Source organism: Sinohyriopsis cumingii, chromosome 5, assembly GCF_028554795.1.
Source record: "Sinohyriopsis cumingii isolate HCF-2022 chromosome 5, ASM2855479v2, whole genome shotgun sequence".
NCBI lineage: Eukaryota > Metazoa > Mollusca > Bivalvia > Unionida > Unionidae > Sinohyriopsis > Sinohyriopsis cumingii.
In genome coordinates, this window is record NC_142965.1 from 22095219 (window position 1) to 22156166 (window position 60948).

The following is a 60948-nucleotide window of genomic DNA, read 5'->3' on the forward strand; positions in this document are numbered from 1 at the left end:
GCAAGGACAAGGCAGAAGACACCCTCCAGAGGACTTCATACTCATAAAGCTAACAAGACTAGGAAAAGAAGAACTACCCGAGACTTGGACGTTTTTGATTATTAACAAAATCAAAGAGAGTAAGAAAGAAAGAAGGAAAGATATGACGCACTGAGATTCCTGCGCTTGTTCCAAGTCAAAACTGGATCTGTTTGCTATGGCGCCCAACATGATGACAATACAAGAATCCCAATGGGTCGAATTTCATCCCATCACCTCTTAGAAGGCCTCAGATCCTATCGTGTTTGAAATCAAAGGACAGCCCGAAGATTATACTTATCTGAACAGTAGTTACTTGTATTTGAAAATCAAAGTGAACGAAACGGATGGTAGCGATCTGGAGGCCACTGAGGCAGTAACTACCGTCAACAATTTCATTAATTCCTTGTTCAGCGAGGTAGATTTGTACTTGAATAGCAAACGGGTCAGCATCAGCATGGATACTGACCCTTATTGAGCATACCTAGAAAATATCTTACGTACGGAAAAGAAGCCACAAACTCCCATCTGGATGCTTGCGTTGTATGGAAACCTGACACAGCGGGCAAGTTCGATAAGGTGGCAGATAAAGATTGCACCAATAAGGGATTCAGCGCACGTCAAAAGAAAATTGCCGGAAGCTGAAGATTAGAACTGACGGACCGCTTGCTTTTGGACATGTGGTTACAAGAGTAGAATTTGCTGACCGGCGTGGAAGTTCGCCTAAGACTGAACCGCGACAGTACCGCTTTCCATTTGATGGCTGGTGATACCAGTTACAAAATCTATATTGAGGAAGCCAGACTCTACGTGCGACGCGTGGAACTGTTATCTAAAATGGGAAACGACATCAGTCACACTTTGAGCAGAACGACCACCAATTATCCGATACTACGAGTGAAAATGAACACATTCACCATTGCCTCTGAACTCCGAACCAAAATCAAAGATCATCTGTTCCAAGGACAGTTACCCAAGCGATTAATCGTTGGTATCGTGAGCAGTGCAGCCGTCAACAAAGCACACAATCAAAATCCTTTCGAGTTTCAGCACTACGACGTGTCCAAGATCAAAGTCAGTCGTAATAGCATGACCTTGTGTACCAGACCCTTCGAGCTGACTTTAGCGCAAAGATGAATTACTTGAGGTCGTACTTATCCCTGTACGAAGCCACCGGACAGTTGGGGACCAACGCCAGCCATGGCATTACGTAAGAAGATTATGCAGAAGGCTATGTGTGTGTGTGTGTGTGTGTGTGTGAGTGCGTTAGCGTACGTTTGCGTGGAAGTTAGATATTGTGTTTGTATGTGTTCGCGTACATTTTTCGGATAGTAGATATTGTGTTTGTTTTTTCTCCTTCCCGTATGTGGATAGTATGTCTGGAGTTTGTATGCGTTCGCGTACGTTGTGTGGATAGTATAGTTTAGTTTTTGTTCCTCTTCCCGTGTGTGGATAGTATATTTGGGGTTTGTAGATGGTATATAATAGTTTTTCTTATCTTCTGCTTGGATAGAAGATAATATGTGTAGTGAGTGTAAGGAATGTCTTCCTTCACGTCCGTGCTTGACAAATATAAAGTCGAGCGTTTGTCATTCGCGCCATTCAATATTGAATAAACCAAGATGGCAAGTAACCACCTTGGTAAAATGAAGAAGCTGCAAAACGTTCTGGATAATTTGGCAATGATTGAAGAAATGTTAGTCAAACTGGATGACGACTTTTATTTTTACAGTCCCCATCGGGTCAAGACGGAAATCAATAATCTAAGAAAATGAAGGATATCTTAAAGGAAATAATTAAAGAAGAAAAAGAGAAGAAGGAGGATGAAGACGATAGAATGAGAATGAGGGGATGGAATGAAATGATAGAAAAGGAAGAGAAGAATGAGAAGAGGAAGAAAGAGGAAGAGGAGAAGGAAAAACAGGAGGAGGGACAAATGAAAAAGAAGAAGACAACATCAATAACAAAACTAAGAAGATGGTGGAGGAAAAGGAGAAATTAGAAGAACAAGACGTGTGTGTTTATGTGTGTGTATCTTTCTTTGTCTATGTCTATGTCTATCCAGTTCTAGCATTTTTTACTACCAGTGTTTGATCCAGTGGAAGCCAGCCCTTTGTCAAAATGTTAGCAATGTCCAGTACCGTGACGTCACCTCACCTGTTCCATTCCTATTTTCTCACTGATGCGACAGAGAAATCTAGCTGTTTTGCTGACCTTACTTTTCTTATCTCAGTCTAGTCATCTCAGACCAGTCGTCTCAGTCAAGGTGTCCATGCGCTCAGAACTACTTTTAAAAAAAGAAACGCTTGTTGTCTTCTGCTCTGCCTGACGTAGTTGTACTAAAATCAAACAACAACAACAACAGTAACAAATCTATAGCAAAAACACAATAACTTAAGGCAAATCTATCTTTGAGAACACACCATGAAAACATTTCGAGAGAGACAAAGACACAAACGCATACGATGTCGAACTTTTTGGTATTATGCTATTTCGTTCCACACAGCATGGTCAATTTTATCTATATGCAGGCCTAGCTCAGTACATTTTTCAGGTCAGCGTCATTAAATTTAGCTAAAGCTACCTGACTAGTTTTAAATACTTTGTGTGAAACAAATTCTATACTGTTAGCTACATTTAATGACGCTGACTTGAAAAATGATAGTGCTACAGAAAGGATAAAATTCTCATTGCTGTGTGGAATGAACTATAACAGAAAATACTGAACCATGCACATAGACTATAGACATATGCACTTCATAGCCTCCCAACTCTCTTAACAACTACGGAAAACGTAGTAACAGCCATAAAAGTGTTATATAAAACATGTTTTATTCTAATTTTGTTAAGCATCACCATTGTGCCCCGGTTGAATCAAAACTATACCTACACTATTTAATGACAAATAATGCACTTACCAGCCAGAAGGAATTATTTATCTGTCAATACATTACTCCATAAGCAAATTTCACTGTAGCACTTTCCATATTTCCAGGAGAGAAAATAAATGTTCAAAGAATCCGTGAACTTGAAAGTTTAGCACATGGTTATCCGCTAGAGTCCGTTTTTGTGGGGTCTATTATACACAGGGGTAAGTTTACAATCAATATTAAGGACAATACAAGTATGTCACACACATTTTCACCTCCTCCAAAGAAAAGAATAGTTATATACGATAGTGACACATATCTCTAACTACCCATGAATAATCTAAAGAAAGATGTTACTCCTCGTTACAGCTTGTACTAAGTATAACTACAGTAGAGCTGAGTAGCCGATATCGTATTATATAACTTTTCAAAATCGTAACTGATGAAAATAAAACAGTTGCTTGTAATAAATATTAATTATTCATTGTCAATTTTATATAACATCCATATATTAAATGTGATAATACCTCATTATTATGCTAGGTTTTATGTTGTTTTTTTTCTTTGCTCAGGCGTATAAACTGTGTACTTCGGACGCAACGGTCACACCACAGCCATCATGAACATATTTATGTTCATGCGCTGCATGTAAACATTGTACGTGATCACTAGTGAAGAATTCTTTTTACTTTAAAGGAAAGTATTGGGTGAGAAAAACATCTACGTTGGGGTTTGGACAGAGACAAGGAAATCCCAGTCGCGGGTTTATATTATATGTCTCCCCACTCGGGCAAGCCTCGTAGAGAGACAAATAATATAAACCCTTGACTGGGATTGTCTTGTCTCGGTCCAAACCCCAACATTGATTCTATATATCCCTATACAACACCCCAAACTCCCCTTGACGCTATACAGACCCAATATTCCCCATGTTCGATTTCCCTTGACCCTAAATGTGCCCAGGGGGTCAGTAAAAGTCTTGACGCTAATCGTGCCCACGATCTATCTGACTGAGATTTCCATTGATGCTAATGTGCCCCACTATAATACTGCCATAGACACCATGATATTAATACAATATAAAACTAGATTCTCACATGAATGCTTGCAAAACATCAACAAATGATATAATATTGACGCTGTCATATGCAAATATAAAATAATGAGTTACGTACTCGAAATACTAGAAACATGGTATTAATTAAAACAAATGCGTGTGGTTCATGCAAATATATGCAATGACAACATTCAGATTTACAGTTCAATATTCTAAATGCAAAGTTCAAAATGGAAATCCTTATACGGAACTTTTAGGCATCTCGGTCCCCTTTCCGGTCAGGCCAATGTGTTGCTCCGTTGCCAAATACTGTGTTTTGCAGCGAACAATGTTGCCCTATTATCAACCATGTTGCCCTATTTTCAGCTATGTTGCTCTGTTGTCAACAATGTTGCCCCGTTGAGCAATTGCCAACTAAATTTCTTTCTTTCCAAGAATGATCTCTTGTTGCCAACTATGGTTGCTTCTTTTCCTACGAAGTCGCCCTATGTGGTTATGTTGTCTATTTGCTAGCTACGATGCAATTCCGCCAGCTACAAATAAACCAATATGGCATGTATAAAACGTCAATAACCAAATATATACATCCAATTAATGACACCCATCATATTATAGAAATAGTCACTTATAGTTATTGAAAAAGCCTTTTAAATAGACACTATTTGTAACTTTCTACGTCAAAATACATATCTCAAACAGTAAAATCAGTGCCTTGCATGTGATGAGGCATAAAACATTTTTCGTGGTCCATGTGATGAGGTGGAACACATTTTCTGTATTGCCCGTGATGAGACAGAACACAATTTCGTTGTTGGCTGTGATGACGTGGAACGCATTTTGGGTGTTGCATGTGATGAGGTAGAACATATTTTCGGTGTTGCGTGTGTTAGTATGTTGTGAATAATACTCCTTTTACCTGTGGCTGCGCTTTGGTTGTTTGGTTCCATCATGTGTTGGCACGTCTTGCATCTTTGTTTCCAAAAAGGCTTCGATTTTCAATTTGTTTTTGATAGCAGATCTTGCAAGGTCTGAGATCCACGAAGAGCAATAAATGACATGAATAGGAAGACCAATTTAAACGGTCTACAAGAGTTCATAATTGGCCAGTGTTTGTGGGTTATCTGTGGGTAACATGAGCATGAAGGGAATTTGTCCCTTGTATTCTAGGAGGGCAACATGGATTGTGTGTGCGTATATATATATATATATATATATATATATATATATATATATATATATATATATATATATATATATATATATATATAACAAGAATGAAATGTTACTACAGTTCTATTAACTGATACAGCGATAGCTGATTGCAACAGGCTTTACATGTCTTTGATTGATTATCTGCAAAAATGGAAACACTTTCACAGCCATTTCCTTCTTTCAATGACGTTTAACTGCAAAAAAGGAAACACTTTCACAGCCATTTCCTTCTTTCAATGACGTTTAACTGCAGTTCAAACGTAAGGTTGGGAACATATAATTATAAAAAAGAAAGAACAGCAAGTGATGTTTTTGATACAGACAATGACGTAGTGTTTGGCCAGAATGGACTGAATCTGGCAGTCAGTTACTGGTGCCTGCCTATACGGTAGTCCTCTTGCCAGTCTGTACTTCTTGTGCAGTTATGAAGAAACACGCAATGTAATATTTTGCATTCACATTCATATTGGTCGAGTGGTATGCTTTCCTCCATTGGGTAATAGCAGTAGAATTTTACACCTTCAGTAAGAGGCTGTCTTAAGTACATACTTTTTATAGTTTGAATTTGCTAGCATTGCCTTTGAAATTATACCTGATAACCTTTCATTTGCAAAACAAATTGACCTACTTAGTAACAAAGCACCAAGCCTTTCGAAAGTGAATATTAAAAAGGCAGTGCTATATTTTAAGAAACAACTTTAAAAGGCAAACAAAATGTGTCGATTGCTTGCTCTACAAGATAATACACGATGCCATTAATGACACGCAAAGGCGATGAAAAGGATCTGAAGCGGAAAGACAGAAATATAAATGGAAACATGAAAAACAGGTAAATAAAAAACAACAACAAAAACCATCTTTTGTTTGCTGCAAAAGAAGTATTTCAAGACTTAATAACGTTTTCACAAAGATTACAGGAAAAAAGAGACTCAGAGAAAATGATCTTAAGTCCAAGAAAAGAAACACAGTCAGAAGAAGGAAAATTCATAGCAACAAAATGGAGACACGGTGCAAAAATTAATTTGCTCATCCTGCTTTATCACGCAGAACATTATCTAAACTATGTTAATAAAATGCACGTTTTTCAAAGCAATGTCAGCCATTACAAAACGTTGCGTATTCAATATTTTGTCTACTTATGCCTACCTATAGATACACCTACAGATATATCTATATATTTGCATAATAATAATTACCTGATCACATACATGTGTGCATACACACACATGTATATATATATATATATATATATATATATATATATATATATATATATATATATATATATATATATATATATATATATATATATATATATATATATACATATGTATGTATGTATACAAAAGATTCGGCAGATAACTCAAGGACAAATCCATTTTTTCCCACGTAATTCATGCTTTTGTCTTTCCAATCTATTTCTAATTTTGTGTCTTTGTAGAAGAATAGAAATGCACCGAATAAATCCATATACTGGCCTGAAATAACTTGATATTAGCAATGCATGTTTGTAAGAAATACATTACGTGTATGTAAAGAAAAAATGCATGCATGTAAGACATTCAATACATGTATGCAAGAAATATAATACTAGCATTTAAGGATATCAATACATATATGCAAGGAATACAATATAAGCATGTAAGGAATACAACACATGTATTCAAGGAATACAATACATGCTTGTAAGGAATATAAGACATGCATGTAAAGAATACAATAATGCAAGAAAGGAATGCATTACATCTATGAAAGGAATACAATAAGGCATGCAAGGAGTTCAACAATCGGATGCAAGGAATAAAATACACTTATGCAAGGAATATAATACATGCATCCATGGAATACAGTACATGGATGCAAGGAATACAATAAACACATGTAAGGAATACAATATATATAAGTAAGGAATACAATACATGTATCTAGGAATACAATACACGTATGCAAGGAGTACAATACACGTGTGTAGGAACTACAATACATGCAAGTAAGGAATATAAGGCTAGCATACAAGGAATACAATGTATGTATCTAGGAATACAATACACTTATGCATGGAATACAATATTCGCCTAAAAGGTATCCAATATGCGCAAGTAAGAAATACAATGAATGCGTATAAGGAATACAATACATTCACGTAAGGAATACAATATATGTATGAAAGGTATACAGTGCATGTCTGTACGGAATATAGTACAGATACGAAAGGAATACAATACAGGTATATAAAGAATACAATACATGTATGTAAGGAATACAATTCATGTATGCAAGTAATACAATACAATGTATACAAAGAATACAATAAATGAATGTAAGGAATATAGTGTTCGCAAAGAATACAATATACGTATGTTAGTAATACAACACACGCATGCATGGAATACAAGTAAGGAATACAATAATGCATGTAAGGAATGCAATACATGTATGCGAGAAATACAATACATGCATGATGGAATACAATACACGTATACAAGGAATACAGTACATGTAAGCAATGAAAACAATATATGTGTCCACGGAATACAATACACTTATGCAAGGAATACTACACAAGTATGCAAGTAATACTATACATGTATCCAAAGAATGCAATGCACGTCTGCAAGGACTATTACATATGTATGCAAGGATTACAATACATGCATCCAAGGAATACAATACACGTATTCAAGGAAAGTATGCAATACTGGTATGCAATGAATGCAATACATATACGTAAGGAATACAATACATGTATGCAAGGAATACAATACATCATGCAAGGAATACAATATACGTATGCAAGGAATACAATATACATATGTAAGGAATAATATATATATATATATATATATATATATATATATATATATATATATATGCATGTAAGGAATACAATACACTTATTCAAAGAATACAACACACCTATCAAGAAAAGCAATGCATGTATGCTAGGAATACAATATATGCAAGGAATACAATACATACATGTAAGGAATTCAATACATGTATGCTAGGAATACCATACACGCTTGTAAGGAATACAATACATGTAATACAATACATGCATGTGAGGAATACATTACATGCATGTGAGTAATACATTACATGCATGTGAGTAATACATTACATGCAAGTAAGGGGTACAATACATCTATGCAAGGATTACAGTATAGGTATGCAAGGAATACAATACACGTAAGTAAGGAATACAATACATGTAAGTAAGGAATACAAAACACGTATGCATGGGATACGATACATGTATGCAAGTAATACAATACATTCACGTAAGGAATACAATACACGCATGTAAGAAATACGATACACGCATGTATGAAATACAATTCATACAAATAAGGAATACAATATATTCACGTAAGGAATACAATATATGCCTGAAATAAATACAATACATATATATAAGGAATGCAATACATATATGCAAGGAATACAATACATGTATCTAAGGAATATAGTACAAGTACGTAAGGAACACAATACATGTATGCAAGGAATACAATACACGCATGTATGGAAAACAATATACGCATGTATGGAAAACAATATAAGTAGAGAATACAATAATACTTACAAGGAATTCAACACATGTATGCAAGGAATACATTACATGCATGTATAGAAAATAATACAAGCATGTATAGATACAATATACGTATGCAATGAATACAATACATGCTAGGAATACAATACATGTATGTAAGGGACACAATACATGCAAGTAAGGAATACAATACAGTATTCTAGGAATAAAATACATATATGCAAGGAAAACAATACACTTATGCAAGCAATACTACACATCTATGCAAGGAATACAATACACATATGCAATGAATACAATACACGTATGGAAGCAATACAATACACTCACGTATGGAATACAGTACAAGTAAAGAATACAATAATTTATGGAAGGAATTAATACATGTATGAAGGAAAACAATGCATGCATGTATGGTTGTTGTTATTGTTGTAGTAGGGTTTAACGCCATTTTTCAGCACACGATAGGCTATACATGGCGGCCAGTATTAATGGTGGAGGAAGAACCCGGGAAAACCCCGGAAAGAACCACCGACCCACGAGAAGCTACTGGCAAGCTTTCTCACATACCCACATTAGCCGAATCCTAGACTCGCATGCATGTATGGAATACAGTACATGTATGCAAGGAATGCAATATCATCACTAATAAGCATGGACATTAAATTTAAATTAAACTGAATATAAATATTCACATCTTAATAATAGCAAAATCTTACAGATTTTACGATATGACAGACCTAAAACGGTGTAGGAATTTTCCTGGAAATGTAAATAAATTTAAAGAGAGAACAGAGTCTAATTACCGGTACATACAGTCTTATTGTTGTAAATCATCTGGTGATTACTTTTGTTCTGAAATCTGATAAATCCTGCATCGTCTGCATTTTTTTAAAGTCCTGAAATCTCTTATGTCAGAAATTCACAGAATAGGGGCAACCACTCTTATGTCAGAAATTCACAGAATAAGGGCAATCACTCTTATGTCAGAAATTCACAGAATAGGGGCAACCACTCAAACCGTTTAAATATAGATTTCACCATCGAAGAATGAAAAAGGCGCCCCCCCCCCCCCCATCAGCCCACCTCACCTGGAGAGGAAGCACTATGGTATAACATTCATAAAAGATTTCTCAGAAACAACCTAACTGGTAAATTTGGATCTGCTCAATAAGATCTGGTGATATGTGGACATTTCAAATGACTGGAGACGGACTATTGTTAGACCGATCGGAAACTCAGCAGACATAAATTCGTAACCACTAACATCTGCAAAATCATAGAAACTGATCAACAACAAACTGAAGTACCACTTTTAAAGTTAAAATCTGTTATCCCAAAATCAAAGCGGATTCCACAACTGTCAATCCAGATTTAATCAACGCATCCGCTTGGAATCAAGCATCAAATGGGCCATAAATTCAAAACTATAACGAATTTTTCTATACCTTGACAAAGCTTACGATCTAATTCGGATTAAGGGATTAATTGCGAACTCAAACCACTACTATTTTACGGACTGCATCCACTAATGGATAACCAATTTATAACGGGTCAAAAAATCATAACAAAAGTGGGCGACAAATAGTCAAAGATACGTGAATTCAAAAATGGAACCCTATCAGGGCAGTGTTCTGAGCCCAATCCTATTCATTTCAATAATTAACGACTAGAAGAGTCAATTGACCGATCACGGTAAGCCAATTTCAAGTGTAAACAATATTTCTCTTGGCTATTTTAAGACTCTTAGCATTGACCATAAATTAGAATCAATTTTTGTTTATTTATAAGAATACGAAACTGCTGCCGAACTGATTTCCCCAGTGGAGCATGTTGCACGTGCCGCTGTGATATGGCCGACATAAACTGAGACAAAATCAAAGCATTGGCTTAGGCTTAGAAATCGATTGATCTTGAAGCATGAAAATGACGGAACCTTCTGATATTTGGGGGTTACCAAAGTCCATAAACGAGGACTGCTTGGATGTAGTGCATGATGTTCTCGGCGGCAAATTAGGACTTGACTCAGACGCTATATGCATCCGCAGGGCTCAACGTATTGGAAAACGGCAGAGAAAATGAACAAAGACACCGACAAAATTACCACCAGCCCTTCCGCTAGAGTGAGACACAGGCCAATGATAGCAGCCCTTCGTGACTATCAGGATACTGAATTAATATCAGCAAATGCTTTCAAACTGAAAGCCACCGAATTTGTTACATGTATGTGCTAAATGACACAGACGTCCGAATGTTTAGTTGTGCTATGATTGCAAATGTTGACCTATGATGCGATATGTATCTCTATATGTTACTATATTGTAGCATTTGCTGTCTTCTCATATGCCACATAAGTGTGGCCTGAGATTTATTTTTCATTAATAAAGGTTTTGTTCTCTTTTGTTCTGGTTACTAAATTCAAGGTGAGCGAAATAAATAAGAATATTTTTAAAAAGCAGCATTTTCCAGATATGTTTTGATTTATCAAACAAAAGGACTTTAAATATTTCAAATACACGTTCGCCTACCTTACACAAAGTGAACTTGTAGTGCACTATATTTAAACACTTTAGAAGTACTTTTCTAGCACACAATATTTAAACCCTACACAAAGTGCACTTCTAGCATATAAAATTTAAAACCAACACAAAGCGCACTTCTGGTATATAACATTCAAACCCTCGCTGTTTCGAGTATATGGTATTAAACTAAGTATCAGAAAAGAGTGAGAACAAACACGTTTTGTAACCATTCTACAAATAATTTTATTTCCTAAAATACAATGTTAAAAATTAATAATAGCATACAGTGTGATGAAACAATTCCTAACTGGTCCTAAACATTCTATCACAAGTCCAAATAAGTTCCAGTGGTGTTCCAAATTTTCAAAACTATTATACTAACGTGCCAATAGTATGGAATAATTTAGTGTGTTTAGTACCATGATGTATCATAATGATTTAATCCAAAATGTCTCTAAATAAATTTATAGTAATTCCAACACAACAACGCAATCTTGAAGGTTATGATAACCTTGCAATTCCAATGCATAATTGAAATCAATAATTCAAATCCTCTCAACCTTGCAAATCTAATGCATAATTGAAATCAATAAATCAAATCCTCTCAGCTGAACACAACTAAATGAATCCATTGATATCTAATATCGGAATAACTAATTCTTAGGTAATCGTCTATTATATGAAAAGTTAAGACTCAAATTCAGAACCAGAATGAGGGTCGAATAATCATTTCTAGAATATTCTACTTGTCTACCAGATTGCGTCGTATAACAGCTAATCAATCAGAAATCAGGTGAGCCAGACTTTTGTAGGGGGAAACCCATGCACTGAAGTCAAATAACATCAAATTCTTCAGCAAGATTACTTCTACACCTTCATGTTTATCAAAGAAAATGACCTCATCCCAAAGTGTAAACCCACAATGGACAAAATTATCTATCTAATATCTCGTTTCAAAATGACCTTTAATATATAATCATAAAAAATAACACACAATATGTTATACATAACACTTCACAAAGTGCACTTATAGTGCACTATACTAAAACTCCGTGTAAAGTGCACCTCTAGCAAACAATATTTAAACCCCACATAAAGTGCATCTCTAGTACACAATTTTTAAACCCAATATAAAGCGCATCTCTAGTTCACATTATTTAAACCCCACATAAAGTGCATCTCTCGTACACAATGTTTAAACCCCACATAAAGTGCATCTCTAGTTCACACTATTTAAACCCCACATAAAGTGCATCTCTAGTACACAATATTTAATTCTCTCACAAAGTGATTTCTAGAACACAAAATTTAAACCTTGCACAAAGTGCACTTTTAGAACACTATATTTTAACCCTACACAACATGCACTTCTAGTAGTAAACATTTAAACAAGAGGTGCAGTCACAATCACAAGCGTAGTTAACATGGCAGTGCCCTATAGAGAAAATACGGTGCATTGTTGAAAACAGGTTGTACCGTAGAAATGCCCCGAAAACATAACCTAACTATATAATATTACTTTCAAGCTTACGTTCCACAAAATAAATATTTGTTACCATGTTGTGCTCGGGAAAATTTAATGTTTGTTGTTGTTCTCGGTGTACACACAGTTGTCGTTGGCATTGACCAAAACTCCTTGAATGAATTCACAATAATCCCGAAAACTTGCTTTAGTCCAGAAACAATGAGCACTTTGAAAGTCCAATGAATAGTTCAAATGAGTTATTCCTCTCAAACTATATCAAACACGAACACATCTGCAGACAGATATTAAAACAGTAACATAGGAAAATAGGACTGAATTAATTGTCCAATTCTTCAACCTTATATACTGTTAGAGCCTTATGGTCTGATACTAAATAACAGAAAAAATAAAAATCAACAAGTTTTGTAAAATGTAAAATATAATTGATTTCCCTCAAATATAAAATTAAAAATTAAAAATAACTCACATTATGGGGAACGAAATCCTAATTAGTCCTAATGTTCTCTAATAAATCCAAAGTATCGAGTATTCCAAAATTAGTTCCGGCGGTGTTCCGAATGAAGTCCAGTCTATTTTGCTGATGTGCCAATAGTCTTGATGAGTCGCAATGATATAATCGAAACTATCTATAAATGAATTCCCTGAAATTCCAAAAGAGCTACTAAATCACAAAATCTGATAACCTTGTAATTTCGACGAATAATTAAAGTAAAGAAATTAAATCTACTCAGCTGAATTGAACACAACTCTTTGTCTCCTCTAAGAATGATGTTTATGCTAGAAATTTTCAGAAAATCATCACTTGCATAAACATATAATACGCAATTAAGAAGCAGAGGGAAAGTCGAATAATCATTTTTAAATCACTCTAACTCTGCCAACAAGGTCAAGTACTTTAACAGCATATCAAGAAATGCTTAGACACTTTCAGCCACTGAATGCATTTATTACGGGTGTTTGTGCACTATCTTGATTCTTGTAGAAACTAAGTTGCAAACAATAATGCAATACCTTGTCAACTATATTACTCTACACTGTTCATTATACTTCACTATCTCGTCCACTATATTAAATTACACTGGTCAGTATAGTGCACTATTTTGTCCCTTATTACACTACACTTGTCAGTAGTGTCCACTATTTGTCCACTATATTACATTAAACTGTTCATTGTATTACACTGCCTTGTTAAATATAGCTCATTGCATTTTTCCCTATAATGCTTAATAAGATCACTCCTAGTCCACAGAGTGCTACTTTTCGTTGAGGCGCATGGTCAGACTGACAAACGTTTGCTTATTGTTTTCTGTATCAGGTGTTTCTTGATTTGCCTTGTACATCAGCAGGAAATACAATTTTCAGGAGATTGAAACGAAAGAAGGTTAATATTCTAAGCAGCGTAAAGTCTCATCGTTAGCAAAGGTAGCGAACGCCTGTATCCTAATGCCAAATACGTTCATGACGTAACACCATATTGTTTCTGTTTTTGTAAGCATTGTTCCTTCACTAGACCTTACATCGTCTCGTTAGTACTTGCAATACGTAATTAGTAAATCTATGACCGAAGCTAAGTTCGCTTGTGTTAGGCTTTGTTCAATTCATGTTATAATATTAGTTAGCTGTTATGGTACCGACTTGTACTAGCATAGTGGGTCCGGTGGATAAAAAATGCATTTCAGAACAGTGTAATCAAAGAAGGCAAAGGAAGATAAAGTTTTGTAAAACAGCTTCACAAAATATGAAATGCATCAATCAAATTATTATTCTAAGCAAGGCAAAAGGATTCTTTTGCACAGGACAAGAAAGAATACGTGCCCTTTTAGAAAATATTTTTACGACGTCATGTGATATTGTTCTTCTATTTGTTAGTGCTTTCTCAAAGAGTATCCATGTCAGTACATGCATTGCCTCAGCTTGGGAGTCTTTCTCTCTCTCTCTCTCTCTCTCTCTCTCTCTCTCTCTCTCTCTCAGTTTTATATCTTTATAATAAACTTGTATGGGCTAATTGCCACATATATAAAACTTTAATATTTATAAAATGTGGAGATGTAATACACTTTTCTAAAGTTTCCGGAAACTAATCATAGTAAGCTATAGAAGATGCCGATATTGGAATATAGGTATTGCTCTAAGTGCCGCACACACAGCGAGACGTACATGACACACAACCAGGTTAGAACGAGAGACCTTCACCACTAGCTCTGTCGACAGACAAATATAATTAGGAGACTTTGCGCCCTTGATAAGATGCACTGAATGGTGACCTGGACAAAAGTTAAGAGCTTTTAGATATGACTCAAAGAGTTGTCTTCCTTGTTCACAGTCACAAAATTTAGTTTGCTTCACATATTTGCTGAGTGTTACACCTGTATGTATGTATGTATGTATGTATGTATGTATGTAGGTAGGTAGGTAGGTAGGAAGGTATGTATGTATGTATGTATGTATGTATGTATGTATGTATATGAACAATGAACAGACATTACACAAATAAAGAGAAAGACCGATAATACATGGGCATACAACAACATTGATAGCTCAATTTACTGGTGTGGACGCGTGCGTGGACCGACGAAGGAAAAATACGCACTTGAGACCCAAACAATTTCATAATGGTTAAACCTAAATGATGGCAACCCATCTGGAACTAGGAAATGGCATCAACGATGGCTGCTCGCACGCATGACCAACAACAACAAAAATAGCAAACAAACGAAACGAAATAATAACAGCTTGAAACAAACAAAGAAACAAAATAAAATACCACATCTTTAGCAAACAAAACTGAAGCAAGCAAACAAAGAAATAAAAACAAGGCATCGTGTTTGTGATTTCTTAAAGTAATTACTATCCCCATGCTCAGAATACAAGTCAACGTGAAACTAGTACTGATATCTAACGATTTCAGGTCACTAATCACTAAGCTGATTACTACTATGACTTCGATTAGTGAAAGAAGGAACCTTTGCACAGACATGTGTCTCAACAGTATTCACAGACACACACTTGTACGAACGCGCTCATATACACCCATGTACACAGACACTCACATACACACACATGTACGCACGCACTCACACACTCACACACACACATGTACGCACACACTCACATACACACACGTGTACACGCGCACTAACATATACACACATGTACGCACGCACTCACACACACACATGTATGCACACTCACATTCAGTCTACGCCAATTAATACGAACTCTTTATTCTGTGATAATTAGTTTATATTATCCGAGGTTAATATAAAAAGAAATTCGACTGCCTTTCATCAGTGCTAGAATCTTTTTCACTTCCTTTGATTTTTAAAACACAGAAATGGTGAATGGTAATGCACTTCACAACAAAACACGATAGTAGTTCACCAAAGGAGATGGAGATTTCTTACCTGAAAATTTAACGTGGTGTGTTTATCCTGCTTCTGTAAAAGAATTGCATGCAATTTTCATCATGTAACAAAGAGTTGTAATTGTGATCATAGTTCATATTATAGGAATATAATCTGATTACACCTGGCTTGGCACGGATAAAATATGTTTGTGTTATAGGAATATTATATAATAACAACTGGCCTGGCACGGATAAAATATGTTCGTATTATAGGAATAGTATATAATTACAACTGGCCTGGTAGGGATAAAATATGTTTGTATTCTAGGAATAGTATATTATTACAACTGGCCTGGCACGGATAAATAAAGTTCGTATTATAGGAATAGAATCTAATTAGAACTGGCCTGGTAGGGATAAAATATGTTCGTATTATAGGAATAGAACATAATTACAACTGGCCTGGAAGGGATAAAATAGGTTCGTTTTATAGGAATATAATCTAATTCAAACTGGCCTGGTAGGAACAAAATATGTTTCGTAATATAGGAATAGAATCTAGTTACAACTGGCCTGGTACGGATAAAATATGTTCGTATATTAGGAATATAATCTAATTACAACTTAGCTGGCAGGGATAAAATGTGTTCGTATTATAGGAATAGTGTCTAATTACATCTGGCCTGGTAGGTATAAAATATGTTCGCATTATAGGACAAGTATCTAATTATAACTGGTCTGGTAGGGGTAAAATATATTCGTATTATAGGGATAGAATCTAATTACAACTGGCCTGGTAGGGATGAAAAATGTTCGTAATATAGGAATATAATCTAATTACAACTGTCCTGGTAGGGATAATAAAAAATTCGTATTAAGCTAACGTTCATTAAAGCATTAATACTATCCCGACACAAAACATATTTTTTTTAATAAGATGCAAAGGAAAAGATAGTTTTAATTTGGGCTGTTTATGTTGTATTCTATGTTCGATTTTTAAAAGATATTTAAGTCCAAATGTTTGTACGATTTCTTTGTCTTAACACCTCCATACTGGCATGTTGTGACCGCAAAGGGGCTGATAACTTCAAAGTAACATCTTTATACGGAATGCAGTAAGTGTCATGAACTTTATTGCATGATATTGCATAAGACAACTAAATAGATTATATATGTGAACTACAGTCAGGAAAGAGATACGGCTTTGTTCAAGCAGAAAACGCATCGGATTCAAAGTAGGTAGTGACCATCACATCGTTGTTTCGAAGAAAAGAAATAATCATTTGAATATTTAATTTCTGTGGCCACCATTCAGTCTTTCTTTGTAGATATGTATGAGTATGATATATTGATGGGGCCGAGTGGCCGAGTGGCCAAGTTTATTCATCTCTGTCTGCGTGGGTTCTAGTCTCGGGTTCGGCCAATGTGGGTACGTGAGAAAGCTTGCCAGTAGCTTCTCTTGGGTCGGTGTTTCTTTCTGGGATTTCCTCGGCTTCTTCCTCCACCATTTAAACTGGCCGCAAGGTATAACCTATCTTGTGCAGAAACATGGCGTTAAACCCTACAGCAACAACAATGATATCTCGGTGTGACTCGCCAAGTCCCGAATTCGAACCACAATCTCCGACATCACTTATTCTTTCTGATTTTCTTCATACGGTCAGTATATGCAGCTTTGCAAGATTTAACCAATCATCAGATCGCTGTAGTGTTCTGATACGATCGGGTCCATTTATCAGATCGCTGTAGTGTTCCGATACGATCGGGTCCGTTTATTAGATCGCTGTAGTGTTCCGATACGATCGGGTTCATCTATCAGATCGATGTAGTGTTCCGATACGATCGGGTCCATTTATCAGATCGCTGTAGTGTTCCGATACGATCGGGTCCGTTTATCAGATCGCTGTAGTGTTCCGATATGATCTGGTCCATTTATCAGATCGCTGCAGTGTTCCGATACGATCGGGTTCATTTATCAGATCGATGCAGCGTTCCGATATGATCAGTTCCCATCATCAGACCGCAGCAGTGCTCCGGTCACATCAGGTGAAAAACTTCTGTATGTGTTTTACTTTTCAAAGAGTGTTTAATAATTATAAGAAGGATGAGAACACGGGACATAGCAAAGGTAGGAATAAGTGAGGAACAAATGGCAATAATTATTATCTTAAATTTCACAGGCCTTGGAAAATAATTGTAGCAGGCTGACGTTGTATCTTTGGCGTACTAGATCCATTTCCAAGTTCAGTAATTACCAAAGCAAGAAATAGGCCTTTTTTTTAATTCGTTGGCATCCTTTACACATTGCCCAACCCACACAAAGAGTGGTGGAGATAACTCAGCGTCATCAATGACAATTTATCATTATTAATGGCTAAAACTATGTAGATTTACTCGTAATGTATCTTGCAGATAGCGCCAAATTACCATAACACACAACGAATCGGATTATGGAAAGAATATAGCAATTCCTGACCGTCAACATCTATTTGATCAGCGGAAGATTCGTCGTCTCTGCATGATTGTTTCTTCCTGAAGATATGGTGTTAAATTTCTGCTTACTTAATCAACTGCTCTGATGGATGTTATCTGGGACTCATTAATATCCTTGATGGACGCTACGCCATTTATGAGATTATAGATTTTTTTTTCATACCGGATCCCCACACATTCTCACTTGTAATATTCAAATAATAAGATGCGCCACCATCTTTGTTTTCATTCCTTAGTTCTTCAGAGCTGGTGTTTTTCGTCTTGTCGATTCTGAGAATATCATCAGTCTACATGGAGGAAAAATGCTGTATCGGTTCATAATAGGAAAGAATATAACCCACAGAACAAAAGATAATTATGATTAACGGGTTGAGCCACTCGGATTTATTTTACCTAATATTCACAAGAACTCTGTAAAATGGGTCTCTTAAGATTTTCCCCATACCTTACAAATTACGAACCGTCTGTCTCCATGACCACAAACACATCAAAGCAAGTTTTGAATATATTTAAAATTTGTGTTGTATATTCTCCATGATTATATACGTTATGTATAATTGTATTAAGTATTTGACCTTGTCCAAAATCAAGTTAATTTATTTTTTTAAAGAAAATACATAGTTAATATTTATCTGCGTGTGAATTAAATATTCAGAGTATTATCGATAGAGGTAAACATGTTTGTTTGGATCTAGTTTAGGATATTGTTCTACCCCATAAAAATTTGACTACCTGATGCTTACCATATCCTTTATTATAAGTTTAGTAACCTACTTTATCTTATTGATAACTTAGAATTTTCTAGAAATAAACTTGTGACCCCCAACCTGGTTTTACTCTTGTGTCGTATTTTTTTTATAATCTTGTTGACTTCAGAAACTAATAATTCTTGCTTTATCATTTTTTGCAGAATCATTCTTATTGTTGTGTTAAGCATTGGATTTTTGTGGAATTCTTTATTCAAATTATTACTCACCTAAAATATAAAGTGCTGTTCAGTAATATTCTTGAACAAAACATTAATTTGGAATTATAGTTAATTACAAAATGGGCATCTTGGATTATATTACTGTGATTCATCAAAAGACCGTTGGCACGGCTCCACGTCACAGGACGCTACAGACACATCAAAACTTTCAAAGTTAAAGCTGTTTTTGGAACGCCACGGAATTTTAATTAGAACTGTATTCCTTGGGACTGCTGATTGAACGTTTTGGACTATTTGGGATTTAATTTACAACGCTGTTATTTGTTTTTAAATTTCACTCTGTATTCTAGAGTGTTACATCTATGTTCACCAACTTTAGCACCAGAAAAAAAGCAAAACCAGCAAGTTTTGAAAGACTCAACAATTTAATTATTAAAGTGGTAAATAAAAAAGAATGTGAGAGGAACAACCAGTACAATGAAGTGAATCAAAATTTGTCCTTATAAAAGTCTTTGAAAGTCCTAAACAAATGAAATGTCCCATAATTTCAATACCGGAAATGTACTGGTCCTCCAAGAACCGTGACCTTGTAAAGATGGCGTTGTCCAGAATTCTTTTGAATAATTTATAATAGATCCAGAACGATATTAGAGTCCAAATAATGTGCACCTTCTGTCACCACTGAACAGTAAAAATAAAAGATTTTCCTCTCGAAAAATAGCTAAGTACAACATAAAATAAATCTGCAGATATATAACAGGAACCGAAAAAGAGTGAATGACATCTGAAATCTGAATGAAACTGAATGCTTAATTTTCTCCTTATATACACTGTAAATTGCGACTGTTTTTCGAAATGGACCGCATATGACAACATAAACTTTTGATTTACGAAGTACTAAGTCACGACGTACTATATTCACATGACCTCACACAATCAATAGGGATGCCTCAGATTCTTCTCAAAACTTTCGTATCCCATCAGTCACTGAGAAACTACGCCATATGCGCCATTTAAAGTCTTATTATTACGATCATTATTGCTAAATATAAACACGTATGTAAACAACTATTTATAGTTTCAACGTGATTTGTATTTTCAACAGAGCCAAATTACATACAAGCTATAACAAAAATATTCTATACAGTTAGCGACCATGAATAAAAAAAATATGAAAAATAAATAAAATCACATGCAAGAAGTTATAGAAAACATATATATATATATATATATATATATATATATATATATATATATATATATATATATATATATATATATATATGTATATATATATACATAAGAAGGGAAATAAATAAATTATTTGTTGGAGCTTACAAAACTTGTTGGTTTTCTCTCTTTTCTATTAATTAATTTAAGAGCATAGAAGCGTAACACGAGGGACCTCTTGATGTGATGGTCGCTTTTAATGTTACTAAGCAAATTCATTTTTGGATTCATACACCGTCTTTTTCATAAGTGTCAACAACATTAATGATGACAAATGTTTTTGGCATGTTTTGCTTCTCTTTGGTATCTAGTACTTAATTATCGTACACATTCTGCGTCTGCTTGACATGTTTTATATTCTTGTCTGTATCACTAGATGTCTGCTAGACATGTGTCACATGTTTTTTGTATCACTACGGGTCTACATTACAACATGTGTTATATGTTTGTCTGTATCGCTAGGGGTCTGTGTTACAATATGTGTTATATAGTTGTCTGTATCACTAGGAGTCTACATTACAACACGTGTTATTTGCTTGCCTGTATCACTAGGGGTCTACATTGCCACATGTGTTATATGCTTGTCTGTACCGCTAGGGGTCTATGTTACAGCATGTATTATATGCTTGTCTGTATCGCTCGGGGTCTGTATTACAACATGTGTTATATGGTTTTCTGTATGACTAGGGGTCTACGTTACATGTGTTATATGGTTGTCTGTATCACTAGGAGTCTATATTACAACACGTGTTATACGCTTGCCTGTATCGCTAGGGGTCTACATTGCAACATGTGTTATATGCTTGTCTGTATCGCCTGGGGTCTACATAACAACAGGTGTTATATGGTTGTCTGTATCACCAGGGGTCTACATTACAACACGTGTTATATGCTTGTCTGTTTCGCTAAGGGTCTACATTACAAAATGTGTTATATGGTTGTCTACATCGCTTGGGGTCTACATTGCACCATGTGTTATATGCTTGTCTGTATCGCTAGGGGTCTACATTACAACATGTGTTATATGGTTATCTGTATCTCTAGGGGTCTACATTACAAAATGTGTTATATGGTTGTCTGTATCGCTTGGGGTTTACATTGCACCATGTGTTATATGCTTGTCTGTATCGCTAGGGGTCTACGTTACATGTGTTATGTGGTTTTCTGTATCGCTAGGGGTCTGCATTGCAACATGTGCTTTTTGTTTGTCTGTAGCACTAGGGGTCTACATTACATGTGTTACATGCTTGTCTCTGTCACTAGGGGTCTACGTTACATGTGTTACATGCTTGTCTATATTGCTAGGGGTCTACATTACAACATATGTTATATGTTTTTCTGTATCATTAGGGGTCTACATCACAATATATGTTATATGCTTGTCTGTATCACTAGGGGTCTGCATTACATGTGTTATATGCTTGTCTGTATCGCTAGGGGTCTACATTACATGTGTTATATACTTGTCTGTATCGCTAGGTGTCTACATTACAACATGTGTAATATGGTTGTCTGTATCGCTGGGGGTCTACATTACAACATGTGTTATATGCTTGTATGTCTCGCTAGGGGTCTACATTACAACATGTGTTATATGGTTGTCTGTATCGCTAGGGGTCTACATTACAACATGTGTTATATGTTTGTCTCACTAGGGGTCTACATTACAGCATGTGTTATATGCTTGTCTGTATCACTAGGGGTCTGCCTTACGTGTGTTGTATGCTTGTCTGTATCGCTAGGGGTCTACATTACAACATGTGTTATATGCTTGTCTGTATCACTAGAAGTCTACATTACAGCATGTGTTATATGCTTGTATCGCTAGGGGTCTACATTACAACATGTGTTATATGCTTGTCTGTATCACTAGGGGTCTACATTGCAACATGTGTTATATGTTTGTATCACTAGGGGTCTACATTACAGCATGTGTTATATGCTTGTCTGTATCACTAGGGGTCTGCCTTACGTGTGTTGTATGCTTGTCTGTATCGCTAGAGGTCTACATTACAACATGTGTTATATGCTTGTCTGTATCACTAGGGGTCTACATTACAACATGTGTTATATGGTTGTCTGTATCGCTGGGGGTCTACATTACAACATGTGTTATATGCTTGTATCGCTAGGGGTCTACATTACAACATGTGTTATATGCTTGTCTGTATCACTAGGAGTCTACATTACAGCATGTGTTATATGGTTGTCTGTATCGCTAGGGGTCTACATTACAACATGTGTTATATGTTTGTATCACTAGGGGTCTACATTACAGCATGTGTTATATGCTTGTCTGTATCACTAGGGGTCTACATTACAACATGTGTTATATGCTTGTCTGTATCACTAGAAGTCTACATTACAGCATGTGTTATATGGTTGTCTGTATCGCTAGGGGTCTACATTACAACATGTGTTATATGTTTGTATCACTAGGGGTCTACATTACAGCATGTGTTATATGCTTGTCTGTATCACTAGGGGTCTGCCTTACGTGTGTTGTATGCTTGTCTGTATCGCTAGAGGTCTACATTACAACATGTGTTATATGCTTGTCTGTATCACTAGGGGTCTACATTACAGCATGTGTTATATGCTTGTATCGCTAGGGGTCTACATTACAACATGTGTTATATGCTTGTCTGTATCACTAGGGGTCTACATTACAGCATGTGTTATATGGTTGTCTGTATCGCTAGGGGTCTACATTGCATCATGTGTTATATGTTTATCTGTATCGCTAGGGGTCTACATTACAATATGTGTTATGTGCTTGTCTTATCACTAGGGGTCTACAGCACAACATATGTTATATGTTTATCTATATCACACTTTAAAGCAAACTATTTTAACGATTGTGAATTTATTTATAAGGATGTTCGTTTATTTTTTATTTCTCCATTTAAACGTAAATTTATGTCTATTTTAAGCAAGCTTGCATTTCAGCTCGATAGCAGACGCTGTATCCAGTTTTAAATTGTCGCGTAATTTCGGTTTGTAATCGACCCCTCATTTATTCATCGTATTGAAAGACGATTGTGATGTATGTTAAAATGACTACCGGAAAAAAATACATTACTATTTCTTGTTAAACAAATATACCGTTTGTCGTAAAGTATTACCAGTATTCAATTTTGTATGGGTGACACATAAAACCAGTTCAGGTGGGCAGGTCCAAACATAAATGAAGGCCCACGAACAGTTTGTAGTGGTTATAGACACTTTCTTGAGATATAAGAAATTAAGGATGAAGTAACAGGTGGCCGGAGGGACTTTCCTTGCAGTTGCCTAAGTCTGGAGGAGGGGGGGGGGGGCGGAGTCAATAATTGTGTCGCATGGCCTTGCGCCAGTAAGACTGATCACCAATCTGTTCATGGCAGACACCACAGCGGGCATCATTTATCTCATTTCATGTTGAACACCGCATCCCACTGTTTCGTAAATTAATAGTTCCAAGCTTTACTGGGGCCGAAACAACCGTTCTTTCAGGGCTCGTTTAACCAATCTTTGTCATTGTCTATCGGGACCGGGGAGGGTGGCTACTTCCAGCCTTCTGTCACTCTTTTCAAGTAAACCCTGTTGCTGTAGTATTGCGAAAGCGGCTGAGCCGGTAACCAATAGCTGGCCCCCTGATGGCCGTTAGATGGTGGATCTGGGCTACGTCGGACTTTTGCCGGTCACGAATATCCTTACTGCACGAATACGTCAGACAGTGGCTTTGACACGTGGTTTCAACGTGCATGATGAGTGCCTCGGGATACTTAATGCAAGGCAGCCCTGGTGTATATGTCCGAGGCCAGCTGCAATGTCACTTCCGCATATTGCTACCTTGGCTACACTCATAAAGGTTATCTTTTGAAGCTGCCCACGACGCATGCGGCCAGGAGTCCGTGCTACAGGACCAACGTACGGCAAGGCGGTCTCGGATTAGTTCAGCCTTTTGGCGGAAACGTAGTTAGTATGTGTGCTTTAACAATCAAGCTTGTTTCAGTCTATGGCATATTATTCACCTAGCCGTCCGGAAGAAGATAACATTGCCGTACGCGACCAGTGACGGATATCTTGTGAAAGACATGACGTAGTCTGAGCCGTCAAAATGTTATATGTTAGTAAGTTAGGAAGGACAAAAGAATTACACCACCATTTTAAGCCGCACAAGAAATGACGACGTATTGTACATACACCAACTCTAGACTGACCAACCAGTGTGCACCTCCAGAACAAAAGAAATGTGTGGAAGAAGATTTTGAAGTTGCGGCGCTGCAAAAACGGAGTTATTTTTAAGAGCGTTGGAGGCCAGTCAGAACGTCTATGAACAAACTTGATGTACATGTATAAGAATCTGACCTCGATGGCAGTTATAACAAGCAGATCGGCTGAGATTGAGAAATCCAAGATGAAAGTGGGTAAAACACGAACTGGGGCTGCACCATGGGGTACGTCATTTAGCCTGGATAACATTGAATAACTTGATAGTCGACAAGAAACTCACACTAAGACCTACATAACGGGTAGCAACCCCATCAAATATATCAACGAAGCCAGCTTTGGATGCTGTTTTACGCCAACGATATTGATTGACGCATGTACTTGTCATTAGAGATTTGTGATTATGTCTATAAACCAGGAACAATATACACAATGACATCCTTCAGGACTTTCAGGACGTTGCCCTCAACATGGTGCGCATGCTGGGCGGCCGAATCATGTGCGGTCTGCGTATTACTCGTATGAGACCCGTGATTCAATACAAAAGGTCGGATATACCTACTGGAACAGGACACCTTTTATAACCTCCCCGCTGTTGCTTATCACGAGGTTGTTGGTCAGATTTCAAAGGCGGACGGTTCTGACTGCGCTCTGGCGAACATATTGCGGCCGTTAACAGTGGAATTATGCGTCTGTCTGATAGCCCGCTACCTACAGACAATCACCAGGTGAAGACCAGCCAAGACCACGACGGTGTCGCCCAACGACCATTTTTGGCTTGATCAGCTACTGCGACGAATCCGCTGTAGCGCAGGGCAGACATTCTCCGTAAAATACAATAGTCGTTGCAACTCCGTGTCCGGAGAAGACTCTGCCACCCTTTGAGCATTTTTGAGCATTGGTCTCTATCAACGCCAATTCAAATATGGGCTTCAAATAGCGCAAAGAGCAACTGGACATGCATCACCCCACTCAGTTACATCTTTAACTTCTGCTGGAACGTGCACAAGTTCGTCTTCGGTGCCAAGCTCACCGTGTCACTGATCAGTGGAAACACTGGAAAGCGACATGTTTAACTCCATGGGTGGAAAGCAGAGTTCCTACCCTTCCAGGACACGATCACAGATTCCCATCAAAGCGCCATCAGGGCTTCTCTGCACACCAGCATATCTTCTCAGCTGTCTAGTCTTTGAATGAACAGTATGGTGATCGACTAGCTTTCGCACCAGGACATTGTACCTGTACCTGAATTGCCACACGGTTCCAATCCTTCTGCACTTTGCAAAAAGCAATGTGGCCTACTCCTAACGCAGATCCGAACTTCATGGGCCGGGACCAGAACGTAGATACTGATCAGCAGATCAGCCAGAACGAATTCGACGGACTCAATGCCATTTGCTAATTCAATCTGGAGCACCTAGACCTTGTCAAACAGTTGGACGTAGACATGTACTTCAAAGCTTGCTGGTCCAGCATAATCGGCGACTGGCTTTTCATTAACCGTGGACTCGCACAGGACTCGTTTAATATACTTGCGAGGGAACCCCATTACGGTCCCTACATTTCCTTGAGCCATATATCGTTTTTAGGTGGCATTGTTTTCCTCAACCCGCGCATCTGTCCGTCTATCGTTATGAAATACCAGCAATAACACTTGCGACCCAAACACACCACATCTCTCCTGCCCCATCCCTTTTCCTCCAACTTTCCTATTTGGAATATAAATTCAACAAAACAGTCACTCATGTAAAATGAAATATTCTGAGTCCACAATCTTGTGAGATATTTCAAGCAAACGTTGCCGCGCAACAAACCAATATATATATTTATTCGTATGTAATCATTTGCTAAGTATAAAGATTAAATCCAAATCGCAGTGCCAGCTAATCTCCTGATAAGTCTATATTATGTACTGCACTTGTAAATTTTATATTTCATTAAAATGGATAGATTTCCCTACAGCATATCTACCGGCAAATATAAAGTAAAATAATTTCAAACAAATATATTCATCGATCTCTAAATTAATTAATCTCATCGTTCAAGGTAAAGTGCTATAACCAAAAGAACAAATGCTTATATATAATCACAAATCATTTATAATTTTACTTCAATATTGTCATATGTTTGACAATTTGTTTATATTTAAAAAGATTATTTAGTTATAATTTCTTATTACATCTCTCTCTCTCTCTCTCTCTCTCTCTCTCTCTCTCTCTCTCTATATATATATATATATATATATATATATATATATATATATATATATATAAACCACACAAAATACGTATTTATTTCATGACTTTTAAAGTCTTGGTATAAAGCACTTTGATATACCAATACTTTTAGTATATAATACGCTTATTTTCGCAACCGTTTGCTGTTGATTCTCTGTCAATGATGAATTTCCACACATTGATCATTAGTGACGTATGAAAATAACGATACAAGGTATTGATAATCCCCGTTTTCTAAATGAATTTAATATGTTACACAATTTCATCGTAATCCTTTCTGCTCTCTGTTTCCCCTCCCCCTCTCATGCATAACGGAAAAAAATACACATAAATCAGAAGTGAGAGAGAAAAAGAATTTAGGATGGACGAAAACCCTTAGCCTAACCTACACCACGTAACCTACAAGAATATGATTCGTCGTAACGGTATGTGTTCATTTTCGTTGGGATTTATCGACAGTGTTTATATAATCAATGATGCAAAGTTGTAAACTCTGTCGACATTATACACTTAATTCATGTGGTACACATACTGTGATGTATTTAATGTTTTGTTGTTGTGGTTTTGTTTCTTAAACCTGTTATAATATTCGAAAATTCGATTATTCATAATTAAATATGAAAATGTCCAAAGACCGTCCCCCACCTTTTCTCTCTCTCTCTCTCTCTGGATCATCGTAGCAAGATAGGGCGAAAATCTATGAAAAGACGAGCGTAGAGGATTTTCGCTTATATCATCCAACGATGTCTCTGGACTTATAAATGATGGTAACAGTTAAATCAAACCGACCAAAGGATGAGAGAGAGAGAGAGAGAGAGAGAGATTTATGGTCGGTAGTACTATGATTAAAGCAGAATAATGACTTAGAAATACCTTTTGTTTGTTTGTCAGTTGGCTTAGTTTATATTCAACATTAATTTCCATGCGCCGCTACGTAAATGGCTGAGCGTTCATGTGAATGGTGTAGCCAACCATGTATTTGTAGTGCTCTACTTTCTACATTAAAATCATCTTTCATCTTTAAATCATAATTATGCATTATATTGATTTAATCAAAGTAAAAAATAGAAGCTCAAACAAGATAACAATCAACTTATCAATATGTAAAGGTGATTGTGAATAGCCACAAAAGACATATAACTACATTTTGTAGCGGAAACAATCGGCAGCAATGTGAGTTCATTCACTCAGTCAATACATAGTTGTCTGTAGTAAATCTGAACTCCGTTCAAAGGCAAATATATGTATTTGTATGTGATATAAATAAAATACATTTATAAGCAACCCTCCTTTCCTTTTAATGAAACATTTATACATCTCGTGGTATATAATTGATACAGCGTATATGCTACACACACACACACACACACACACACACACACACACACACACATATATATATAATGTTCTCAAATCAGTTCGAAAGCATTTTCTTGCATCAAATATATACCAAGATAATTGATGTAACGTAATTCCATATTTTATTCATTTTTTCATCTTCAGTTTCTTCTTTATAACGTGAACCACTATTCCTTTTGGTTTGTTTTACCGGTTTTCATCCTGGCAGAAAAGGGAAGCTACAAATCCTGAAAGTAATGAATGAAAGTAATCTGTGAATTTCATGACATTCACTGACCCATTTCGTTAAAAATTAATTGTAAGTTTCAAAACAAAACAAAATAATTGAGAATACAACTACCGTGTATCATTATTTAAAGCATGTAAGTAATCCAGATAAAACATTAAAACATAAAAATATATTTAATGATAAAACACAGCCCCAAACAGTGTAAGAGTATATATATATATATATATATATATATATATATATATATATATATATATATATATATATATATATATATATATATATATATATATATATATATAAAGAGAGAGAGAGAGATTACCAATTGAAGTAACTGATCCTCCAAGGAGAAACACTCCATGCCAGCCTATTTTATCTTTCAGAGATGTTTCAACAACAGCGGAAATAATTCCGGTCAAAACCTGACAAGAGGATTAAAACTGGAAATTTGATAAATGCAAATTGAGAACAAAAGTATTAAAGATTAAAATTTATGATGTAAGGCTGACCGTTGATAACAAGAGACCCATGAAGCCATGAATGTGGCTGACTTAGTTTCAATTTTTGGTAATGACATACATTCACCTTTTGAGTTGTTCAAAGTCGTTTAAAAGGTCTTCTGTTTTCAATAACTATAATCATATTTGATTGTGTCCTAAAATTATAAGTAAAATAAGTTATGGAGCATTTACAAGTAAAATGGACTGCTCCGGTGGCCCAGTGGTTAGAGCGTCCGCGGAAGGTCGTGGGTTCAAATCCCGGCTGAGTCATACCAAAGACTTCAAAAAATGGTACTAACAGCTGCCTCGCTAGGCGCTCAGCATTAAGAGGTTAGTGTTAAGACTGGCCGGCCTGATGTCAGGATAATGTGACTGGGTGGGACATCATGCTACATGTCTGCGGCATGATGCTCCAGTGCTAGACATCACTTTACACTGCCACACTGCAGACATTGTAGCGATATGACTGAAAATTGTTAAAGCTACGTTAAAAATCAGAGCATCGTTAAATGTTGTCATGCTACTCATTTTAGTTGTTGACGAGTAAAGAATGGTTGGCTTGACGGACCTACTGACTGATCATTGATTAGACTCGCTTGTGGCCATTAGGACTTGTGTGAGTGGTGAATAAGAGCACCACTGGATTCTTCATTTATCGTACGGGAGGGAAAAAAGCCGCGCTCTCGTACGCGTTTTTGCATGCATCTCATGCTTATTAATTGATCTTCAGGTGTCTTAATTATAACAACCATTGACGACACCAGTCCATCGTGCAAGCACGGGTAGTTGGCTTTTATTTGCTGGTTTGTCACAGCTGAAATGCTAACAAGCCCCCAGTCGACGTTGTCTGCGTGCCCCTCGTTAAGAATCTATGGGCGCTGTAAAGACGGGAAAGGTCAGCAAAGGGTTCCAGCCAACAAGGGGTTTTAATTCGCATTTGCTCCTTCAGGCATACGCGATCGGCAGGTACCTATACCGTAGGGTATTTAATTTAAGGGTATTTAATTTATCAAGTGGGAAGGAATGTACTGCACACCTCTTGATTCTCACGTCCGGCCGAGGCAAGGGAGGAAAGGAGGCAGGAGAGGCACGTTCCACCGTCCAAAGAAATAAGAGATCCGAGGGTGTATTTTGCTCCCCACGTTGCCAAAAAGTAAATATGTGGAGACACATAAGCGGCCGGGAATGATGCCTTTGGGTTTTAACCCCTTCATATTATGATAAATTCTGGGCCAATTTAATAGCAGCCATGGTTTATTTTATTTACATTAAATTGGATTTTATATTGCGCCTTGTGTGGGTTGCCTGATGACATTGGGATTAACCATCTTATATTGTATGAACTGGGCGGCCTATTCTTTTGTCAACTAATTTGATCTAAAATGATTTGTATCTTGTTTCAAGGCCAGTATATGACAAACACGGAGTTCCTTCTCGACCTAGGATGGGTTCGATGCGCGCACGGCAACGCCATGTACTAGTGACAAACACCTAGTCGTTCTGTCCCTCGGGCGACATGTTCTACCTGCCCTATGCCTTGGTCCTGCTTTGTGTATGCGCGAAATGTGCACAAAGGGGCATACAAAAAGAGGGGAAAATGTTGGTGTTTGGGTACATGTGTATTCTGAAGGGTTACATGTTACCTAGGATTCTAATCTCTGATACGAAACTGTTCATAAAATCCCATCGACCTTATTAAAACCTGGCTTCAAAAGGTCTGGGTAGGTGCTGGGTGCTGCTATTGTTTTAAGGCTGGTTTCTGATTTTTCTTTAGTAATCCCATCAACGTTATTAGAACCTGGCTTCAAAACGTATGGGTACGTGCTAGTGCTGCTATTGCTTTAAGGCTGGTTTCTATTGTTTTTATTCTCCCTACAGAGAACTAAGTCCTCATAACCCATCTTGACGGGTGAAGAAGCTGGAAAAAGCTTGGTGACACTTCCTCTGATCTGCGACTTGCACACTTTCATCCAACAAGTTCCACTGCTTAAGACTATACGTCTAAAGCTCGGCATTGGACTTGGTGAGACCAAGATCTCTAATCAAGTTGTTGAGGTCGTTTTGGTTAGGGTAGTATGTGTTTCTCTCCTAAGCTCCACCTCTAAAATTGTCAAATTTATCTACAACGTCTGCCTCGCTCTCTGACTTGCTGCTCTCTTCTAAAGACGGCTGCTCTCTCTCCGGAGGAATGAGTACGGTGATCTCATGGCAGTGTGGCACCGTGGCGATGGATGAAGGAAGGTCCGGGTACGTGATAGTAGGTGCATTCTTGCCAGTCGGACGTTTGGAAGGGTCCACCATGCAGAAGTATCAGCTGCTGGAGTGGTCAGTGGGTTCCCGCCAAATTTGTGGGATAGCGAACTTCATGGCTCTCTTTTCCCCACTGTACCATCCAACAAAAATACATTTATTTCACCCATGACTAATGTGTAAGAGATTCTCGCAACATTTTCATATATGATACATTTTTTAATAACATTGAAAATTGTAAAACAATTTAAAATTAAAAACTTATAACATACAATTAAGAGCAACATTTTCCATCTGACCTATCAGCATTTTTCAGTGCTCTCAAGAGAAATGAGGTGCCCAAGGTTTGTCTTGATCCCCGACAGGCATACCGAAATATGCTTTGTAGGCTTCACACATCTTAGCAGATGATTCCATGGAGTACGTTTTCGCTCTTGCCTTGATAAATTGGCCTCAGACATAGCGTCTGCCGGATGCTTGGAGCTTCTTCATGCCATCTCAGAAAAATGCAGATATGTATCCACTTAGGCTGCTGGAACTAAACTGAACTGGTGGGTTTAAGGCCCCTCTATTTATACTACAACTTATACTGCTGAAATGTTCAAGAAATTTCTAGAAGATACTCCAAATTTTCGCAGCACTAAATCTATCTGGAATGTTCATGAAAATAGGTAAATTTCAAAATATCACTGTCCTGTTCACGAAAGCAAAGTTTGTAGGGAATAATTGCCTATTTCTATACTTTTGAGGCATAAGCAATTAGGAAATTACAATTACTACCCAGGAACAAAAACTGTCCAGGAATAAAAATAAATTTGTTACACAGTCTCATAATTTCCATACTTTTACAAATTGTGTTTGTTAGCGAATAGGTCTGTATGAAATAATCTGCTGTGTCTTTGCCTGGGTTGTTTATAGTGATGATAATAGCTTGTTTCCATGCGTTTGGGATTTCTCTTGTTCTACAGATGACGATGATTAGATGTAATACGGCCCTTTCTATGTTTTCTGAGATATCTTTATATATTTCGTAGCTTAGTTTGTCTTTCTCATGTGATGTAAATTGTCCTTGTATGCTCTTTTCCAGTCGTGGATGGTGAAGTCGACGTTACGAGGGCTGTTGGCATTTCCATGCTCGGTGAACAAATGTGGGAAGTTCGTTTCCATTGTTATCAATGGTACTGGAAGTTGATGGATTGATTCATGTTACTGCTCATCTGTGAAAAGTGGGCGGCCAGTTTGGTTTCTTTTTCCTGATTAGTAATTGCTCCAGGCATTTTTATAATGGTTTTAGCTGGTTTCGCCTTGATAGATTTCATTTTATCCCAGACCTGTTTCGTATTTGCTTTAATGTTCAGGAATGTGCAGACCAAGTTTTCTGTTTTTCGGCTAGGATAACGTTTTCGGTAAGTTTTTTCATTTCTTCATAAGTTGTGAAATCTAATGCTAACTTTGAATGTTTGTATCTATTTAAAGTTTTTTTTCTTCCGTAATAGCTATTTTCATTCGTCATTCTAGCAAGTGAGCAATTGTGCTGAGGTTCTCCCCCATGCTACGGAATGCTGAGAGCCATTGAGGACAGTATTGCAGTGATATTGTTATTAAAAGTCAGTCTGTTTTCGTCATACAACCGCCTTCTCATTCCCTTATAAATACTTGTAAATGCACCTGAATCGGCCTTGTCATATCGCCATCTGGTAAGTACTGTTAATATGAGTTAATATATGGATACCTGTTTTAATCAGGACGTTATCGCTTTCTAAGGTACCTTTTTGGTACATTTCCCATTCTGCTATTTCTGCTACTTTGGCGTGCACAGTGTTAAATCTAAAGCTGATCTAGTACCATTTTCTAGGTTCTAGTGTATGTTCTCTCGTTCAGTAATACTAAATTAGCTTTTGATACTTCTTCCTCATATGTCGTGGTGATATCCACCCCACGGTTGGGTGTGCGTATTAAAATCTCCACATAAGATGACATTATTACCTGCTGTCCCTACCCTATTTAGGTAAGTGTCTAAATTCCTTTGAATTTTCTCCGCATTGCTCATAGAAGTTGTAGATTGATATTTTTGTTCTTCCCATGTGAATTATGATCGATTGGTATTCGACTGTTTCGTAGGGGATGGGTGGTGTTCTCGGGTTTACTGCTACCGCATTGGGTACAGGGGCACTGACGAAGGTTGCAAGGCCACCTCCCTTGTTACCACTAAATCTGTTCGAATGAATCTGGGCAATTAGCCTCGGAGTTTTATGGATATACTCTGTGCCCGAGTTCGAGCAAGTTTCTTGCAGACATATAATATGTAGTATATGGATTTCGTTGATGAGATTGATTCTTAATTCAGGAATATTGTTTTACTGATTCCCTTGCAGTTCCATTGCCAAAGGCTAATTTGTTTCTTGGTTGCCATATAGGTAATCTGATGGCTTAACACTGTTCTGTGCATAGTGCAATTATGTTTTTGTGAAGACTATAAGAGATACTGGTCAAACGGATTGCTTGGGTGTGGTATAATTGTTGGACCGGGATTAGGTTGTTGTCCGATTGATTTTATTTCTGCGTTGATTTTCGTGTTGGCATGATTTGAGATTTGGATGGTTCTATCGGTGGCAACATCTCCTAATTAATGCTTATTCTTGATGCTACAACAATATCTCTTTTAACAAAGACTGTGTCTAGGGATACCAGAAAGTCTTACAGCGATTCCTTGGACATGTATGAGAACTCCACCCAGGTAAATACTAGTCTGATTCCTATTTCCTCTTTGTGGACCAGTTACTTTCCCAATGAAATCCAATAAGTTTTAATGTCTTGATGTGCCAAACTCATATGATCCGGAATGAGTCATTAGTAATGCCAAAATATTTAGTTCAAAACATGTACGAGCACTTTGTAATTCCAATACAAAAATATAATACAGTAATTCCTCTAAAACTATAACTGAACTCAAATATATGCTCGGATCATCGGTTCACAAAAACTGATATTAAACAGGACTGAATCATTGTGTACCACGTTCTATATATGCTAAGTTCACGTGACCTAAGAAAAAATAATTTCTCATGGTAAAATCCATAAAGACAAATCCAAGTAAACATCTTTACAGTGTGACAAAATCAGATATGCAAAAACTCTACCTTCAAACGCGGAAAAGTCAAGCATACAATATTAATAAAAATCTTATGATACTATGAAAATCAATGTATTTGTTCCTGACATTCTTAAAATGTCACTTTATCTTAGTCTCTCTTTTTCTCGTCATTCCTTTCATTGTAGACGTTGTAGATATTATGGAGCCATGTGTCCTTTATCATGAGGGATATAGCAAGTATCTTGACTTGAATTTGATTAAATAGTCTGTAGTCTTATCTAAAGACCACATTGGAATGGCTCGGTATTACTTTCTGACTGGAAAGGCTATCTGTTGTGACTCTTCCATCTTAACAGTCTGAGAACTGAATGAATACATACTCATATAGAGAGAGTATGTATGCAACTAAGTCAAAGTAAATTGTGGAATCAAGATGAAACGACAACACCATTCCACATCCGAGCCAGAAAAAGAAGCCATGAGACTATAACGACTTTTGTAATATGACTGGGTGGGACATCATGCTCCATGTCTGCGACATGATGCCCCAGTGCTAGACATCACTTTAAAATGCCACACTGCAGACATCGTATCAATATGACTAAAAAATTGTTAAAGCTACGTTAAAAATTCAAAACACACACACACCTACCAAGAACTACTGAATCTGCACGTCTGGATCATATTCAACACACCCTCAGAAATAAACCAGTCTAACGACCAGTCGTGGAGAGAATTGCCCTAGTCCTAGCAAGGTAACCCTCCACTATGAAAGCATATGGCAGGTTTTAACCCAGTGGCACACAAACGAAGACATACTGTCCACACCGCAAATAACCAATTTCATCTGACTCTTGAAACAGAGAAAGTTAGCATCGAGGAGAATGATAAAAGGTTACCGCTCTGCGATCGCTAACACCTTTCGTCATCACGGACGAGGGGATAAAAAGTACTGATCCCAGCTTTGGGTATACACGGCCAAAAACATTGGCCCTTTGCCAAAAATGGAACCTATCTTGGGCATTAACCTGGCTGAACAAGATACCTTTTAAACCACTCTCAAGGGCATCTCTGGCGTACCTTTCATACAAAACTTGCTTTCTCATGGCAATAGCGACGGCGGGCAGAATTAGCGAATACATGCCCTTTCAACAGACCCAAATTACACACAGTTCCTACAGGACGGGTCTGACACATGAATCATCCTCTTTAATCGCCAAGAACAGTCTGCCTTTCACGGGAAACCAGACATTCGTCATGAAATCTCTGACTGGTCTGGACACATCAGTTCAAGGCCACATACAAGACCCGTTTCGGGCTTTGACTTGGTACCTTAATAGAACAGAGCCGCTGCGTCGAGGAAGATCACGTCTATTGTTACCTCTCAAGAAAGAACAGGAGGATATATCAATATAGGCAATCGCCTCCTGGATTCAGTGGTTATTTGCTCTGCATTCAGAAGTAATCCCAGCTCGAATGAACGTATTACGCTTTTCATCTCATGAGGTTAGAGCGGTTACCACAAGCATATCATTCGACCGGAACCCTTCTTTAACCGACCACGTTCAAGCCGTGGGATAGAGTCCAGATTCTCTAAGTTTTCATCTCCAAGATCTGTCATCCCAAAGGGCCCAATTCGATCTGGTGGGACCTATATCTGTAGCTGAACATGCGAACCTTCCACGTACATTGACATATTCTTAATACGCGGTTTCATGACTCATGCTACATATTTGGAGAGAAATTGTGTCCCTATTTGAAGCCGCTCCTCCACAGATGGAGTCACCTCCAGTCGGGTTACCAAGAACCTGTCTCACATACCTTAGGGGACCTCTAAGGTATTTCTGGGGTAAGGAAATTTAACTCCCTCCATTTCTTGCCAGTTCTCATAAGATATTATGATTGAGTAACGTAGTTAAAGAAGAAACCAAATTTTCCTAGTAAAATATATTTCTTCGAGAATACTCACCTAATCATAATACACCTACACCATCCAAGCCTCGGCGCAGTTACGTCCATAGACAGTGTGCCTTACTCTCCAGTAGCAACTGACAGTTTCAGAGGTTTTGCCGCCAATCATTTTACCTCAAGGAATATCACTCCGTCCGATCGTCACGTAGGTTGGCAGACATCTTTAAGCTCCCTTTCGCTAAAAGTAGTAGCTAACTGGATTTGCAACGTAGCAGTAGTTCTCCTAAGTTATTACGTTATTGAGTAATTACTCTCAAAGAAACATTTTACTATAAAATATTGGATTTCACATTCTAGATACCCCAAAAATGATTTCCAGAAAATGTATAGCCACTGCTGATTCGTACACGGTAAAATTTAAATAGTTCAAGTATGAACTGCCATCGGAGAAAGCGGCGGATTTCAATATAGATTTGTGCGATCCATTGATAGAAACATGAAAAGGAAAATGCCAAGCTAATTTTAACGATCGTTTGAAAATCTCTGTCGATCATGGAAGTTTGATGTCTCCTGTCTGGATTGAATATAAATACACCGGCAGAATTAACATCTTCCTATGTCATCAAAAAACATCAACACATCAGCATGTCCAACAATCCAGTGACGAGTTTAGGATCACCGATAAAAATACCACTCTTCACATGACCAACGTTTCAAACAGATGTCGCGGATGCCTCAAAGTGTTATTGGTGGACGTAATATTCCTGGTAACAAACGCAATATCGTCAAAATTGATAATTCACACGGTCAGATGTGATTAGCTCGTGTCATTGACATTTGCCTAGGAGGAGGATACTGTGGAAAAGAACGTTTTTCCTTTGTAACTTAGAGAAATAAATCTCTAGCTATGAGAGATGCTAATCCTATTTGCCAAACAAACGTGTTTCTGCATGTTTGCATTTGTGTATGACTTTGTCTTTTAGTAAATGTAGGGTTTAGCCTGCCGTTACGGATCAATACCCAGTGATCAAATGTACGCTCGTTTATCTAAGTCTTTTCTCATTTCAAATTTTGGTAATATTTAGTTGTTATTGTGAAGTCTTGTGCCAGCGTAATGGTTCGAATAAACGAACATTTGCTTCCTGTTTTAAATTTCCTATTTCTCATGAATGCCTCTGGATGAGTACACAGGCAGCAAATGATTTTTTTTAGAACAATTCAGACAAAGAATGCAAAGTTCTTGTAACAAAACTGTACAAAAACATAAAACAATTATTAATCTAAGTCAAAAAAGAATAGTCCTTTTGAACAGACATAGAAACTCGTAAGTGCCCTTAAGCAGAACTGTTCCATGACGTCATTTGATAGTTCAATTGATTAGAGCGTCCGACTCGTAATTCAAGAGTAGCCAATTTGAAACCTGCCCAGGCCAGCCCGGGTTGGCCGACTCCGTGTGTTCTTGGATAAGGCACTTAGCTTACTGTTATTGGCATGAAAGCGTTATCATTTGATTGAAGACTTCCCCATCGTATGGGAGCTGCAAAGTCACTACAACCATTATCGTGACTGCGGCACTCTCTATGTATTATACTTTTATTTTAAAGTTAAAAAATATTACATTGATTTATTACTAGACGAGGAGTTTTAACATATAGAATATACAGAGAAAGTTGGAATTTTAAAGCAAAGTATAAGTTTCTAGAACCTACCGTAGCTATTCTTATGAAGCCGTAGGTGATGCTAAGGTTAGAAACCCCGTAGAGTTTGGACACAACGGCTGGAAAAGTGCTGAAAGTCCCGCACACGCAGAAGTTTATGGCACACACCCAAATTAGAAAGAGTGGCTTTCCTACCCACTCCGAGGCCAAAATTGTCAATAGTAGACATGCCGTCCCTGTCGTGATGTACTGAATGGCAACCTGGACAAAGGTCAAAATTTCACAGCATTTTATCAATAGATGAAGAGTAAACAAATTTATGTTATGAACTGGAACGATAAGGATACAGGATATATACAGTCAGTCAGACAGATAGGGAGATAGGTACATAGGTAGATATGGCCAGATGGACAGGTACACATACAAGACATGGAAGAATCTAAGGGAAAGTACTCACTTTGAATCCGAAACGGTCCATAATGGCTCCCCAAAACGGTCTACCAGCACAGTTAAGTACAGATGATAGCGACCCAACTAAGGCCAGGAAATGATCGTCAAGGATGAATGTCTGCCCGTACGCCTACCCACCCAACCCCAAACAAAAAATTACAAGAAAGAAAGAAATATAAAGGCAATGTTCTACGATTTCCTAAAGTGAATTTCTTTCCTACGTCAAAAATACATACGGTGAGCGATAATACTGTCTGTCTGTCTTTCTCTCTCTCTCTCTCTCTCTCTCTCTCTCTCTCTCTCTCTCTCTCTCTCTCTCTATATATATATATATATATATATATATATATATATATATATAGATATATAGATAGATAGATAGATAGATAGATATACATTCAACTGAAAATATTTTTTCTAGTCCTAATGAGTTAAATATTTTCATGATTTTAAACGGCCTTTCTGAAATTTAATTCTAAAATTTTGAATTGTATCTCGTTCAAATGTTGATATAGACCTTTCTTTCAGTGGTGTTCCGACCACAGCGTGTTATCGCAAACTGGTTATAAGTTCAAAGTTCCATCTTCGTAAGAAACATAATAAATGTCTTAGAATCTATTACATACAATATCAGATGCAAGCCGAATACATTAAAACTGATCTCTTCATTTAAATTTTAGATACAACTTTGTTCATCGACATGAAGCTCAGTCTTAACACATTAACCCCTGGAGGTTTTTGTCATTTTCTCCTGAAATTCTAGTAGGAAAAACATTTTGAAAGTTATTTCTGAATAGATCCGAAAACATTAAAATCCCAGGTGATCTTTCAAGAACATATTGCCTAGTTGTGTTAGAAACATCTATTATCATTGGCTATTTGGCTCGCACATGAGCAGAATGCTAAAAGTTAGAGTGTTTTGTTTGTTTTTTGTTTTGCTAAACGGAGCCATTATTTTTGTATCGAGACCACTCTTTATTCCAAATGGCCATCTTATCCTACTTTTTGTAAAGGTTCATCTGTCTGTTTGCAGTTCATACCGGTTTGTCTTAGATCTGAGACCAAATTTGGGTAGAAAAAAATCGGGTCTAAAAATGAGGTTTTTCCCTCTGTATTTTGTAGTGCGATTAGAAATTCCAGATTACTGGTATCATTGTAGAGCTACATGTGTCTACCTTTCTATAATACCACCCACTTTAATGTATCATGCATGACCATGACGCTACAGAGCTCTGCAGTAGGCTACCACTTCCTGCCACGTTACTCGTCGCTAGGGGTTAATGTGTTAACAGAGCGAGGGATCATCATGCTTGAGACATTGCAAAGAAATAAATGATTCGATTATTAATTCATTTGCGACTTCGCTTCAAAGAGTGGTGATTTATTAGTATCAACTGCGACAATTTGTTAATACAAAAGACTAAAACTACTAGTATGTACGTAATAATTATAACGTACCTTGTATAAGGTAGACATCGTCAAATTACCGTAGCCCACACAGAAGAGGATGATGAAAAGAATATAGTAGTTTCTAGATGTCACCATGTGTTTGACCAACTGAAGAACAGTATTTTGGGTATGTATATTTCCCTCTAAAGACAGAGTGTCATTTCTTGTGTCTCTTTTTTCAGCTACTACGATTGATTTTGTTTGAGAAGAATGGATATGGTTTCTTATACTACTGTCCTTCCCTGACACATCGCCATTTATGGGATCGGTCTTCGTTTCGTCTTTGTCACTTGCATTGTCCCTAAACGATGTGTCCCAATCTTTATTTTCAGGTGTAGTTTCTTCTTCAGAGTTGGTGTCTTTCTCCTTCACCATTCTAATAACAATCTCAGACTGCATAGAAGGAAGAGCACAGTCTAAGGTACTGTTTGGGTCATAATTTGAACGTATACAGCACAACGAACAAATTGCACGGTAACGATGCATAACGGCTAGAACAACCCATAATTGTTTAAGCTTTATTCTTCTTCGGAGACGTGTCAAAACAAATGTACGGTATTTTACACAAACTTGGCAAAATTTACTGAATTAATGTTTGCACTATACTTTACAAGTTAAAACTGGTTCCTCTGCATGACCTCAAGGACATCAAAGCCGGGGACCTTATGATGTGATTGGCGCTCTTTATTTTATGATAACACATTCATTTTTTGGACAAAATACACTGTCTCGTTTCTTTGGTGTAAGCAACTTAAAAAGCAATTTAGCTCACTTCAGATGTTCCAGCAAAACAGTTTGTGACATACTTAACTTCATTTTCATAACTGATACTTAAAACCCAAACACCTCTGTTGTCTGAAGAAAAAAGCAACCCCAAAAAAGCAAAAACAAAGCAGAAATAAGTGTTACTGTGCCTCACAAGCGCCAGTCACTTCGATGGTCCCCGAATTGGTATTTTTGCACCCACAATGAGAATAGTGGATTGACAGTTGCAGCCATAACTCAGTTTCGCGAACTACTGCATTACACTTACAGTTGTCGCGAGAACCCAGATAACAGTCATCCGCCATCTCTGAAGAAATTACAGATAATATTGTACACTCCACCCATCATGCACAACGCCAGAACTGAACTACCAACCTATCACTACATTTAAGTGGGGAGCTTCCAAAGCTGTATTCAGAGTATCCGTTACGTGAATGAAGTTACCGTTGTAAGAATGACTGATGTCCAGTTTTGAGGATAGGTCCGAGCGAATGGGCCAATTAAATAATTAAGAAAATATACACTGATCGTAAAATTTAGTATTCGATACAGTTAAACATACCGAAACCATTATACAGAAGATTCTCTTTTTTGTACATCTTGTTGGATAAGGTTTATTGACATACTGAGTGCTATACATTGCATGGAATATGTTACAATAATTTGACTTTATTTAAGAGCAAAAATTTCCTCGAGGAGTACGTGGACGTAAACTCCAAAATCATTTTTATTCTTAAAAAAATTTATATAAAATTTCTTGCCTTGTCCATACAATCATCTTTTTATTGTACATGAAATACCTTATTTGTGTCCGACGATTTTGGTGAAAATAGCAAAAAGACTCCAATTATTTGCAAGGCTGCGCAAGTCCCGCCGAGGACTAAATAACAGGTGGGTACGCGGTTCAGTAAGGCGCCGTCTGAAAAATACCTTATTCGACAAGAGATAAACAATAGGACGTCACATAAAACCTGTAAGATAAACTTTGAAACGTCCTTTTGTTAGACAATAATATTATGGTTATGAAATATGGACGATAATTACTTTTGCTTTATTCGATGCAAATACAACAATCATATCAGTATAGGATTAAATACACATACCTTGCTTTTATGAATAAAGTTTACCAAAATGCTGACAGTGTAGATAAATTGCAAAGGGCTTTATGCTATCTTTGTGAGTGATTATATCTAATTTTTGCATTAATTTAAAGGCATTCTTCATTTCATATTTGTGATTCAAACTTCCTTTTTTTTCGTTAGACATATTCATTGCAAACATTCATAACTGTTATAACTAATACAACACATTTTTATAGCACGTCCTTTCTCTTGTGCTTGACTTAACATAAGTTTCCATTGAGGGATTTTATGGTCAAAAGTGGCTCATACTAGCCAGAATTCAGCTCTTACTTGATAACCAAATTTTCTTCACTTAACATAACGCTCATAAGTTATTTAGCCGTGATTCTAGTAAATAACGGATGCTTGTAACTGTCAATAAGACTGAAACTTCAGAGACCACAATTACTAGAATAGAATTTGTTTGTAAATTGATGATTTAGAAATATGGAAAAAGGACATGTTACGTTTCCTGGGATTTACTAGAACGGCATCAGAGGAAGAAAAATATAAAATAACAGCTATGTCACTTGAGAGAGTCACAGTTGTCTGCATTCATTTTCTACTGCGAAGTTAATTGTGGATATTTGGAATGAAGAGTTAAATGCAAAGTTTCCTGTTTAGATGCAAAATTAAGCGCTTGAATTAAAATGGTATTGTGTGATTCAACTGTTGAAAAGCATTAGAAATTACTTATGAAAGACGTTAAAAATAATACCTGGGATTAATCTTTGAACAATATATTCAATATTTGCACAATATTGTCAGGTTTCTATCACGTTACCTTTTCACAGTCAAGAACACCTCAGTAAACACTGTACATTAGGAAAAATGAAGTTGTGTAAATTATAACCCTTGTCATGTGACAATTGTAGTTCAGTGAGAGTAGCTACTGAGTTAAAACAAAGGAATGGACAAACACACGTCTGGAGGAAGAACCCGGGAAAACCCCGGAAAGAATCACCGACCCACGAGAAGCTACTGGCAAGCTTTCTCACATACCCACATTAGCCGAATCCGAGACTCGAACCCACGCAGACAGAGGCGAGATGGCAGTGATCCGTAACGGAGAGGGCTTTAGACCACTCGGCCACTCGGGGCCCCATGAAAATGTGTAGTGTCTTTTAAAACGAAGTTTCTTAAAATAAAAAAATGTGTGTGTATGTGTGTGTGATTTGGACTTTTAACGCAACTTTAATATTTTTCAGTCATATCGCTACGATGTCTGCAGTGTGGCAGTTTATTGTGATGTCTACCACTGGGGCATCATGCTGCAGACATGTAACATGATGTCCCACCCAGTCACATTATCCTGACATCAAGCCGACCAGTCCTAATCCTAATCTCTTACTGTTGAGCGCCAAGTGAGGCAGCTGTAAGTACCAGTTTTTTATTTATAAATCTTTGGTATGACTCGTCCTCTGTTCGAACCACAACCTCCCGCATCCGAGGCGGAAGCTCTAACCAATGGGCAATCGGAGCGGTCTTAATAAAATGCAGTGTTTTAAATTGGAGTTTCATGACATTATATACTGTATTTTAAATCAGAGCTTCATATAATCTATTTACATATACTCGCCTTTCAGTTCCCTCCTTAACATCGGGTGACAGGTTATCTGGGTTGATGTAGAAAGTAATGACCTGGTTAAATATACTGGCTGAGCCCCCAAAACCAGCCAGAATGATTCCGCCAGCCAGTCCGGACCGTTTTGGAAACCACTGTGAATATATTTTGAAAACAACTAACGAACTCAGCTTTCCAGCGAATATGACTCACGTTTGCATATTACGGACAATAATGGCTCTAAGAGGCGGGAAGCTTTGCTGTAGGAGAGATTTTCTACCATAGGAAGAATGCTCAATTTTGGGAGCTGCCTATGCATTATAACCGTTTTCCGGCGTCGGATAGCAAAGTCCAAACTCCCACCCCGGAAATATTGTTGTACTCAGTTTTGCCCCTGAAACATCCACCCCTCTGTGAACCACGTTTTTTTCCAGAGGAAAACGACCATGAAAACGGTTTCGTCTCGACGGGGATAAAATAGTCAATAGCCATTTTTGTCCTGTCTAATAAAACTGACCAGCGTTCCACTGAACACATGATTCTTTCACTAATATTCATATTCTAGAGTCATTTTTACGTGCATATATGTACAAACGTTACCTTTGGTCACCATTGTTCCTATGACAGTTTGTTTAATATTGCATTCGAATGCTCTTGAAATAAATGCTACAAAGGACAAAAGTAATACTTTTCAGAAAAGGGAATAAATTGCGTGATTGCGACAAATGTTTTTACACAGGTAATGAATGAGTAATTCGTGACAGTTTTAATTACTTGGAAAATGTTTTCATTACAATAGATGATTTTCAATAATCAAAATATTTTTACAGTTGTAGGTCTCAAATGTACGAATGCTCTGGTGTATTATGTTCCAAGGTATAAGTTCCTTAGAAACAATTATGCCAATAGTTGTACTCATTGGACACTTCCGCTGTCAACATTAAAAAGAACATGCCAATAGTTATACCCTTTTGACACTTCTGCTGTCAATATTGAACTCATTATGCCAATAGTTGTATTTACTGGTCACCTCTACTTTCATTATTGAAAACATTATGCCAATAATTGTACTCTCTGAAGACTTGTACTAGCAACAACGAAAACATTATTTCAATATTTGTACTCATTGGTCACTTCTACTTTCATTATTGAAAACATTATGCCAATAGTTGTATTCATTGGACACATCTACTTTCATTATTGAACAAATTACGCCAATACTTGTACTCTTTGGACACTTCTACTTTCATTATTGAAACATTATGCCAATAATTTTACTCATTGGACACTTCTACTAGCAACATTGAAAACATCATACTAATAGTTGTGCTCTTTGGACACTTCTACTGTCATGCTTGAAAACATTATGCCGATAGTTGTACTCTGTGACACTTATACTAGCAACATTGAAAACATCATGCTAATAGTTGTACTCTTTGGACATTTCTACTAGCAACATGGAAAACATCATGCTAATAGTTGTACTCTTTGGACATTTCTACTAGCAGCATGGAAAACATCATGCCAATAGCTGTACTTTTTGGACACTTTTCTTAGTAACATTGAAAACAGTATGCCTATAGTTGTACCCTTTGGACACGTGTACTTGCAACATTGAAAGCATTATGCCAATAGTTGCTCTATTGGGACACCTCTACCAGTAATATTGAATACATTATGCCAATAGTTGTACTCTGTGGGCACTTCCGCTGTCAACATTGAAAACATTATGCTAATAGATTTACTCATTGGACACTTCTACATTTAACATTAAAAACATGATGCCAATAGTTGTACACATTGGACACTTTACTTTTAACATTGACTGAGATTTGAGGATTTTTCAGATGTTGTGAAATTGAAAGAAATCGCCTAATTTCTGCATGAAAATGTTACGTATTCAATTAAAAAAGTAATACTATTGCAGTCTATGGCTTGGCATCATTGATATATCGGCAGATTATGCAGAATAATCGAACACTGGTTCGGATTTCTGTAAGCAGCAAATTACATCTTATTAACCCCTCACAAAACAAACTCAAAATGGATCTTTCGAATGGTGAGGGGATAAAAGATGCAAGAGGCTAGATCATAACTAATAAATATTATCTCAGACCACATTTTGTGAGATAATGAATAGGCATCAATGTCATAATGTTGCAAACTTTAATTTCTTTTTATAACGATATGTCCCTTGTTCGACTCTATTTTCACTTCTTATATCAGGTTCGCGGTTTAATGACTTATGTCACTTCTTTTGTAGGATGCGATAGTCAACGACATTTTCACTTCCGCCAGGATGTGATAGTCAACAACGTTTGTCACTTCTGTCAGGTTGAGCGGTTTGGTGAATTTTGAAGTGTTGTTAAATAGAAAGAATTCTTTTAAATTCTGTTGGTGAATGTTACATATTAATTCGGGGGACCCGTGTGGCCGAGACCGTTACGGATCACTGCCATCTCACCTCTGTATATCTGGATTAGACCAATCAGATTATGATTGTTATAACATTTAAGAAAACCGATGAAAATCTTTTTCTTCAATCTAGCTAAACAGCTATTGTGGCATATACATTGAGGGTATCTGTGATCATTATCTACTTCTTCAAAGATGTTTTGATTCATCTAACGACGTATCAATTCCATATATATATATATATATATATATATATATATATATATATATATATATATATATATATAATGAAGACTATTTTTTAGATCAGATACATTTCAAGAACATATTTGGGGCGGTGGGTGAGGTTATGAATGCCATAGCGGAAATTCTACCTTTGGAGAAATTCTAAAGAAAAATAATCCAAGAGGGACTTTCCCCCGGGGGAAAGTAAACTCTCAAGTAATTTTTCCCGAGGACAAAAATTGCTCTGTAGAAAATTTATTGTGTGTGTGTGTGGGTGGGTGAGTGTGTGTGTGTGTGTGTAATGGGAGGGGAGGGGAGTGGGAATCTACTCTACGTACATATTCAGAGGTAAAATAGGCCGGGAGGGCAGTTATCATTAATATATACGTATCATTCATTTGCAACAATGCACCTTTCCCAATAATCTGTATGAAGAAATAGCCAATAAGGGTTTTAAAAAACTTGAATTATAAATGTCATTAGATCTTGTAAGTGTGCGTGTCTGCCTAGAATTTACCTCTGGCATACGAGTATATTCAGTATAAATAGATGAGATAACATCATGTGTAGACTTAATAATCTATCACTTCACCACAACCCCTTATCACGTACTGCTATAGAACATATACAGCTTGTACAGAGAATTATACTCGGTCTTTGCATTTATAACATATACAGCATGTATAGAGAATTGTACTCGGTCCTCGTATTTATAACATGTACAGCATTTCTAGAGAATTGTACTCGGTCCTCGTATTTAGAACATAATACAGCATGGCTAGAGTAATGTATTCGGTCCTCGTTTTTAGAACATATACAGCTTGTGCAGAGAACTGTACTCGGTCCTCGTATTTAAAACATATACAGCATAGCTAGGGTAATGTACTCAGTCCTCTTTAGAACATATACAGCATGTACAGAAAATTATATTCGGTCTTCGTATTTAGAACATATACAGTAGAGTATTGTATTCGGTCCTCGTATTTAGAACATATACAGCATGGCTAGAGTACTGTACTCGGTCCTCGTATTTAGAACATATACAGCTTGTACAGAAAATTATACTCGGTCCTCGTATTTAGAACATATACAGTAGAGTATTGTACTCTGTCCTCTTTAGAACATATACAGCATGGCTAGAGTACTTTACTCGGAGGGCCCCGAGTGGCCAAGTGGTCTAAAGCGCTTTCCGTTATGGATCACTGCCATCTCAACTCTGTCTGTGTGGGTTCGAGTCTCGGATTCGGCCAATGTGGGTATGTGAGAAAGTTTTCCGGTAGCTTGTCGTGGGTTCGTGGGTTCTTTCTGGGGTTTTCCCTGTTTCTTCCTCCACTATTAATACTGGCCGCCAAGCTTATCGTGTGCTGAAAAATTGCGTTAAACCTTACAACAACAACAACTTTACTCGGTCCTCGTATTTAGAACCTATACAGCATGTGCAGAAAATTATACTCTGTCTTCGTATTTAGAACATATACAGTAGAGTATTGTACTCGGTCCTCGTATTTAGAACATATACATCATGGCTAGGGTAATGCACTCGGTCCTCGTATTTAGAACATATACATCATCAATGCCGGATTACCAAATAGGCAGATCAAGCACCGGCCTAGAGGCCCCGCGACAACGGATAAAAGAAATATTGATTAAACATATTAGGAGATAATTTGCGAAGGGGGTTGTGTGTGCAAGATTTCGACTGCCAATGGAATTCCACGGGGTTTAATCCGGACTGTACATCATGTCGAGAGAATTGTACTCGGTCCTGGTATTTCGAATATATACTGCATGTCTAGAGCATTGTACTAGGTCCTTGTATTTAGAACATATACAGCATATATATTATCAGTGTATTAAATAATTGACTAACGAATTGCTAGAATCGAGTTTGAAGTATATGTGCCCATATTGTCGGTATTTTGGTTTAATTTACTTGTTTCCATGATAGGAGTTTAATGCCTCCCTTCAAGTACTCTCCAAATATTTGACAGTTCTACCTGTTGTATATCCCAGTACGTGTTTTGGCATGATCTCATACCCTTCGATAGACACATTTCGACGCCACAGTTCTGGACATCCAATTGATACATTTCTAACACATGCTACTTCCCTAACAACAAGAAGGGCTAATATGAATCTGTTCTCTTCATTATATACACTCAGCCGCTCTTAAGTGTCATAGATCATCATCCAGTGTCTCACCAATTATACGCTGATGACACCCAAATACACAAATCTAGCCACCCAAGTGAAGTTGATGCAACCATCCAAGGTGTAGAGAGGTGCATTTCTGATGTGAAGTCATGGATGACTTGTAACAAGCTGATGATGAATGATGATGAAACTGAGGCCATTCTGATTAACAACACAAAGACTTTCTCATTCACATCCTTTATCTCAAATAATAAATATCAGCAACACCAACATTAAATTCACACAGTCAGTACGAAACCTAGGTGTTACTCTGGACCGTTCCCTCACATTGCACCAACATGTCACGAACATATGCAAGGCTGCATATCTTGAGCTGAGACGCATCAGCTCAATTCGCAAATATCTTTCAGTTGATGCCACTAAAACACTTGTGTGTTCATTAGTACTTTCAAGACTGGACTATTGTAACTCAATTCTGTCTGGTTCATCTCAATGTCTACTCCTGAAACTTCAAAAAGTTCAAAACACAGCTGCTCGGATCATACTTAGAGTACCACGATCAGAGCACACCTCCCCGCTGCTCTGTACCGTACACTGGCGATCCATTCGATCCAGAATCAAACACAAAATGTGTTATCTGTGCTACGTTTCACTGACGGACTCCAGTCCAACATACCTATCCGACCTGACCCATGTATACACACCAGCAAGATACTTACGCTCCTCTTCTGAAGATCGTATACTCATTATTCCTACTTTGAAAACAAAGTCATATGGACAGCGTTCTTTTGCATACCAGGGCCCAGCAAAGTGGAATGAATTGCCCACTGAACTTAGACACAAATACACAATAATCCCGTTCAAGTGTGCTCTTAAAACTCACTTATTTCGACTGCAAGAACAAACTTAAAACCCTAATAATGTTTCCTACCTTAAATAATTCAGCATGTTATTTATGTTTTCTAATTTCATGGTGTTAGTTTTTTTAATCATATCATTATATATGTTTTATATGTTATAGGTGTTTTCTAATGTTGTAAAGTGCTTAGAGCTTCGAAAGATTAGGCGCTATACAAAGTCCTCATTATTATTATTATTATTATACAGACATCTGATTTCTCACATTTATAATTCTGTCTGTCCCGACTACCAAACAAGAGGTAGCGTGTTCGAAATTCTCGGCGGCCCCCCATTTTTTTTACTTTTTTATTTTTATGTTCAAACTTTCTTTTAGAACCCGCTCATTCTATTTTTTTATTTTTTCTACTTTTTATGTTGAAACTTTCTTCTTTTTTTATACTTATTTCACACCTCACTACTAATAAACTAAGGCAAAGAGATTATGTTCTGATAGCAGAACAAAATGTATGGATTGTAATTGTCATTCTGTGTATCCCAGCCGAACAAGAGGTCGCGAGTTTGAATTTCTCGGGACATCCGAAATTTTGTTTTACCTTCTGAATTTTTATGTTAAACTTTCTTTTAAACTCGCTCATCCTAAGATGGATAATTAACCTAGATGTGTGATAGTTTATACAAAACTATCAAGCTAATGCTCATTTTTATTAGTTCCTACAAAAACCAAAATCTAAAGTCCTTTGCGATTATTTATATTAAATGTTCGAGCAAAAGGTATTTGCAACTTGTTTATACAAAACTCTAAAGCCAAAGACCTTGGTGATTGGTTTATACAAAAATATTAGATTGTAACTCAGATTGTATAAGTTGTACAATTCCCACACGTGCACACAATCACAGCATGCAAATCCCATAATTTAGTTGATGTCACAAGATAGTATACGTCACAGCAAATGGAATTGTCTAGTCATGTTAGACTTGTGATTTACATCAATTGGAATGGTCCAAGTTTGTTAGACTTGCCTTTGGATTTACATTTGTCATGCATTCTTAAGTCTCTCTTACCTGCATTGCAGCCGCAAGCGGCGTCCCATAAGCAATCGCTGATCCAAATGCACTCAGGACTGATTGTGTGAATGTCAAGGCAATAAAGGATTTCTGGACAGTGAAATACGTTAGAAAAGTGGCTCCGCTAGAAAAAAAATTAAAATGCAAGTTTAAGCTTATTATACAGATATCACTGAGCAAAAGAACAAATTCCTACATCAACATAAAACCAAACCACTTCCGTAACAGTTTATGATAAGAAACTGTGACATCTAATACTGTACACCTTGCGTTTGCAACAAGTATGTGTACATTATAATGTATCAGCAATGCTAACAAAGTAATTAATGTTTTAATTTAGTATTGTGTAAGAGCAGCCATAACTACGCTTATGTAATTCTTCTTCAAGTTGCTTGAAGTGAAATTCTATTGGCTATAGATAAAGCGGGGATCTTGTAATAATAGTAACAGTCGTAACATTTACGATAACTGGAACAAGCCTACACAGTTGGACACTGATAATAGATCAACTTACATACTTGTGACATGAAATCAACATTGAAGTATGCATATGAATTTTGATAAAGTATTTCATGATACTTAGAGCAAGCAAAGGCCAACCAAATGAGTTAAAAACAATTCATTCAACAAAACGGAAATTCTGAAATGTTAAACTCATTAATTTACTTCACTAAATCAAATTAACAAATTGTAGACACGATCATTATTCTTAACCTTTATCCCTTCACTTTAATGATTTATTTCGTGCATGAAATGCAGTCGAGAATGCGGAAAAAGTATTCCCTTTTCTACTTTTGTCAGGAAATATTATGATTTGGAAGCAAAGAATATTTTAGATATAAGTATTGCTCGCAAAATCCATCATTCATGAATAATTTGAAAGCACGTCCATCTGAGTTACTTACAACCAAGTACGACTGTAACTTTCCATAAAAGGTTGTAATGAGATAGGTACCTAGATAGAATCAGATATTAATAGATACGCATTCGACACATAAAAAGATCCTATGTCACTCAGACGCCACGACAGGCAACTACCCACATTTTCCGGTCCAATCAAATGAAGCCATTATAGCTAAGTTTGTGGGGCGCTTGACTCGTAATCAAAAGTTGTTGAGTCAATTCCCGCCAAGGCTATCCAGGGTTGCATGCCTCTGTATAGTCATTTGGATAAAGCTGCAATTTAGTTTAAATGATAAAGCAAAACTAGTGTTTAAAGTACATTTAGAAACAACCAATCAACTCGTCGATCTTGGCTGCGAATCATATAGAACTAACAGTGCATCTTTATTCAACAGCTACAATATATGCCTGGTAGATCTCAATGTATGATCTTTCAACTGATCTGATTTAATTACGAAGTCATACCAGTTTTTCCAGTCTATTTGATTTTGGTGGTACATACCAATAAAACACAGCACCTATAGCAGCCGTAATGCGTGCTCCGTACTTCCGATACAGAATTCCGCCCAGCACAAAGGCGACCACTTGCAGAGGTGGACCGGTTGCAGTGAACCAAAGGCTATCCACGTTACTGATATTGGGCTCTCCGGCACGGTATTTCAAATACGATATTAAGTACGGCATCATGTTTCCTGCAAAGAGAAATATTTGATAAAATCACGCTATTTCATTTATTCATGAGTTTAAACAAGACAGTAGGGCGCAACAGCAGCTTGTACTCTGCTCAACAAAATGGTGAAGTCCGCTATAGAGGATAGAATAATTTAGAAAGACTCTCGTAATGAAGTCTGCTGAACGTCATTGTTTGTCTCTCAAGTCGTTATTTCATTTGATGACTATGCATTCTAAGCGCTCACATGCTGATAAAGCAAATTCATAATGTTGAAATATATAATATATTTAATATGTAGGAGGGTACAGATAAATTTTCACAAGAGAGTAACGTTCTTATCGACATTATTAGATGCCAGTAATTTCAAATAGTCTTATTTCCTTCATACAGTATAAGCTAAAAATGTATGGTATCAGCTTAGACACAAATATATGCAGTCATCATCGCTTATAACTAAAGATTTCGTTTAAAGTTAATTAGACTTTTGTAGACAAACTATTGTTTGATATAAACACAATTTTAATTGCCTTAAAAGCCTTGGTAGCATATAATTTGGTTCTCAGTCTATTCTGCACATAATTCCCCACGTGTATATGTCTGTCTTCTTCGTTGCATATATGTATGTTATAAATGTATTATTTATATTGTGGTGCTCTGGGTGCTCTTGGAGAGGTAGTACCTCTGGTGGGGGGCACGTTGTGCTCCTTCGGGAGTAGCTCGTCCATCTTTGGTTCCCACCAGGCGCTCAGCTCTCACCTGTGGCTCCAAGCAGCTGTATCATGCGCAGCGGCTACGCCACGGGCAACGGCCGGCTAAATCAGGTTGAGTATAGCCGACGGGCTTCAAACCCTCGGTGACTTAGGAGCTTGCCTATCATTGCATGCAAAGCCAGCTTCGACAGACTGGGCGGAAGAGATCACCTGAGTAATCCAACGAATCTGCAAACGCTTTGTGGAGAGCGCAGGACATGACAAGGCACTGAAAACGTCATGGCCATCCAATGCAGCCGACGTAGTCCTCAGCCGTAACGAATCTTCGTACCACTGAGTTCCAACTACCAAGGCCGAGAGAGTGAGGCTGTCTCTGTGCAGAGGATGTTTCACTTTAATTTCTTCACGCACAGGTTATGTTGTTTACCTATCATTCATCCTCATCATCACACTCGTCGTTCCTCACCTGCACATACTAAAGTCTTACGGCGATGGGCGACTGGTGAGAGATGACCACTGGGAGTTGTAATCAGAGACCTGCACGTAGGTGGCCCTTGGACAAGTGATCGCTCTGCTCTGTACCCAGGGCAGCAGAACAGTTCGGCAGTATCCAGGGTGACTGAGAGGACCTTTTCAGGACAGCGCTGTTCACCCCGCATAGGGAAGGGCCTAGAAAAGGTGGCTTACAAATAGCCTGACCTTCAAATTCTGGCCAGCTTTCTGCGGCTGGCAGGATCATCCATATCTTCGGCCGAAACTATCAAAGAAAAAATATTCTTATTAGAGCATGGAACATCCGCACTCTCACTGACAAAGAGAACGTAGCAAGACCTCACAGGAGAACAGCAATAGTTGCTAAGGAGCTTTCACGATACAATATCGACATTGCAGCCTTGAGTGAAACCAGGTTTGCAGAGAAGGGTTCTCTGACTGAGCTAGCAAGTGGCTACGTGATCTTCTAGAAAGGAAAAGCACAAAACGAGGACAGGATCCACGGAGTCGACCTGGTTATCAAATCAAGTCTTCTGAAGCAGCTTCCAGACCTGCCTGTTGGTATCGATATGAGGCTAATGAAATTGCGACTACCTATCAGCCACAAACTCCACGCAGCAATTATCAGCCCCTTAGCCCTTACATTCTCGAGCCCAGCGTGAACCATTGAGCAGTTATATACGGACCTCAGCTCTGTACTTAGCTCAGTTCCAGCCGACGACAAGATCATACTACTGTGGGACTTCAACACCCGTGTAAGCTGCGATTATGGTCGATGGAAAGGTGTGCTTGGCAAGCACGGTGTCGGCATGATCAACAAAGGCGCAGAATTTGTCCTCCTAATCACAAACTCAATGTTCAGAATGGTGAACAAACACAAGAACACCTGCATGCACCCCAGATCTCGCCAATGGCACTTAATCGACTATGTCGTAGTCCGCCAGCGCGATGCCCAGGATGTCATCATCACCAAGGCCATGCGAGGAGCGGAATGCTGGAGAGACCACAGACTTAAACGAACTACCCTAAAGCTGCGCATTCCCCCACATCACCCATGGCGTCCTAAGCTTTTGCGCACAGCCTTCAACATTGTCAAACTTCAGCAGCCTTCCACCAAGCTCAATTCGCAGAAAGCTGTCCACCAACGGACCGATACGCAGAAATTCCTCCGAAAAATGGAACAAGCTCAGGGACATATTAAGAGAAACAGCTATGTCAACTCTGGGCCCCAAGAAGTGAACCCATCAAGACTGGTTCGACGAGAACAATGATGCCATTGAAGATCTATTTCCCAGAAAGAATAAAGCATTCGTGGACTGGCAGAATGACACCAACTCCATCCCCAAAAATGACCGTTTCAAATCCTATCAAGCTGAGGCTCAGAAAGAAATCCGCAAGATGTATGACCATTGGTGGGAAAGGAAAGCTGATCAAGTGCAACGCTACGCCGACACTAACAATCCCAAAGAGTTCTACAACGCTATCAAATTAATCTGCAGCTCTTCAAAGTCTGGCTCTGCCCCCTTGCTTGCTACAGATGGTATTACACTAATAAAGAACAAAGCTGACATTCAGGACAGATGGAAAGAACACTTTAGTCAGCTCCTAAACCTGCCCTCATCGGTCAGCCGATATGTTCCTGACCAAATAACCCAACAGCCAACCCACGAACAACTGGATGTTCAGCCAACGATAGAGGAGTTGAGGACAGCCATTAAACAAATGAACTGTGACAGGGCTCCTGGAAAGGATGGTATCCCAGCGGAGGTGTACAAGACTCTCAGTGAACAGACTCTGGAGGAATTTCGCGATGAGCTAATCAGCATCTGTACGGAAGAGAAGATGCCAGACGACCTCCACGACGCATCAAATGTGACCCGCTATAAGAATAAAGGCAAACGTTCCTTAACTACAGAGGCATCTCCTTGCTCTCCATAGCTGGCAAAATACTTGCTCGCATCATTCTACACAGGCATATTGCGACAGTGTCAGAAAACAACCTCCCCGAATCTCAGTGTGGTTTTCGTCCAGATCGCAGCACCGTTGATATGATCTTCGCAGTGAGACAAGTCCAAGAGAAGTGCCTTTAGCAGAAAATGAATTTTTATGCCGTCTTCGTGGACCTGACAAAGACTTTTGATACAATCAACAGAGACGCGCCGTGGGTAGTACTCAAGAAGCTTGGTTGTCCTCAGAAGTTTACCAACCTGATCCGACTCTTCCACGATGACATGACTGAGGTGATTCTCTCAGACGGTGAACCCTCTGAGAAATTCCCCATATCTAACGGTGTCAAACAGGGCTGTGTACTCGCTCAGGAACTCTTCAACCTTTTCTTCACACAGGTACTGCTCCATACGAACAGTGACCTTTACCTTGGTACCCACATTAGATATCGCCGGGATGGATCAGTGTTTGATCTTCATCGCCTAGCTGCAAAAACCAAGACGCTAGAAAGACTCATTAGTGAAACACTCTTTGCAGACGACTGTGCCCTCATGGCCCATGAAGAGACTCCCCTACAGGCAATCGTGGACAGGTTTTCTTAAGCTTCCAACCTATTTGGACTCACAAGTATCCTAGGAAAGACAGACGTCCTCTTCCAGCCCGCCCCAAATACTGTCCCTTCACAACTCTGCGTCACCATTGGCGACACGAAGCTGAAGAATTTGGACAGTTTCAAATACCTTGGCAGCACAATATCCAGTGATGGCTCCCTGTACAAAGAGATCACTGCGAGGATCCAAAAAGGCAGTCAAGCACTCGGACTACTCCGAACCAAGGTCTTGCAGCACAAGGACATACGCATATCAACAAAGATTAAGGTGTACAATGCAGTTGTCCTCACGTCGTTCTTGTATGGCTGTGAAACGTGGACTGTCTACCAAAGGCATATCAGTCAGTTGGAACAGCTCCACCAGCTCTGCCTTTGATCCATCATGCTGATCAAGTATCAGGACCAAATCACCAACCAGGATGTCCTTGACAAAGCCAAGACAACAAGCACTGAAGCAAAACTAATCCAGGCCCAGCTTCGTTGGACTGGCCATGTCATCCGCATAGATCAAAACAGAATCCCAGAGCAGCTGTTCTTTGGCAAGCTAGCCCAGGGCAACCGAAACCAAGGCCGCCCTCGCAAGAGGTACAAAGACAATCTCAAGACGCACATCAAATGGACAGGCTTTCAAACCCACCAGCTCGAGCTCGCTGCCTCAGACAGAATCCACTGGCGAGCCCTGACTAGAGAAGCCTGTTCCAACTTCGAGGTTGACCGCCGCCAACGTCTTGTTTCAGCTGGTGAGAGACGTCACAGAGCTGTATCCCAGCCACCCCCGACCATCGGTGTCCCATGTCCCACCTGCAACCGATTGTGTGCATCAGACTTTGGACTCCGGAGCCACATGCGCGTCCACCGTCGATGAGATCGTACAACTTATCTTCCTCGGCTCGAAAGACTATCAAGAAGATTTATATTGCGTCCTTGACTTTTTTCCGTGATTAAGGGAAGAGATTTTGCATACCTGACGTTTGTCACGATTTTAAAGATATTTAAAAAAAATTGAATTCAGGTCCCAACCTTGTCTACTAGCTTCGAAGGTTCTGGAAAGCGAACTTGTTTATAATTTGATGGAATTTTCGATTAGAACTGACTCACATCTAGCGAATTCCAGAGCAATGTATGGCATCGTACGTTAATTGGGTATTTCCACATAAAGTAGTTTGGTAAACAGTTATGTATTATTGTTTAATATCCGTCTTTGGAAATCTATGACCTGAGTTTAGAGCTGTGTTCAGGTATAATCTGAGTGGAATCATTTGATTATTCATTAGAAGAAAAATATGCTTATTAACTTTTTGACTTAAACACTATATGGGAATTATTGAGGTCCTATTTAAAGACATTCTTGATTATATCACTGTGACACACATTCGATACAGTTGGAATTCATGAAGAACATTCTATATCTTTGGATTAGTGAAAGGACATTTCAGATTATTTGGAATTTAATTCACAATACTGTAGAATTTTACTTAAAGTGTTGTTTAACTTCTTTTCTGTTACATAGTTAAAGACAATAGAATTGTTACAACATGAATGTATGTATGTATGTATGTATGTGTGTGTGTAAGTATGTATGTATGTGTGTGTGCGTGCGTATGTTTCGTACGTGCGTGCGTACGTATGTTGCGTGCGTGCGTATGTACGTACATATGTATGTACGTACATATGTATATATGTATGCATGTATGTATGTATGTATGAATGTATGTATGTATGTGTGGTCTCAGTCAGGTAGATAGGTAGGTATCAATGTATGTATGCATGTATCCATTCATGCATATCTGCTGTTGACGAAAGATAGCGTGACCTCTGCTAAAATCAAATGTATATATCTGATTTCACCTCCACGATGAAATGATATTTGCAGGGATGTTGACCTTAGGTTAATACGTAGATTAATATATAATAGCTTCGTTTAAATATGTCCCCATTTTATACTACGACCTACTAACATCTATCACTACTTACTTCTACACGGTAGATAAATATTTATATGGTGTGAGTTGATATAAGGAAGTGATTGTTTTTTATTAGATTTACTTTGAGTAACTAAGTCGTACATGTCGTCCATTTATATTGTATGTCATATAAAAAACAACAATAACAAAAAGTATATAAACACATCTTCAGCATTCTAAGGGGTATAAATCTATAAACACAATCTTATCTTTCTAAGAGGCATACATCTATATACAAATCTTTAGCATTCTAAGAGGCATACATCTATAAATAAATCTTTAGCATTCTAAGAGGTATACATATATAAGCACATCCTCGGCATTCTAAGAGGTATAAATCCATTGTTATGTTTTATGATCTTTTAAACAGCAACAAAAAAAGAGTGAAGACAACAAGCTTTGTAAAATTTAACAAATAATATATTTCTCTAGAGAAACGGGTAAAAATGAGAAAAAGAACTTACGGTTTTTCGAATCAAATCCAAAAATAATCCAAGAATAATCAAAGAACTAAAAAATAGAAGTCCTAGAAATAAAAAGTCCTAAATGAATCTGAGTTGGACTACTGATAAAAAATCCAAGATGGAGGACGATGACGTATGCAATAGTCAGTTTTGTCCTGATGAGTCAACAGTTCCTTGTTGAACCACAGAAAATAATATTCCAGCTTTGAATTCCGAATTAAATTTACATAAATGTCTTTGTCCAAGAATTCTGTATGAGCACTTAAACATTACCAGGAAAAAGAATTAATGATTCCATAAAATAGAATTTCAAGTCAAAGTGGTCACAACAAAACACCTTTAATTGTTAATTGTTTATAGCCCAACTTACTAAATTCTCTATAGAAAAAAGGTTATGCACTAATTTAAGACGCAAAACAGATTTCTGCATGAGGATCACGTGATCACTTTCTAGAACAACGTATAAACTCTTTACATGCCTAACATCACGTATTCTCAGTATGGCCCTGACTAAAACCAATGATTTTACTCTGGGAAAGAATAAAAAAGGTTGTTTACTTCATTTCTCACTGATTCTGAATCAAGGTCAGGAATTAGACCAGCATTTGATACACGGTTTCTATTATTAGGTGTTTAAGAAAAAAAAAACAGTCAGGTCAAACTAATTTCTGGAAAATGTCAAGTCCAGTAAATAAAGTTACATTAAATAGCATGTAACGGAATAAAAAAATTTTTAAAACAAATAAAAAATAATTCAATTAAATCAAATATAAATTAAATCAAATATACATAACACTATAAACAGGTCCTTAGCATTATAAGAGGTATAAATCAATAAAAAAACATATGAAGGACAAGATCTGTATAACATTTATGAAAAATACCAGAAAAAAGAGGACACGTCAGAATCTCTATAACATTCGTAAATTACATCAGAAAAAAAGGACACTTCAAAATCACTACAACATTCACAAATCACACCAGAAAGAAAGGACACCTCAAAATCACTACAACATTCACGAATCACACCAGAAAAAGAGGACACGTCAAAAACTCTATCAGGACAAAAGTTTAATTCTTTTATCATAAGTTTAAATAACTAAATACCCAAGTCCTATTCAAATGTAATTTAAGTGTTTGTAGTTTTTTCTGTTTTCTTCTATAAAAGTGTGGTCCAAGTCGATTTCACTTCAATTTTGTGAATATAATTAATAAGAATGATTAAAATTTGATCAGTTTATCTTAATTATCTGTTCTATATTAATTAGTAAATAATAAATGCGTTTTATTTGTATCCGAATATACTAAAAATTGAAGAGTTACATATGAGCTGATCATGAAATATATTCTAAACTGTACACATTTTTGTCTTGAAGACTTAATAAAGGAACACAAATGAAATAATTGTCATACATTAAACGGAAATGGTAAAAATGAGCTGCTCCACAATTGCTTCTCCCAAACACTTGAATTATTAATCAAGTCATGTTGTATTTAACACACCTTGTGTTTTCGATTGATTACTGCCACCATCTCTTCCATGACATCAGAATGTTATATTTCATTTTGTTACATTTTTTTATATTTGCAATTTCATTTATTATGACTGACTTAGATAACAACAACTTCAATAATATTTTATATTGTTATATTTTCTATATTTTACAATTTTATTTATTATGCCTAATTTTGATAACAAGAACAACAGCAACAACAACAACAACAACTAATAATAATAATAATAATAATAACATTAATAATAATAAAAATGAAATTGAGATAAACAGAGTTTGATATGTTACAATTCTTGGGTCATGGTTATCATATTAGTTGTGATTCTGTCCCAGATCTATGATGGAAGTTCTTGTCTTATACCCGTATTTAATGCAACTTACCAAACGTGTGATGTGCACCTAGAGCGAGTAGAATTAACAATCCACCAAAAATGGTAAGAAATGCTCTCAATTTAATCCTGGTACCTATTTGACTGGTTTGTTCCCCATTCATTTCGTATGTAGTCGCCATCTTACACAGTCAGAAGGATTCGTCGGTTATTGCTCCAAAGTTGGTCGCATCCACATGCCTTTTGTCAACTCAATATTTATATCAGTATGTATTGCGACATGTATACGTCCAATGTCCCGTTTAAATCGTACTTACATAGATATCAACTGTCACTTAGGTCAATGAGTAGGCTTCTTTTTAAGTTAACTAAGAACTCAGGCAGATGTGATTCAGTGTCTGATTTTCACCTTTTGGAACTAATTGAATTCTGTAACTATAAGTAGGTCAGCCACAGCTTACTGAAACACCATAACTATGGACCGAATATTAATCCCTTTGTCACCACATGAAACTGAAACACCATAAATATGGGCCGAATATTAGTCACCACATGATATTGAAACCCTATAACTCAGGACCAAATGTTAACCCCTTTGTCACCACATGCTACTGGAATTATATGGCTATTGGACAATTCCTTAATCCCTTTGTCACGACAATTTACAATGAATAGTATAAATTTTCAAAACTCTTGACAAATCCATTATAATTCGGTTAAATCACAGAAATCCTAAACTAATTTAGAAGGACATAAGATTCAAATATTCACTCCCACTTTTAGAAACAACAGTTTGATGTGACAGACGTTTGTGTTCCAGATATAGCTAATACTTGATTTGAAACCATTCTGACTGAATATTGGAGTTCCAAATATTACGCTATTATGGGATGCTTGAGTCTGGGTCTGATCTGTGTGAATTATCTAAAGGAATTTCTACAGCTTTTAATATATAAGGAAATAACCAGGTTGGTCACGTGATTATCTTCAAACAAAGACTTTGGCTACACATTCATGTGCAAGTTCGTCTTCATAACTTCAAAAAATTTAAATTAGTAATCTTCGTCTGTTTACACTAGGATTAACATGTCATTGCCTAAATGAA

At 37.4% G+C, this 60948-nt stretch overlaps 1 protein-coding gene across 1 annotated transcript; it reads right to left on the minus strand.

Moving 5' to 3' along the window:
* Positions 1 to 28601: 28601 nt before the first annotated feature.
* LOC149798768 (apicoplast pyruvate carrier 1-like) lies at positions 28602 to 60083 on the minus strand. Its single transcript, XM_089957290.1, has 10 exons — positions 59896 to 60083; positions 51643 to 51832; positions 50235 to 50361; positions 43523 to 43672; positions 41633 to 41827; positions 40077 to 40460; positions 38626 to 38748; positions 38220 to 38429; positions 29078 to 29177; positions 28602 to 28753 (listed from the first exon to the last, which is right to left on the minus strand). Exons 1-10 carry the CDS (start codon positions 60023 to 60025, stop codon positions 28713 to 28715), a joined length of 1650 nt encoding a protein of 549 aa, XP_089813416.1. The 5' UTR covers positions 60026 to 60083; the 3' UTR covers positions 28602 to 28712.
* Positions 60084 to 60948: the final 865 nt, after the last annotated feature.

Coding starts and splice junctions, on each gene's coding strand:
- LOC149798768 (XM_089957290.1), bottom strand. CDS start 60,025: ATGGCGACTACATACGAAATGAATGGGGAACAAACCAGTCAAATAGGT. Junction 40,461..41,632: donor AATCGTCGGACACAAATAAG/GTATTTCATGTA, acceptor CCTTCTATGCAG/TCTGAGATTGTTATTAGAAT. Junction 38,749..40,076: donor CGATGTCTACCTTATACAAG/GTACGTTATAAT, acceptor TTGGGTGGGTAG/GCGTACGGGCAGACATTCAT.